Below are 61,450 nucleotides of genomic sequence, written 5' to 3' on the forward strand. Positions count from 1 at the left end.
TTTCTAAGGATGATATGCTGTCATTCCATCCAACCAACCTTATATTCATCATTCATACAAGAAGGATACCATTACGGATTTCGACTTCAAGGTTCATAACCTTATCCCTAGGTTCAAGGTTTCACATAAAGGACCTTCTTAGAATCATTCAAGGTCTCATGTAATTCATACATACAAGATTAAGAGACTTTAGCATACTAAGTAAACACATCTCATATTCATATTCATACATGTATCAAGTAAGGGACACAAGTCTACCACACAAGACTCTAATACTTCACTTTAGCACATATTGGATATCATTCTAGAAGAACATAGGAATAAACATACATCTAAGTCATCCTATACACTACTATAACATCATCTATATAACCATTATTTACTCATTTAGTCAAGTATTGATAATCATAAATCAACTCTAATACAACACATAAGGACATAGTCATAGTTTTACATGATCGCCTAATAACATCAATAAAACAATACATACTTTAACTTTAATCACAATAGATGAATATGATTATAATACACATAAATCAATTGCACAAATCATCATATTATATCAACTAGTTGTCGACAAGGCCATGATCATCATAATACATAAAGTAATATCGACAAACCGACATCATTCACATAGCACCGCCATCATAAGTGGACCATACCAATAACAATATAATACAAGAGATACATATCATAATATAAAAATAAATAGGGAAGCTTACCACCAATCCATTCTCACCACTTGAATCCATTACTAAATCATCCAATTCAATACCAAAAGGCCCTTACCCATGGCCATGAACATCAAATAAATACAAAAATCATAATACTCAATGAATCCAGGTCAATTCAATATATATATATTTATCAATATAAGACAACCTACACATAAATTAAATACGATTCTTACATCATTCAATGTCCCATAGAAAACAAAACTAGAATTCATAAGCATTAAGTCAATACCAAGTCACCCACAAAGTAGTCAAAATCTACGGTTTATCAATTACATGGGTTCATAGGTTAATTGAATCAAAATAATCTAATTAACATCAATATAATCAATATATAATGATTCAAAACCTTTATGCAAGAACCCATGGATAGATCATAAAATTGGACAAGTTTATCTTTAGAAAACTTTAGAGAACTCTTTGAGTTTTGGGCTCCTTGATGAATAGAGTTTCAAGGATCAAAAATTACACCTAACTGATGTTAATCTACCAATTTTATGAAGAATCACCACTCAAATCTCCAATCCAATCCTTTTCTTGAGTTTTGGCTTCAATGGAGTTCTAGAGAATTTTTTAGAGATTTGGGGTTTTGATTTGTAATAATGAATTCATCTAGGTATGTGGGACTTATATATCCACTTAAAATACTAAAAATACCCCTAAGTAACATCATAAACTCTTATTTGGAAGTGGGATGAATTTATCATCACCCCTTCACTTTACAGTGAACTGCGCAGAAAACCAGTCCTACCCACGATTGTCCATGGACAGGTCGTTGGTCCACAAACGGACTGTCCTAGCTGTCCGTAGATGGGTTCAGAGACTTTACACTGGGATTTTGTGCCCCCTAGGCTAAATCTTGGACCACTAATCCAATCGGCAGGGCGTGGACTGGACAACGAGCTATCGTTTACCTCCATCTTTGGACTGGCCAAGAAAGCCTTTGACTCTAGGAAGGGTCCTTCCTCAAGGACCCTTGGATGGTCCTTAGGGACCTTTTCTCGGAAGCTTCCAACACTAATATAATATTATATGATTTTATTACCTCCTATATCAATTTCATCCAATACGAACACGTAAAACTCAACAAAACTTTTCAAGATACACAAGGTCGTTTTACGGCAATTCTTTCAACGTCATGGACATTCTTGGACGTTTGACCTCCAAACTCTTAAAACATGACAAACTACCTGTAAACACTATAATAAATCATATAAATACCTCATTAACTCATGAAACACACATGTAGTTACATAAATACACATGAGGCACATAGGTGACTAGTCGTCGAACGTGTTGGTCGTCCCTTGACGTTTGACTTCAAATGCACCTAAATCTTTATACACTGACTCAATACCAAATTATAAACCATTTTAGTACCTTATAAGCTCATGAAAAACATGCTAGGATCTAGCGTCACCAAAGTCATTTTCGAGGTGTCACATTCTTCCCCACTTGAACAATATTCTTCCTCGAATGAAATTTGCCACTCTCCAAAAACTTCTAAGAGTAGAAATTCAGATAAAATATCATAATAATACCACATAACACCTTATACAATAAAAAAATCTAGAAGAAACATCAATTTCACATAATCAAGTGATTCACAACACAACAAGAAACTAGAAGAAATTCTAGAACTCATAATGCCATAAAACATACATCATTCGTTCCAAATAGAAAAAAAATCATTTTACATTCATTATCATGATCATATACATAATTTATAAATACATTTCAACAATTTTTGACCAAACAATGAATTAGACAATTTTGCAAAACCATTACAGTAAACTTGCAGTCATCATAGTGAACATGCTTCCAAATATCAAAAATCCTACATTTAGGCAATTCATGAGGAGACATGCTAATACGCAATATAAAGCCATATAATCACATTTTACAACATAATCATAACTTCATGAAATGCACAATGCAAGGAATCAATGAAATTCAATTCCAACAAGACTCCTAAACACTATGCACATGCAACAAGCTTCTATGACCATCTAACCCATCTACTAACCATACTCCCCCACTTAGAAGGAATTCATATCACTTAAAGAGAGAAATACAATAACTTGCCATCATCATCATCACCCTCATCCGGCTTATCTCTTCTAGTCCGGAGTGCAGAGAAACGCCTTTTCTTTGGAGCGTCATCTTTTGGAACATTAGGAGCAACTTTCTTACCATATCTAGTAGAACAATCCATCACTTTGTGTCCATATTTACCAAATCAAAAACAACTCGTTGTACCCAATAGGAATTCCCCATAGTGACTCTTTCCGTAAGTCGCACATGTAGGCTTTCCATTTTGAGAACCACCTGCTTTCTCAAATTTCACCTTAGCACCCCTAGGTTCTTCTTGAGTTGCAAACTTCTTATTGAACCTAGGTTGACTTTGATCACTTGAACCACTTATCTTCAAGTTTCTAGCAATTTTACCAAGTTTAGACTCATCAATTGATTGAGCATAAACACTGAGTCTAGATAGGGTCATCTTATCATGTAGCATGGCCGTACGACATTCCTCTCTCACTAATAGGCGACCTCGGTCACAAACCTACTCCTCTAATTCCTAGGGTTAGACACAAGGGATGAATCATATATAGAAAACATATAGAACTTCAAAGATTATTCTTCAACACTCATATTGCCTTGATTGAGATAGATGAACTCCTCTACCTTCACCTCCCTCCTCTCACGGGGAAGTACTTTCCTAGAAAAGCTTCTTTAATTTTTTACCACTCAATAGGTTCCGACTAAACAGGGGTATTATCTTTCGATTAAGTACACCCCACTTGAGAAACCTCCCTCAATTGATACAAAGCTAGCTCCTCCTTCTCCCTAGAAGTCACCCCCATGGCACTCAACACCGTGTACACACCATCTAGAAACTCTTAGGATCATCTCCCACCTTAGAGCTAAGAAAGATAGGAAGATTTATCCTCAAAAAATCTCTCAATATATATGTCATAGTATTCTCTACAATATTCACTCTAGGCGCAACACCACTCTACACATGGGTAGTCAAAACTCAGGCTAAAGTAAATCTTCCCATTTGTCAGTTCTGTGGGAACAACTGGAACATCATTATCTCCCCCACAATAGGGACTTTATCACCTTGAGCACATTAAGGAACTTGCTCAACTTGAGGAGGAATCTCCTCATTCACATCATTCTCCTCAACTCTGCTAGCAGGTTTCCTCCTCGTATTCATCTCTTATAACAGAAGTAAAACCATAAGAAAAGATTACTCATAACTTTTACTCTACGGCACGACATAGAAGTAGAAAATAAGGGAAACTATATCGTCATGTTGCTTCTCACCCATAGATATGTCGCGACTCACACCAATGGTCAAGACTCTATTAGATGTGACTTGATGAGACTTTGATTCCTAAGACTACTTTAATAACCTATGTTATAATACCATATTGGTCATGACCCAAGACCAAAACCTAGAAGATAGTGTCAATCTCGAATCATGACACGGCATACTTCGGAGGTCTTGAACAAGCCTTTTCGTATTGTTTATCTCATACATACATATGAAAGTGCGGAATTAAAACTTTTCACAAACATTCGAATAGTCTTTCAAATATCTTTCATATAAAATCCATAACAAATACTACGTCTCATTTCATCAAATCTTAGACACAAGAGTACTTGGTGCATGATTCATACAATAGGAATATAGTAATACTAACTCTATTACAATACTTCAATAATACAAATAAAAGACATTCATGCCCTCGACTCAAATGAGTACATAGTTCAAACTTGCTTGAGAGATCATATAATCCAATCTTATCTTCCAATGGAACCTTCACATATGAATCACTTCATAGATAGATAAAAGCATGGAATTAGTACAACCACATTTACTAAGTACGGGATAATTCATAAAAATCATGATAACAAATATTGAATGGAAATATGCACATTTTTATTTAATTATCATACTATAAGCATAAGAACAACATTTATCACCTTAGAAACACATAAGATAACACTTCATCAATGTATCACATTTTAAGAACAACTTTACAGTAACCAAGTTCACAGGTATAATGAACTCCTTCACTGTTACAATGAAGTTCCTCAACTTCATATTGGATACTTTCTAGCATGTAATTCCCCACTTAGATCTATCCTAAGACTAACTTAAGTAATACAAAGAGAGACCTCCCGTATAACCTCTCTAGGCACACCTAAATGATCCTTAAGACCATCCATAATCAGATATACACACTTCCAATACACCCAACACATAAAGATGAGATCCTCCTACCAAAGGTGATTCTAATGTTCACTTGAGTGATTACAAAGCGAATGCCCATAGAATCCCTTTCACATACACTTAAGAAATCCTTTAGATTACCTAGGATAAGTCTATTCTCACTTAGGACAATAGTATTCATAGAATTTGCCATTTTCTTTCAAAAGGTTATCTAGATACCTACTCAAGTAAATAAAGAGGAAATGTTCATGCTTGACCTCTTCAATATAAACTAATTAATTCTTAGACTACGTATGTTTGAATCATGTCCACTTATCAACCAATTTTCCTAACTAGTGTCATTCTTAAGACTTATCTAGGTAAGATATGAAATGCCCATCTTTATGTCGCCTTCACACCTTAACTAGACAACCCTTAACTACTCTAAATAAGTACTTCATTTAACACGCTTTGTTAACTTGAGTCATTACATTCATTAGTTCATTTAAGACTATCACATAAAGGACATTCAAGTAATAGTTTTGGAGAAGACCTAGGAACTCTCACTAACATCTTTAAAGCCTATTATACAATGTCTACAAAACGTCACATACCTCAATCTAAACATCATATACTTCTCCAATACTATTAGGTATTCCATATGATGAGGGTAGGAAATAACTGACATAGACCATGGTAGAAAAGCATGGAATGAAGAGTTGTAACCTACTCTGATGGACGGTGTTCAACTCCCCAATGGTAGAACTTGTACACATCCCATGTAGGCACATGGTTAAGGAATATGAAGGGTTCCTTTGTACTCTAGTCTTGTTATTCATAAGAGCTATTTCCAACACCATACTCGCACGGTGCTAGACCTTATTCTCAAAGAGTAATTTAAATAAAACAATCATACGAAGGGGTTCCATATATAGTTCATAATCCAATCACATTCACCCTACCAAATAGGTCCTTGATGCTTCCTTAGAATGCAAAGAGGATAGCTTAATGACTTTCCTAAAGATGATATGATGTCGTTCATGCCAACAAACTGTAGTTCCATCATTCATACAAATGGGATACCATTATGGCTTTCGATTTCAAGGTTCATAACCTTACCACTAGGTAAAAGGTTTTACATAAAGGACCTTCTTAGAATCATTCAATGTCTCATGTCATTCATATATGCAATATTTAAAAGGCTTTGGTATCCTAAGGTCAAGACATCTCATATTCACATTCATGTATGTTTCAAGTAAGGGACACAAGTCTACCACACAAGAGACCAATACTTCACTTTAGCACATATTGCATATAATTACAGAAAAACATAGGAATAACCATTATCAGCTAAGTCATCCTATACAGTACTATAACATGATCCATATAACCATCATAGACTCATTTAGTCAAGTAGGAATAATCATGCATCAACTCTATGACTACAAATAATGACGTAGTCATAGTCTAACATGATCACCTAACCACATCAAGAGAAGAACACATATTTTCACTTTAATCACAAGTAGATGAATATGATCATACTTCACATAAATCAACTTTAAAAAAACATCATAGTATATCAAGTAGTTGCCGACAAGGCCATGATTATCATAATATATAAAGTAACACCGACAAGGACACATAATTCACATAGCATGTCACGGCTGGAGTCTAGACCCAAGATGAGACCGGCATCGTTGACCTCTCTGAGGTCGCAAACAAGCCTACTTATGTCATTCTTACTTCATCTAGGTTAATTTTAGCATTGAAAATCTTTTGTTTCTTTTCATGCATAAAGGTCATTCTACGTATATTCATAATGTTAACAATCAACCATCTAACATTAACATTATCAACTGAAAGAAATAATTGGATACTGCATTAAATGTATAATTGCGAAAAATGGCACCAATACAAAGTCTAAAGTAGGAAATATAAGAAACACTACTGGAACATCCTCCACTAGCTCAATCCTATAACTAAGCTACAATATAATGAGCAAGCATTCTCTAAATCATGAGGCCCTGCCAAGTCTGGATGAATGCTCCACGTCCGGATAGTTTCAGCATCAACCTGTAGATCTAGCATCCACGTGTGCCTGTACCTAAAATTGTAAAGTTGTATAGGGTTAGTACACATTTGTACTAAGTATGGGTATATTCAAGCATAAACCAAGGACATGAATGAGTAATAATAGATCTTTCCTAACAACATGATTATGGGAAGTCAAGTCTGTGGACTTGCCAAATAGGGATTAGGAAAGTTGGTAAGCATTCCAAATTTGGATTAGGAAAGTGAGTGAACTTTCAAAATTTGGAATAGGAAATTCATGCCATGAGATTAACATACATCATCATACTTATCATATTGCACACAGTACATAACATCTTGCACATAGCACAAAACATATTGCATATATCATAAAACACTTTGCATGGCATTCGTTCATATGCCATGAGACCTAGGAATCATGGAATTGACATCAAGACTTTCTATAAATGAGGGCTCAACATATGGGAGCTCAAATAGGGATCCTTATTAAGCAAACACAGAGTCTACTTCATTCATTCATACGTACTTCATTTCATTTTATTCATGGGCTAGTGTAAACACCAGCTATACCTAGGATGTAGTTTAAGACTTTCATCGGGTTCGCTGTGCAATGATCAAGAATAACCTAGTGTCATTACTTAATCTAACTCACCTCTTGATTATCCTATCCTAACACCTTTGGCATGATTCGTTTCATTATGTGCTTCATTTGAGGCTGGACTCATTCATTCATGGGGAACTTTAACTTTAACTGACATAGATCATGTGAGCATTATGAATGTAATTGAACCCCTCCAGATCCCTATATTTGCACTATATGTTCAAAGAGTAGGAGATAGAGGGAGACCCATACCCGGCATGCCGGATAGTCTCATCTCATTAGAGTTACGTGAACCTATGCCTTTCCCAAAAGAAGGCATCACCGCTCATAGCTAGTCTATCAGTGATTAGTATAAGTTCCATTACATTCAACTCATAAGTCATGGAAGTTAGATTCCAGTATGAGGACATCATAGCTCAAAAGATTATTTGTCATCTCATCATTAGTATTAAGTGTGTTAATCTCAAAACTTTCATTAGAGTGTTCATTAAGACTGATCTTTTCATTAACTTTATACTCTCATAGGTGAGTACGTTTTGGTAACTTTTACTTAGGCTTATTTGAGATTGATCTCCTCTTTTACGTAAGCCTCATATCATGTTGTCACCACATTCATTAGCATTATCACATTTGCTCTTCATAATTACTCGCCCCCTTTTACGTGAATGTTCATTTACTCATATGTCAATCACTTAGACATTTAGTGTGTTTCGCACTCTTATTTAACCCTTCTAGGGTTTCATCATTTCATTGATTATTTCGTTGTTTCATTTTTCATATCATTGTTCATTTCATCATGTGCGAATGCACTTGGAAATTTAGTGTGGTTTACATTCTTACTTAACCCTTCTAGGGTTACATCATTTCACTACATACATCTTAGATTCACTTATTTTTAAATGTATACTAGATTTATGGGTCTTTACATACAAGCCATGAGGCTTCGCACATAGTTCGTTTAAGTGATTCACATCTTCCTAAGATTATGTGGTACAAGACTTATGCATCTTGTATGTATGCTAAGATCTCAATTTCGATCTAAGTAGGCATCATTATTCTTGAATATTTAATTCACGTATGACTTATGTATCAATACGGAATTTGAGTAAGGGAACCCAATTTCAAATCCATTGGATTACACTTCACATTTTTCTTTGTATTTAATTTCAGTACACATGACATTGGGACACTAGATCGATCCCCAACATGAACATTTCCTTGACTTTCATCAAAAATTTCTTTCTTGGCCTACGGGTTGTGGGTTTGAACCCCCACAACCCCTTTTATTTTTTTATTTATTTTCCTTGAAATTCTCGAGTTAACCATGAGGTTGTGGGATCAAACCCCCACAGCCTTACATTATTTTTCTTGAAATTCTCCTTTACTGCCTAGAGGTCGTGTGTTCAATTCCCACCACTCACATTTCTTTTCTCTTCATTTTTTATTCTCCTTTACTGCCTACAGGTCGTGGGTTCGATACCCACGCCTCACATTTATTTTCTTCTCAGTTTTCCTTAAGCTTGACGTAGAGGTTGTTGGTTTGAATCCCACTCCTCTCATTTCTTATTTTCATACATCATTTTCCATCCCAAAACTATGGTTCGATTCCCCTTCACCACATCCTTTTTACTTCTTTATTTTCATGACTTTTAACAAGGTGAGGTCACGGGTTAAACCCTCCATGACCTCACTTGTTTTAATTCATTTTTTATAGCCTGAATTTTCCTCTAGCTTGGCCGAAATTCATTAACAAGGTGCTGGAATTTTTTTGCATACTATTTTCTCATTTCTTTAACATTGAATGTTTAGACGTCTTAAGTAGTTTTTAGTGAGTTCTTTAGGTGCATTTTCAAGATTTCATTCGATAAGGAATTGCACTAAAATCAGCATCTTTACATCGCTTATGAACATCATCATTTATATAAACATGTGTACACAAAATACAAAGAACTAACACCACTTTTTAGAGCCATCAACTCGAGGCACATAGTCATAATTCACATTCCACACACATGAACATAATTTCGGATCACATAGGTGATCCTTCATACGATTTCAAACACACACACATGAACATATTCATAACGAAAAAAAACTCCTAATATCTACCATGAAATATACCCAACCTACGAATCATTGGTAGCTAGTGACAAGGACATGCAACGGGGAACAACCCTAGTTTTTTTACTGAATATTCTGAACCTTTAGGGGTCCCTTGGGAAAGGTACCAAGAGAGAAGAGAAACCATACCTTTTTGACGTTCAAACCTCGAATTGCTTGCCAAATAACTCCTCCAAACACACGACCAACACAAAAAGTTCAACACCAAACTCGACGGAAACCCTTCTCTTTGCCTACACAATTGATTAGTTGTTTGTTTAAAATTTTAGTTTGTGAGTTCTTCAAGTGTGAAGAAATTTGGCTTACCTACTGTTCTTGAAATTATTTGGCAGAGAGAATCATCAAAAAAAGAGAGATTGAACGTGAGAGTTGAGAAATAGACATGAGAGAGTTGGAGTTTTATTAGGCTTAGGAGTCTAGTTTAGGATTTAGTGAAATAAGGTTTTATTAAATAAAAATCTGATTTCCCTTTTATTTTAAATCAACTAATGAATAATAATTAGTAATTAATTACATTAATTTAATAACATAAATAAATACAACTTTAATTCGTCGATTCCACCTAGGTTCGAACCTGGGTGGAGCAAGACTTCACTTCAAGAGCCCATTTTCGGTCTTCTCTTCCAAAATGCCCTTATACCTTATTAATTAAATAATAAATTATATATTTAGGGTAATTACAATACTACCCTTAGCTCGGAAACCATTTTACCCCTAGACCCTTCAAAACTACGATTTTCCCTTTTAACTTTGGTAAAGACTCATTCGAGTAAATCTTCGTATTCGAGATTCTTACATGGCTTTACCCAACCTTTCCTAGCTCAAATAACTCCCCATGTTAGTTGACATGGTTGTCGTAAGGGTTCCAAGGTCTGAACCTACGCGCATCAATCCGTGTGAACCCTGGTTGAATTGTAGGCATTCTAGACACATTAAGAATTACTTATCATATCCATTTTCAGGGTTGTTACATTATCCCCCTTTAGCAACATTCATCGACAAATGACACTACTAACTATTTTGTGTAATGCCAAACAGATAATAACATAGTTACTATACACAATCGAGCAATAGCAATAAATAATGGAGAGCTAAGGTAACTTAGACTTCAGAGTAGGGAGTCTAACCTCAAGAGTTGAAAAGATAAGGGTAGAGGTACCTCATATCGGCCTCGGCCTCCCATGTAGCCCGCCCCTCCCCCAACAAGATGACTCTTCCACAATGCCTTCAGAGTGGCGATCTCCTTGTTCCTCAGCCGCTTGACTAGTCTGTCTAAGATCTCAACACGTACCTCCTCATAGGACAATTTTCATCAACCCTTAAACCTTCAACAGGTAAAATCTATGCTAGATCGCTTAGGCACTTCTTTTACATACAGACATGAAACACTGGATGAACAGAATATAGATTAGCAGGCAATGCCAACTCATAGGCCACCTCACCCTTACGTTGTAGGATCTCAATAACCCAACATACCTCGGACTCAACTTCCCCTTCCTACCAAACCTGATCACCCCCGTCATAGGTGATATCTTCAAATAGACCTGGTCACCAACATCTAACTCTAAGGGCCATTTTAAACTGTCTGCGTAAGACTTCTACCAACTGTAAGAAGTAACCAAACTGTCCCTAATTACTATGACCTTCTCTAAGGCCTCATGTATGATCTCTGGACCAAAAATAGATGACTCTCCAACCTCAAACCACCCAACTGGGGACCTACACCTTCTACCATAAAGTGCCTCAAACGGTGCCATCCCAATGATAGAGTGACAGTTATTATTGTACAAGAACTCTATCAACGGTAGATGGACGTCCCAACTACCCTTGAAGTCAATCACACACGCCCTCAAAATTTCCTCCAATGTTTGAATGGTGCATTCAACTACCCATCAGTCTAAGGATTAAATGCAGTATTAAGCTTCACTGCGTACCTAATCTCTTCTAGAATGATCTCCAGAAATGTAAAGTTAACTGAGCTCCTCTATCTGAAATGATAGAAAAAGAAATCTCATTCCATCTCACAAACTCATCAATGTAGAGTTTCACATAATCCTCGGCTCTATAAGTAGTTTTCACATGGATAAAGTGGGCAAACTTACTCATCCAGTCCAAAATAACCCATATGGAGTCATGTTGTCTCATAGTCTTCGGAAGACCAAACACGAAGTCCATATTAATGGCCTCCTATTTCCAAGTCGGAACCTCAATTATCTAAGTAAGACCGCTAGGATTTAGATGTTCTGCCTTAACCTGTTGAAAATTAAGGCACCTGGCCACATATTCTGCGATGTCCTTCTTCATGCAATCCCACCAATAGATCTGCTTAAGATCACGATACATCTTAGTGGAACCTGGATGTATGGAATATCTGGAACCATGGGCCTCTGCAATGATCCTGATCCTCAAATCACCCAAATCTGGTACACAGAGCCTGTCCTGGTACCTAAGTATGTCATCATCTCTCAAAGCAAAAGACTCATTCATCTTATCCAACACTGAGTCCTTCAGCTTTATCAACATGGGATCAAGATGCTGACCCTCCTTAACTTCAACTACTAAGCATGATTCAGAAATAGGATGAACTAAAACACCCCCACTAGTAAAGTCAACCAACCACACACCCAGTCTGTCTAGTCGATGTATATCTTTCACCAATTCCTTCTTCCCATCCTTAACGTGGGTTGTACTTCCTATACTCATCCCACTCAAAGCATCAGCTACAACACTAGCTTTACCTGGATGGTAGTGACATTAATGTCATAGTCCTTCAACAACTCTGACCATATATGTTGAAATAGATTCAACTCTCTCTGTGCGAACACGTACTGAAGACTCTTGTGGTTTGCAAATACATCCACATGCACCCCATACAAGTAGTGACTCCACAGCTTTAGTGTAAACACCATAGCTGCCAATTCCAGGTCATGAGTGGGATAATTCTTCTCATGAACCTTGAGCTGTCTAGACACATAAGCTATCACCTTACCACACAACTCAAATAAACCCTAGATGCATCACAATACACAGTGTAATTCTCACCATACTTAGGCAAAGTATGAACCGCGGCTTAAGTGAGTCTATCCTTGAGATCATGGAAACTCTTCTCATAAGCCTCCGTCCATTCAAAGTTGGCCTTATTCTTAGTCAAAGATGTTAGTGAGGCAGCAATGGAAGAAAAACCCTTCATGAACCTGCGATAATAACCAACAAATCCCAAGAAGCTACAAATATCTAAGGACGTAAGAGGTTTTGGTCAGTTCTTAACAGCTTCAGTCTTCTTGGGATCTACCTTTACACCTTTGTGGAACATAACATGACCCAGGAAGGTCACTGATCTAAGCCAGAATTCACACTTGCTGAATTTGGCATACAGCTGGTGTTGTCTAAGTACCTTCAAGGTTAGTCTCAAATGTTGTTCATGATCTTCCTAGGTGTTAGAGTAGATGAGAATGTCATCAATGAATACTATGACGAATTAGTCACGGTATTTACAGCAAACCCTGTTCATTAGATTCATAAATGCAGTAGGTGCATTCGTGAGACCAAATGACATAACTAGGAACTTATAATGACTATAACGGGTACGAAAGGCTGTCTTTGGGATATCTCCATCTCTAACCCTGAGTTGATGGTACCCTGAACAAAGATAAATCTTCAATAAAAAACTAGACCCTTGGAGTTGATCGAACAAGTCATCTATTCTAGGAAGTGGATACTTATTCTTGAAAGTGACTTTGTTGAGATGTTGATAATTGATACACATTCTAAGGTTCCAGCTTTCTTTTTCATAAACAACACTGGAGCACCCCAAGAGGATATGCTCGTCTGAATGAAACCCTTATGAGTGATATATTTTAACTGGAGCTTCAACTCTTTGAGTTCAACTGGAGTCATTCTATAAGGAGGAATTGTAATTGGTTTAGTATCGGGTTCTAAGTCGATACCAAAGTCATTCTCTTGAGGGGGAGGAACTTCAGGCAAATCATCAGGAAATATGTCTTGGTACTCATTCACTACAGGCACTGAGTCTATGGAAGGAATGTCATGATCTAAAGTGTTAACATTCACAAGAAGACGCAATAACCCCTTGGACATTATTTTATTGGCCTTAAGGTTCGAAATCAAGGGACAGGGACGACTCGAGTTGTACCCCTCCCAAATTAACTCTTCTTCAATAGGGAAACAAAATCTCACAACCCTACTACGACAATCCATGCAAGCATAACAACTATGAAACCAGTCCATGCCAAGAATCACATCAAAATCATCCATTGATAACTCAACCAAGTCCGCACACATAGTCTTACCAAATACAACTATTGGGTAATCCTTGTATACTCTATCAGTTCTTACAATTTCTCCTATAGGTGTACTAACCACTACAGGATCATGCAGAACTTAAGGAAATATCTCAAAAGTGAGAGCAAGCAAAGGATTTACAAAGGAAAGTGTAGACCCTGGATCAAGTAAAGCATAAAAATAAGTTGAGAAAACTTGCAGCATACTTGTAACTACATCAGCAAACTTCTCCTGCTCCTCCCTTTCCTTAAGGGCGTAGAACCTATTCCTCTTAGGAGACTCGGTTGCTGTTGCATCCTTTGGATTATGCCTATCTTGATCATTACCTCCAGCCTGACCTCGTTCTGTGGGCAGTCCTTAACCATGTGTCCACTCTTACCGTAATCGAAGAAGGCATTAGTGCCCTGTCTGCACTCTCCATTGTGAGCACTGCCACACTTAGCACAGTTCTTTCTGGGACTCTGCATCTCACCTCTGTTGCCCTTCCAGGGTCGGGTCTGCCTCCTATAGGGGTTGTACTTTTATGAGAGTTAGAGTTCACTGAACTTCGTTGCCCATTTTTGAACCTGGGCTGCTCACGGACGCCAAAATTGTTTCTGTGGCCTCCATGGTTGGGACCTGTCTGATCTTAAGGCTTAGGCCTCCTAGCATCACGAACGCCCCTGTTCTTACGATTGTCCTCTACTTACTGGACATTAACCATCAACCTGGAGAGGTCCATGTTATTGTGGAGCATCGCAAACTGACACTCCTCCTCCAAATCTCAGTTGATTCCTTTGAGGAACTTTCTCATCTCATCTCTCTGGATAGATACAAGGGAAGTAGCATACCTGGAAATTTAAACAAACTTCAGGGAATACTCCTTGATTGTCATGGATCCCTGCTTAAGGTTAATAAGCTCCTCAACCTTGGCCTTCCTTGTCTCTCTACGAAAGAACCTTTCCAGATTGGTTGTCTTAAATAGCTCCCAAGTGACCAAAGCTCCACCAAAACTCAGCTATCTTGACTCATGTTGCACCAAGTCTGTGCAGCATCCTTTAATTGGTAGGAAGCAAACTCTGCATTCTCACTATTTGTGGGCCCCATAGCCATAAATATCTTATGCACCTCATCAACAAACTCGTGAAGATCCTATGAATTCTTAGACCCTATGAAAATATGAGGATTCATCCACGTAGAGTCTCTTAGCCTGTCACCCATACAACAAACCCGTGGGTTCTCCCTCTGAACATTTTGTCGGTTGACCTGGTCGGTCATGGCCTTGGCCTGCATTGTGATGGCTTGTTCCATATGGGCCAGAGATGCCCTCACCTCAGCATCAGTCAACCTAGCAGGGTTAACTGGCATCACCACTCCTTCAAATGGAGCATGGGGTGGAACCTGATTGTCCCCAGCAGCTACTCCTCCTCTACTTTGTCCAATTGTTCTCCTAGTATTCATTTTCTGAAAAACAAAAAGGATTGATGTTAGACACGCTCATAACAATAAGAAAATCAGATATTTGAAAAGGCATGGTATGATCCAAATAAGGGAAATTTTGTTGTGCATAATGCCAACTCTAACTCAGGATAGTGGTGCACTTCACTCCCATGACTTAGAAACTACTCAATGTGGTTGATGTGAACTTATTATCCTAGAAATTTAACCTAGGTCTCTAATACAAACTTTGTCAGGACCGGAGTCTAGACCAGAGTCGAGACCGGCATCGTAGACCTCTCAGAGGTCGTGGAAAAGCCTACTTAAGTATTTCTTACTTCATATGGGTTAATTTTAGCGGAAAATTTGAAAATTTTGTTTCATATCATGCATAAAGGTCATTCTACATTCATTCATAATGTTCACAATCAACAATCTAACATTAAGATTATCAACTGAAAGAAATAGTTCAATACTACATTAAATGTCCAATTGCCCAAATGGCACCATTACAAAGTCTGGAAATAAAAATGGAAAGAAAAACTAGTGGAACATACTCCACTATCTAAATCCTATAACTAAGATAGAATATAATAGGCAAGCATCCTCGAAAGCATGAGGGCCTACCAAGTCCGGATGAATGCTCCACGTCCGAATAGTTTCAGCGTGAAGCTGTAGATCTAGCGTCCACCTGTGCCTACACCTAAAATTGTAGAGTTGTATAGGGTTAGTACACACTTGTACTAAGTATGGTTATATGCAAGCACACACCAAGGACATGCATGAGTAATAATAGATCTTTCCTAACAACATGATTATGGAATCTCAAGTCAGTGGAATTGCCAAATTGGGATTAGGAAAGTTGGTGAGCATTCCAAATTTGGATTAGGAAAGTGAGTGAACTTTAAAAATATGGATTAGGAAAGTCATGACATGAGATTAACATGCATCATCATACTTATCATATTGCACACAGCACATAACATCTTGCACATAGCACAAAACATATTGCATATATCATATAGCATTTTGCATAGCATTTGTTCATATGCCATGAGACCTAGGAATCATGGACTTGACATCAAGACTTTCCATAAATGAGGGCTTAACATATGGGACCTCAACTAGGGATCCTTCTTTAGAAAACACATAGTCTTCTTCATTCATTCATACGTACTTCATTTAATTTTATTCATGGACTAGTGTAAACGCCAGCTATACCTAGAATGTAATTTAAGACGGGTTCGCTGTGCAATGATCAAGAATAACCTAATGTCATTACTTAAGTCTAACTTACAACTTGATTATCCTATCCTAACACCTTTGGCATCATTCAATTCATTATGTGCATCATTTGAGGCTGGCCTCATTCATTCATGGGGAACTTTAACTTTAACTGACATAGATCATTTGAGCATCATGAAGTCCAATGTAATTGAACCCCGCCAGATCCCTATATTGGAACTATAGGTTCAAAGACCAGGAGATAGAAGGAGAGACATACCCGGCATGCCGGACAGTCTTATCTCATGAGAGTTACGTGAACCTCCGCCTTTCCCGGAAGAAGGTACCACCGCTCATAGCTAGGCTTACTGAATTTAGGCAAGGGAACCCAGTTTCAAATCCCTTGGACAACACTTTACATTTTTCTTTTAATTTAATTTCAGTCCACATGACATTGAGACCCCAGATCGAGCCCCAACATCAACATTTCCTTTATATTTTTATCCTTTGAAAGTTTTCTTTCTTGGCCGAAGGGTTGTTGAATCGAGCCCCTGTAGCCCCTTTTATTTTGTTTAATTATTTTCCTTGACTATCTCGAGTTTACCATGAGGTTGTGGGATCAAACCCCTATAGCCTCACTTTATTTTTCTTAAAATTCTCCTTTACTTCCTAGAGGTCGTGGGTTCAATTCCCACCACTCACATTTCTTTTCTCTTCATTTTTTATTTTCCTTTACTGCCTAGAGGTCATGGGTTCGATCCCCACTCCTCACATTTATTTTCTTCTCAATTTTCCTTATTCTTTACCAAGAGGTTGTGGGTTCGAATCCCACTCCTCTCTTTTCTTATTTTCATACATTATTTTCCATCCCAAAACCATGGTTAGAATCCCCTTCACCACATCCTTTTTAATTGTTTATTATCATGATTTTTAACAAGGTGAGGTCACGGGTTCAACCCTCCATGACCTCACTTGTTTTAATTCATTTTTTATAGCATAAAATTTCCTCTAGCTTGGCCGAAATTCTTTAACAAGGTGCTAGAATTTTTTTGCAGCCTATTTTCTCACTTCTTTAACATTGAATGTTTAGACGTTTTAGGTAGTTTTTAGTGAGTTCTTTAGGTGCATTTTCAAGATTTCATTCGATAAGGAATTCCACTCAAATCATCATCTTTAAATCACTTATGAACGTCACGATTTATATAAACATGTACATGAAATACAAAGAACTAAAATCACATTTTAGAGCCTTAAACGTGAGGCACATAGTCATGATTCACATTGCACACACATGCACATAGTTTTGGATGACAAATTGATCCATCGTAGAACATATTCATCACGACAACACAACACACACCTAATATTTACCAGCAAACATGCCCAACCTGTGAATGATTAGGAGCTAGCGACAGGGACATGCAACGGGGAACAGCCCAAGTTTTCGGACTAAATATTCTGAACCTTAAGGGGTCTCTTGGGAAAGGGACCAAGAGATAAGGCAACCTATACATTTTTTTCGTTCAAATATCGACTTGATTCCCAAAGAAATATTCTAACACACGTCCAACACCAAATGTTCAACACCAAACTCGACGGAAAACCTTCTCTTTGCCAACGCAATTGATTAGTTGTTTGTCTAAAATTTTCATTTGTGTGTTCTTCAAGTGTAAAGAACTTTGGTTTACCTACTTTTCTTGAAGTTATTTGGCAGAGAGAATCATAAAAAAAGATATTGAACATGAGAGTTGAGAGATAGACGTGAGAGAGTGGGAGTTTTATTAGGCTTGGGAGTGTAGTTTAGGACTTCATCAAAAAATATTTTATTAAATAAAAATATGTTTTCCCTTTTATTTTAAATATCAAATGAATAAAAATTAGTTAATTAATAACATTAATTTTAAAACTTAAATAAAAACAACTTTAATTCATTGCTTCCACCTAGGTTCGAACCCGAGTGGAGCAAGACTTCACTTCAAGAGCCCATTTTCGGAAATCTCTCCCTACAATGCCCCTCCACCTTATTTATTAAATAATTAATTATATATTTATAGTAATTATGATACTACCCTTATCCTGGAAAATGACTATTTTACCCCTAGACCCTCCAAAACTATGATTTTCCCTTTTTAATTCTGGTAAAGACTCATTCAAGTAAATCTTCGTATTCGAGATCCCTACATGGCTGGAACAAACCTTTCATAGATCAACTAAATTCCAAAGTTAGTTGGATTTGCTGTTGTAAGGGTTCCGAGGTCTGGTTCTACGCGCATCAGTCCGTTTGAACCCTAGTCTAATGTAGGTGTTCTAGACACATTAAGCATTACTTATCATATCCATTGTTAGGATTGTTACATAGAACCACCACCATAACTGGACCATACCAATAACAAGATAATAAAAGAACTGCATTACATAATATAAAGAAAATTTGGGTAGCGTACCACCAGTCCATTCTCAACTCAAGACATAGCTAAATCATTCAATTCAATACCAAAAAGCCCTTACCCATGGCCATGAACATCATTTCAATACAAAAATCATAATACTTAATGAATATATGTCAATTTAATATAGATTTATCAATCTAATATGACCTACAGATCAAATGAATACAAATCTTTCATCATTCAATAGCCCATTGGGAAACTACATTAGATTCCATAAGTATTGAGTCAATACGAAGTAAACCACGATGTAGTTAAAATTTAGGGTTCATGAATTACATGGGTTCATTTGTTAGTTCATTAAAATTATATAATTAACATCAATATATAATGATTCAAAACATTTAATTCAAGAACCCATGGATAGATCATAAAATTAGACAAGTTTATCTTCAGAAAACTTTAGAGAACTCTTTGAATTTTGGGCTCCTTGATGAATAGAGTTTCAAGGATAAAAAAAACCATACCTCACTGTTTTTAATCCACCAATTTTATGAAGAATCGCCACTCAAATATCCAATACAAGCTCTTCCTTGAGTTTTGGCTTCAATGGAGTTCTAGAGAATTTCTTAGAGATTTTGGTGTTTTGATTTGGAAGAATTAATTCATCTAGAAATTTATGACATATATATCCACTTAATGTACCTAAAATACCCCATATTGACCTCCCAAACTCTTATTTATACGTGGGGTGAATTTACCAATTCACCCCTTCACTTTACAGTGAACTGCGCAGAAAATTAGTCCAACCCACGATTGCCCATCGACGGGTCATTGGTCCACAAATGGACTATCCCGGCTGTCTATTGATGGGTTCAGAGACTTGAAATTGGTATTTTGAGCTCCCTAGTCTAATTATTTTCCCACGACTCCAATTGACGGGGCGTCATTTGGCCAAAGAGCCGTCGTTTACCTCCATCGTTTGGGACTGGTTTTGCTCTAGGAAGGTTTCTTCCTCAAGGACCCTTAGATGGTCCTTGGGGACTTTTACCAGGACGTTTCAATCTCGAATATTCTTTTATATGAGCTTAGGACCTCCCATTTCAATTTTATCCAAAATGAACATCTAAAACTCGTCGAAACTTGCCAAGACACACAAAGTCATTTTAAGGCAAACCTTTTGAATGTCATGGATGTTCTTGGACGTTTGACCTCCAAAATCCATGAAACTTGACACACTTCCTATAAAAATATAATAACTCATATAAGGACCTCATTAACTCATGAAACACACATATATTAACATAACAACGCATGAGTCACATAGGGGACTAGTCATCGAACATCTTGGTCGTCCCTTGACTCTTGACTTCTATTGCACCTAAATCTTTAGACAGTGCCTTAATACAAAATTATAAGCCATTTTATGAACTTATAACTTCATGACAAATATTTTACGATCTAGCTTCACCTTAGTCTTTTTCGAGGTGTCATAACTACTTTTCCTATGTATGTGATGAATAAATTCTAAGAGGCTTGTTCAAGACCTCCAAGAGATCGATTACACCATGCAGAGACTTGGGGGTGCTCTTGGGTCGTACTAACTTGATATAATACCAAAATTTTATGAATTAGTCTCTACGATTCAAAGTCTCATAATGCCACCTCTAGTAGAGTCTTGTTCATCGGTGGTGAGTCTTGAAAAATATATGAGCAAGAGTCGATAGGACGATAGAAGTTTCACTTTCTTCACTACTCTTGTATCGTGCCATAGAGATTAACACCATATGGTTTGTTTCTTAATTACCTTGTACAGTGGTCTTCTCGATGGGATCATTTCAAAGGGGTATTATTGCAAGGTTTGAGGGAAAAAAGGTGAATTTTGATACTTATTATTGTTTGTGACTAGGTGAGTATATGTGAAGGTGGATTTGGAAGAGAGTATTGTGATGGGTGTTTCCCAAGTTGGGGATTATAGTGAATAGTTGGGTTGATAGATTTCATGTCTTCTATTCTATTCTATTCAAGATTGAAAGTTAGAACTTTTTAGTAGCATGTGCATGAATTGGAATTCTTTGTAAAAATGAGTTACATGCTTCCCTTTCAATTTTGGAATTTTTCCATGAATTTATGTTTAAATGGTAAAATGAGCTTAAACAATTTTGTTACTATTATTGATGTGCATCTATAATGAATTTCCTAAATGTTGCATGAGTGAACTTATAAGCATGTTTATAGTGAACTATTGAGAATGTTTCATAGTTGTGCTTTTTTTATAAATTTGCATGGTGTACTAAAAAATGTAGTAGTAAGTATGATGATATGTGGAGAAGGAAGTTTCTACTACGTGAACTGAGAAATATACAGTCTTATTGCCTGATAAGTTGTTGATGTTGTTCTTACTCTCTTATTTTTTTTCAAGTCTCTTGTTATGCGGAGTTGAAGTCCGTCCTAAGTATGTCTGTATTGTTTTGATGTGGTATGGTGTTGAGATGCTTCATGAGTTCTAAAATTTATGTTTATATGTGTAGGTGGTTTTGAAAGAGTGTGATGTGATGGGAGTTTCCTAAGCGGGGGAGTATGGTGAATAATTGGGTTGATGGATTTTGTCTTTTCTCTTTTATTTTATTCAATCTTAAGAGTTGGAAATTTTTAGTAACATGTACATGAACTGGGAATCTTTGTGAAAAATGAGTTTCATGGTTCCCTTATATTTTGACATGTTTCCATGAATTTATGTTTATATAGTAAAATGAGTTTAAATGATTTTGTCTCTTCTATTGATGTGCATTTATAATGAATTGCCTAAATGTTGCATGAGTAAACTTATAAGCATGCTTACAGTGAACTAGTTATAAGGTTGCATAGTTGTGCTTTTATTTGAAATTTGCATGGTGTACTTAAAAATGTAGTAGTAAGCATGATGATATGTGGAGAAGGAAGTTCCAACTATGTGAAATGAGAAATATGCAGTCATATTTCATGATAAGTTATGGATGATGTTCTTACTCTCTTGTTGTGTTCAAGTCACTTGTTATGTGCAGTTGAAGTCCGTCCTAACTATGTGTGTATTGTTTTGATGTGGTATGGTTATGAGATTCTTATTCATGAGTTTTAGAATCTTGATAATGTTTGAAGAATATTAGGGTCATTCGATAAAGAACGTTTTCTAAGTGAGGGAAAATGTGACAACTCTCAAAATGAAATAGGTTAAACTAGAGTGTCACATGTGTTTTATCAGTTAATAAAATTTTAAAATAATTTATAATAGCTTTAGGAGTCATCTTAATAAGTTTGTATGTAAAATTGAAGAGCGACCGAATCATTTGGAAACTAGAATTTTGTGTGTGAGTGTGCCTTTACTTTTTTTATGTGTTGTTTGGTGTCCAAAATGATAGGATGGGACCCTAACATCTTGATGGACATGTTTAAGGTCGAAATGTCTAGGTACGACTCCCCAAGAACCACCCTAAGGGTCCATCAGGAGGACCCAAACGTTGTCCATGAAGCTACTAAAATCGACCCAATCGACGACCCAAACGACGCCCAGTAGATCAGACAACGCCCCGTCAAAAGGGGAGTGGCTTCACCATTAATTTTGGTATCTTATCACCCAAATGAGGGGCCTCTCACAAAAACCACGAACCAATAGGACGGTTCGTAGTCCCATGGGCGCCCCGACATTGGAACTATCTATTAACACTTGCAATATATGCATGGTCTCGGCCAACTTAGGGGTGATGTGGTAAATTAACCACATGTCCTAATTAATTACTAGTGGTTATTTTAGGTATTTTAATATATTATAAATTACTTTAAACACCTATATCTAAATTAGATATCACTTTTCAAAATTAGAATCCCTCTCTCAAATAGGATTCTCTCTAGACTATAACAGAGCATGAATCCAAATTGAAGCTAGGATTGAAGAATTTTCAGTGGTTTCTCCATCAATTTCATGGGATTTAAACAGGTTAGGTAGTGATTTCATCCTTGATTCTTCTCTCATTCAAGGAGCCAATTCAAAATTCTTTTCAATGATCCTAAAAAAACATAAAATCCTATTCAAAATTCTAAGCTTGGGTTATTGCATAAAAAGGTTTACATCGAAATTTAATGAGATAACCAATGTTAATTGATAGCTTTATGATAAAAAATTCCATGAAACTATTTTTACTTTGAATTCCTAATTTTGGATCTAAAGTGAAGGTATTGATTATGATATGATTTTGTTGAATTCATATTTAGATTAACATGGGATATCGAATTGTATGTCGATCATTGTCAAAAAATTTCATAGATTTCCTTATAGTATTAATATTGATATTAAGTTTCGTTGGATCATTAATATGTCTGAATTGTCTGCCTTGTCTTATGAACATTGTCACTGGTAAGATCTCTTGTTGTGTGAATTTATTGGAAAGGCTAAAGAATGGTGATTGTGACTATTGGAAGGTGGTGAGTTGACATAATTCCTTTAATTGATGTATAATTGATATTGAATTGCTAATGATTGGTATGGTCCACTTATGGTGGCGATGTTTAATTGTTATAAATGTTATGAGCATGGCCTTGTCAACATTATTATGAAAATTATGTTACTACGGTGGTATGGTATGATTGAATGCATAACGTGAAGGTACTCATGTGATGTCAATATGATCTTGTATGGGTGGTATAATGATATGGTTTAATGTTCTTCGTCTCTATTGGTTGATATATGACAATGAATGACTAAGAAGAGTATTTATAAAATGATGTTATGTCTTTTCTTGGAAGACTTAGTTGTCCCTACCTAGCCCATAAATTGTATTATATGAGTGTATGAATGAAAGTCTAGGAATGCTAGACCTAAAGTTGGTGCCCTTCCTTGAATGATTAATAAGGTATTCTAGAGTACGTCTTGAATCGGTAGACCTAGTCATGGTTCCCTTTTTGATGAGTCTAAAACCTAAGTGAATGTGAAACCCTTAATATTAAAAAAGTTTAATAAAGAATACTTGAAGTCGTACCCCATAATGGTTCCCTTTTTGAGTGGAATGATGGAATTAGAGGTAGGCTGTCATTAACGGCATGAAACCATCTTTAAAAATGTCAAAAGACCTCTCCAAATAGACCTTGGTTGGCAGTCCTACTTGATCCATCCTTAGAAATGGCATTATGAGATGGTAGGACTAAGTGATGATACATTCTCTACTACACCTATGTGAATGAAGTTACACTATGAGGAAAAAGGCAAAGCACCGAGGCGATATGCTTAACGGATTATTTCTAGTTGAGTATGACACTAGAGTACAAAGAAACCTTTTGATATACCTTAGACCATGTGCCTACATAGGATGTGTCCTTAGTTCTACCTTGGCAAGTAGAACACCTTCCACGGTGTGGGGTCTTATGACACCGGATTCCATACCTAGCTAGTGTGGTCTATGTCGATTAATGCCTATTCTTATCATGTGGATGTTCTTTATAGTATTGGATAGGTTCTACAACATGTAGGTAGTGGAATGTGAAGCTATCTACACATGGCACGAGTAGCTTTGAAGATGCTAGTATGAGTTCCCAAGATCTTCCAAGACCATTATGTGAAGTTCCTTAATTTCTTACTTGTCTCTTTAATGGCTTTAATGGAGAATGCTTGATTAGTAAAATAATGATAAAAATAAATATTCTTATCTAAGTTAGCTTGAGGATCGCCTAGGTGTGCTTGAAGAGGGTGTATGGGTTGTCTCTTCATGTCTTACTTAGGTGAGTCCTAGAGTAACTTTAGGTAGAGGGTCTAAATTGATGAAAAACCTTACGTATTGAATATGGAATATTTCTTATATATGCTTTGTGACTTGTATAATGTCTCTTAAACTCTTATGATGAAGGTTTATACCAAAATAGCATGAAATTATATATTAAAGTTAATGTCACTTTTTGCATGGTTTTCTTGCATGTTCACCATACATACAATTATGCTATTTCCATATGTTTTCCTATGTCTACAAGTGTAGGTGGAAAATAAGGATTTTCTAGAAGTTGAAGCTTGGGAAGTAGATTTTTATCAAGAATGATATGTCCTCACATTAGTGATGACATGGATCTTAGTTCTAGTTTTCTTTTATTTAAACGAAATTGTAATAGACTATGCGTTTCTTTTAAAATTATTAAAAGGGCTATGAGCCTATGTTATTGACTTATGTCTTAGATGGTTTATTATGAGAGTTAGTTTCTTTCTTATGTTTTATAAAAGAGGTTGAGTATTTATGTCTAAATTTTTAATTCCGCACTACTTTTCATATCTATGTGATAAATGAATGCCACTTATACAAGACCTTCGAGAGGTCAAGTACGTAGTTTGGAGATTTTTGTGTGATAAAGGGTCGTTATAAACTTGGTATGTGAGCAAAATTTTATGAAGTACTCTTAAGGATTCAATGTCTCGTACAGCCTCATCTAGTAGAGTCTTTTTTATCGGTGGTGAGTCTCCACACATCTATGAGCAAGAGGCTATAGGACGATAGAAGTTTCACTTTCTTCAGTACTCTTGTGTCGTTCCAAGGAGCTTAAATCCATATGGTTTCTCCCTTAATTCCCTTGTACAGTGGTATTCTTGATGGGATCACTTGGAAGAGGTACTTTTGCAAGGTTTGAGGGAGAGGGATGTGATTTTTAATGCTTATTATGGTTTGTGACTAAAGTGAGTATATGTGAAGGTGGATTTGGAATAGTGTATTGTGATGGGTGTTTCCCAGGTGGGGGAGTATGGTGAATAGTTGGGTCGATGGATTGCGCATCTTCTCTTCTATTCAATAAAAGATTGAGATTTAGAACTTTTTAGTAACATGTGCGTGAATTGGGATATTTTTGAAAAATGAGTTTCATGGTTCCCTTAAAATTTTGGCATGTTTCCAGGAATTTATGTTTATATGGTAAAATAAGCTTAAATGATTTTGTCTCTCTTATTGATGTGCATCTATAATTAATTGCCTAAATGTTTCATGAATGAACTTATAAGCATGTTTACAGTGAACTATTGAAAATGTTGCATAGTTGTGCTTTTTGTTAACAATTTGAATGGTGTACTAAAAAATGTAGTAGTAAACATAATGATATGAGGAGAAGGAAGTTCCTACTATGTGAAATGAGAAACATACAATCTTATTGCATGATAAGTTGTGGATGTTGTTCTTACTCTCTTGTTGTGTTCAAGTCTCTTGTTATGTGGAGTTGAAGTCCGTCCTTACTATATGTGTATTGTTTTTATGTGGTATGGTTGTGAGATGCCAGTCATGAATTTTAAAGTTTATGTTTATATGTGAAGGTGGAATGGAAGAGTGTGTTGTTATGGGTGTTTCCTAAGTGCGGGAGTATGGTTAATAGTTGGGTTGATGGATTTTTTATCTTCTCTTCTATTTTATTCAAGCTTTAGAGTTAGAACTCTGCAGTAGAATGAGCATGAATTGGGAATCTTATCGCATGTTTCAACGAATTTAAGTTTATACAGTAAAATGAGCTTAAGACTTTGTCTCTTTTATTGATGTGCATCTATAATGATTTTCCTAAATATTGCATGAGTTAAACTTATAAGCATGTTTACAGTGAACTATTGAGGATCTTACATAGTGGTGATTTTATTAGAAATTTGCATGGTGTACTGAAAAATGTAGTAGTAAGCATGATGATATGTGGAGAAGGAAGTTCCTACTATATGAAATTATAAATATACAATCTTGATGCATGATAAGTTGTGGATGTTGTTCTTACTCTTTTATTGTGTTTAAGTCTCTTGTTATGTGGAGTTCAAGTCCTTCCTAACTATGTGTGTATTTTTTTGATGTGGTGTGGTTCTGAGATGCTATTCATGAGTTTTAGAATCTTGATAATGTTTGAATAATATTAGTGTCATTCGATGATAAACATTATTCTAAGTGGGGGAGAATGTAACAACCCTAAAACTGAAATAGGTTAAACTAGAGCATCGCATGTGTTTTATGAGTTAATAACATGTTAAAATAATGAAAAATATCTTTAGGAGGCACCATAAATATTTTTTAAGTCAAATGTCGAAAAATGACCGAGATGTTTGGAAACTAGGATTTTGTGTGTTAGTGAGCCTATGAGTATTTTATGTGTTGTTTGTATCCAAAATGATAGGAAGGGACCATAAAATCTAGATGTCCATATTTAGGGTTAAAATGTTTGGGTACGACTCCCCAAGAACCACCCTAATGGTCCTTGAAGAGGATCTAAATGTTGTCCATGAAGCTGCTAAAACAGCCGTAATCGATGACCCAAACGACGCCCAGTAGATCAGACGACGCACCGTCAAAAGGGGCGTGGATCCAAAACTAATTTTGGTATCTTAGCCCCCAAATGAGGGGTCTCTAACAAAAACTACGAACCAGCAGGATGGTTCGTAGTCCCATTGGCGCCCCGCCATTGGAACCGTCGATTGGCACCTGCAATATCTGGATGGTCTTGGCCAACTTAGGGGTGAAGTGATAAATTAACCACATGTCCTAATTAAGTCCTAGATAATTATTTTAGGTATTTTAATGTATTATAAGTTAGTTTAAACGCCTAGATGTTGATTAGATTTCACTTTTCATAATCAGACTCCCTCTCTCAAAAAGAATTCTCTCTAGACTCGATGAGATCTTGAATCTAGGATTGAAGAGTTTTCAGTGGTTTCTCCATCAATTTCGTGGGATTTCAACAATTTAGTTAGTCATTTCATCTTTGATTCTTCTCTCATTCAAGGAGCCAATTTCAAATGCTTTTCAAAGATCCTCAAAAACCATAAAATCCTATTTTACATTCTAAGCATGGGTTCTTGAATAAAAATGTTTACATTGAAATTTTTTGAGATAATCAATGTTAATTGATAGTTTTATGATAAAATTCCATGAAACATTGTATTCCTTGAATTCCTGATTTTGGGTCAAAAGTGAAAGTATTATGATCTAATTTTGTTTAATTTATGTTTAGCTTGTTATCTGCTTTCAAATTATATGCGGATCATTGTTGAAATTGTTCTTAGATTACCTTATCTTATTATTATGGATATTGAGTTTCGTTGGATCATGATATGGTTGAATTGTCAGCCTTGTCTTATGGACATTGTCAATGGTAAGATCTATTGTTATGTGAATTATTGGAAATGCTAAGGAATGGTGATTCTGGCTATTGGAAGGTGGTGAGTTGAACTAGTTCCTTTAATTAATGTATAATTGATATAGAATTTCTATTGATTGGTATGATCCACTTGTGGTGACGCTGTTTGATTGTTCTAAATGTTATGAACATGGCCTTATCAGCATAATTATGAGAATTATGATATTATCATGGTATGGTATGAGTGAATGCATAACGTGCAGGTGCTAATATGATGTATGTATGATCTTTTATGGGTGCTATAATGATATGATTAAATTTACTTCATCTCTGATGGTTAATATATGACAATGAAGGACTAAGAAGAGTCTTTATAGAATGATGATGTGTCTAGTGGTGGAAGACTTAGTTGTCGCAACTTGGTACATAAACTGTTTTGCATGAGTGTATGAATGAAAGTGTACGATCAGTGAACCTAAAGTTGGTAACCTTCGATTGATTAATAAGGTATTCTAGAGTTTATCTAGAACCGGTATATCTAATCATGGTTCCCCTTTTTGATGAGTCTAAAACCCTAAGTGAATGTCAAGCCTTTAATATGAAAAGTAGGTTAATAAAGAAGCCTTAAAGTAGTACACCGTAATGGTTCCCTTTTGAGTGGAATAATGGAATTAAAGGTAGGTTGGCTTGAATGGAATGAAACCATCTTTAAAAAAGTCATAAGAGCTCTCCAAATAGACCTAGGTTGGTAGTCATAGTGGACCCATCCTTGGAAATGGTATTATAAGTTAGTTGGACTTTGTGATGGTACCTTCTCTATTACACCTATTTAAATTAAATTACTCTGTGATAAAAAACGCAAAGCAACGAGTGAAAAGAAACCTTTTAATGTCCTTTAAACCATGTGACTACATAGGATGTGTCCTTAGTTTTACCATTGGAAAGTAGAACACCTTCGACGGTTTGGGGTCTCATGAAAAACCGGATTCCATACCTAGCTCGTGTGGTCTATGTAGATTAGTTCCTATTCTTATCATGTGGATGTGCATTCTAGTGTTGGATACGTTCTACAACATGTAGGTTGTGGAGTAGGACGCTATCTACACATGGCACGAGTAGGCTTTTGAAGATGCTAGAGTGAGTTCCCAAGATCTTCAAAGACCACTCTGTGAAGTCCCCTAATTATATACTTGTATCTTTAATGGCTTTAATGTAGAATGCTTGTTTAGTAAAATAATGATAAAAAGAAAGTTTCTTATTGAAGTTAGCTTTAAGAATCGACTAGCTGTGTTTGAAGAGGGTGTATGGGTGGTCTCTTCATGTTTTAGTTAGGTGAGTCTTAGAGTAACTTTAGGTAGAGGTTTTTAAAGTGATGAAAAGTCTTACTTGTTGAATATGGAATTGTCTGATATATTATTTTTGGCTTGTATAATGTTTCTTAAACTGTTATGATGAAGGTTTCTATCAAAATCGCATGAAAGTATAGCATAAAGTAAATGTCCCTTTTTGCAATGTTTTCTTGCATGTTCACCTTACATAGTGCATATATGATGCTAATTCCATATGTTTCCCTATGTCTACAAGTGTAGGTGGAAAGTGACGATATTCTAGAAGTTGAAGCTTGGGAAGTAGATTTTTATCAAGATTGGTATGTCCTCACATGATCGATGACATGGATCTTAGTTCTAGTTTTCTTTTTTTAAAAGACTTTGTAATAGACTATAAGTTTCTTTTCAAATTAATGAAAATGGCTATGACCCTATGTTATTGATTTGTGTCTAAGATGTCTTATTATGACAGTCAGTTTCTTAATTATTGTTTATAAAAGAGTTTGACTATTAATGTGAAAGTTTTAATCCACACTTCTTTTCATATCTAAGTGATTAATGAATGCTACTTGTACAAGACATCCGAGAGGTCGAGTACACCGTGTGGAGAGTAAGGGATGCTCAAGGGTCGTTACAAACTTTGTATTAGAGCAAAAGGTTCTGAAGTATTCTTTAGGATTCAAAGTCAAGTAAAGCCTCATCTAGTAGAGTCTTGTTCATCGGTGGTGAGTCTTAACACATCTAGGATCAAGAGGCTATAATACGATAGAAGTTTCACTTTTTCACTACTCTTTTGTCGTTCCATAGAGCTTAACTACATATTGTCATTCTCTTAATTCCCTTTTACAGTGGTCTTTTTGATGGGATCACTTTAAAGGGGTATTGTTGAAAGGTTTGAGGGAGAAGGATGTGAATTTTTATGCTTATTATGGTTTGTGACTAGGTGAGTATCTGTGAAGGTGGATTTGGAAGAGTGCATTGTGACAGGTGTTTCCCAAGTGGCGGAGTATGGTGAATACTTGGGTTGATGGATTTTGTGTCTTCTATTCTATTCTATTCAAGATTGAGAGTTAGAACTTTTTAGTAGCATGTGCATGAATTGGGATTCTTTGTAAAAATGAGTTTCATGGTTAACTTAAAATTTGGCATGTTTACATGAAGTTATGTTTATATTGTAAATTGAGCTCAAATGATTTTGTCTCTATTATTGATGTGCATCTTTAATGACCTGAATGTTGCATGTGAACTTATAAGAATGTTTATAGTGAACTATTTTAAATGTTACATAGTTGTGATTTTATTAGAAATTTGAATAGTGTACTAAAAATGTAGTAGTAAGTATGATGATATGTGGAGAAGGAAGTTCTTACTATGTGAAATGTGAAATATACAGTCTTATTGTATGATAAGTTGGCGATGTTTTTCTTACTTTCTTGTTGTGTTAAAGTCTTAGAATTTACGTTTATATGTGAAGGTGGATTTAGAAGACTGTGTTGTGATGGGTATTTCCCAAGTGGGGGAGTATGGTGCATAATTGGGTTGATAAATTTTGTCTCTTCTCTTCTATTTTATTCAACGTCTAGAGTTAGAACTTTTTAGTAGCATATGAATGAATAGGGAATATTTGTGAAATCAGTTTCATGGTTCCCTTAATATTTTGGCATGTCTCCATGAAATTATATTTATACAGTAAAATGACCTTAAATGATTTTTTCTCTCTTATTGATGTGCATCTATAATGAATTGCCTAAATGTTGCATGAGTGAACTTATAATCATGTTTACAGTTGACTATTGAGAATGGTTCATAGTTGTGCTTTTATTAGAAATTTGCATGGTGTACTAAAAAATGTAGTAGTAAGCATGATGATATGTGGAAAAGGAAGTTCCTACTATGTGAAATGAGAAATATACAGTCTTATTGCATGATAAGTTGTGGATATTGTTCTTACTCTCTTGTTAAGTTCAAGTCTCTTGTTATAAGGAGTTGAAGTCTGTCCTTAATATTTGTGTATTGTTTTATGTGGTATGGTTGTGAGCTTCTAATCATGAGTTTTAGAAACTTGATAATGTTTGAAAAATGTTAGTGTCATTCGAGGAGGAACGTTTTTCTAAGTGGGGGAGACTGTAACAACCCTCAAAATGAAATAGGTTAAAATAGATCCTCACATTTGTTTTATGAGTTAATAACATGTTAAAATAATGAATAATAGCTTTAGGAGGCAGCTTAAAGAGTTTTGAAGTCAAACGTCCAAGAACGACCCAGATGTTTAAAAACTAGGATTTTGTGTGGTAGAGTATCTTTACATGTTTTTTGTGTTGTTTGGTGTCTAAAATTATAGGAGGGGACCCTAACATATATATGTTAATATTTAGGGTCAAAATGTCTTTGTAAGACTCCCCAAGGAACACCCTAATGGTCCTTGAGAAGGACCCAAACAACGCCCACTAGATTAGACGACGCCTGGTAAAAAGGGGAGTGGTCCAAAATTAATTATGGGAGATTATCCCCTTAAAGAGGGGTCTCTGACCAAAACCACGAACCCACAGGACGGTTCGTAGTCCCATTGGCGCCCCGCCATTGGAACCGTCGATTAGCAGCTGCAATATCTGGATGGTCTCGGCCAACTTAGGGGTGAAGTGATAAATTAACCACATGTCCTAATTAAGTCCTACATAATTATTTTAGGTATTTTAATGTATTATAAGTTAGTTTAAACACCTAGATCGTAATTAGATTTCACTTTTCATAATCAGAATCCCTCTCTCAAAAAGAATTCTCTAGACTCGATCAGATCTTGAAGCTAGGATTGAAGAATTTTCAGTGGTTTCTCCATTAATTTCGTGGGATTTCAACAATTTAGGTAGTTATTTCATCTTTGATTCTTCTCTCATTCAAGGAGCCAATTCCAAATGCTTTACAAAGATCCTCAAACACCATAAAATCCTATTTTAAATTCTAAGAATGGGTTCTTGCATAAAAAGGTTTGGATTGAAATTTTTTGATATAATCAATGTTATTTGATAGTTTTATGATAAAAATTACATGAAACCATGTATTCCTTGAATTCCTAATTTTGGGTCTAAAGTTAAGGTATTATGATCTAATTTTATTTAATTTATGTTTAGATTGTTATTGGCTTTCGAATTATATGCGGATCATTATTGAAATTGTTCTTAGATTGCCTTATATTATTATTACCGATATTGAGTTTCGTTGGATCATATAATGGATGAATTGTCGGCCTTGTCTTATGGACATTGTAAATGGTAAGATCTATTGTTGTGTGAATTTATTAGAAATGCTAAGAAATGGTGATTGTGGCTATTGGAAGGTGGTGAGTTGAACTAGTTCCTTTAATTGATGTATAATTAATATCGAATTTCTATTGATTGGTATGATCCACTTACGGTGGCGGTGTTTAATTGTTATAAATGTTATGAACATGGCCTTATTATCATAATTACGATAATTATGATATTATTATGGTATGGTATGAGTGAATGCATAACGTAAAGGTGCTAATGTGATGTATATATTATCTTTTATGGGTGTTATATTGATATGATTGAATGTACTTAATCTCCAATGTTTAATATATTACAATGAAGGACAAAGAAGAGTCTTATAAAATGATGTTGTGTCTTTTGTTGTAAGACTTAGTTGTCGCAACTTGGTACATAAATTGTATTGCATGAGTGTATGAATGAAAGTCTAGGATCAGTAAACCTAAAGTTGGTGCCCTTCGATTGATTAATAAGGTATTCTAGAGTATGTCTAGAACCGGTAGACCTAATCATGGTGCCCCTTTTTGATGAGTCTAAAACCCTAAGTGAATTTAAAACTCTTAATATGAAAAATAGGTTAATAAAGAAGCCTTAAAGTACTACCCTATAATGGTTCCCTTTTTGAGCGGAATAATGGAATTAGAGGTAGGTTGGCTTGAACGGCATGAAACCATCTTTAAAGAAGACATAAGAGCTCTCCAAATAGACCTTGGTTGGAAGTCCTAGTGGATCCATCCTTGGAAATGGTATTATGAGTTGGTAGGACTTAGTGATGGTACCATCTCTACTACACCTATGTGAATGAAATTACTCTGTGAGAACAAAGGCAAAGCATTGAGTGGATATGTTCAAGGGAATAATTCTAGTTGAGTATGAAGATAAAGTACAAACAAACCTTTTTATATCCCTTAAACCATGTGCCTACATAGGATGTGTCCTTACTTCTACCTTTGGCAAGTAGAAAACCTTCCACGGTGTGTGGTCTTATGACATCGAATTCCATACCTAGATAGTGTGGTCTATGTTGATTAATGTCTGTTCTTATCATGTAGATGTGCATTCTAGTATTGGATAGGTTCTACAACATGTAGGTAGGGTAATGGGAGACTATCTACACATGGAATGAGTAGGCTTTGAATATGCTACAGTGAAATCTGAAGGTCTTCCAAGACCATTATGTGAAGCCTCCTAATTGCTTACTTGTATATTTAATGGATTTAATGGAGAATTCTTGCTCAGAAAAATAATTTTAAAATAAAAGGTATTTATCTAGGTTATCTTTGAGGATCGCCTAGGTGTGCTTGAAGAGGTTGTATGGGTAGTCTCTTCATGTCTTACTTAGGTGAGTCATAGAGTAACTTTAGGTTGAGGGTCTAAAATGATGAAAAACCTTACTTATTGAATATGAAATATGTCTTATATATGATTTTTGAGTTGGATAATGTCTTTTTAACTCTTATGATGAAGGTTTCTATCAAAATAGCATAAAAGTATATTTTAGAGTAAATTTTCCTTTTTGCATGGTTTTGTTGCATGTTCACCATACATATTACATCATTTATGCTAATTTCATATATTTCCCTAATTCTTCAAGTGTAGGTGGAAAGTGAGGATTTTCTAGAAGTTGAAGCTTGGAAAGTAGATTTTTATCAATATTGGTATGTCCTCACATAATCAATGACATGGATCTTAGTTCTAGTTTTATTTTTAAAACACTTTGTAATAGACTATAAGTTTCTTTTCAAATTAATAAAGGGCTATAACCCTATGTCATTGACTTGTGTCTAAGATGGCTTATGATGAGAGTTAGTTTCTTTCTTATGGTTTATAAAAGAGTTGACTATTAATGTTAAGCACTACTTTACATATCTATGTGATGAATGAATTCTACTTGTACAAGACCTCCGAGAGGTTGAGTAGGCCATGTGGCGAGTTAGGGGTGCTCAAGGGTCGTTTCTAACTTGGTATCATAGCAAAAGGTTATGAAGTAGTATTTAGGATTCAAAGTCTTGAAAAGCCTCGTCTAGTAGAGTCTTGTTCAATTGTAGTGAGTCTCCACACATCTATGAGCAGGAGGCTATAGGAAGATAGAAGTTTCACTTTCTTCAATACTTTTGTGTCGTGTCATAGAGCTTAAATCCATATGGTCTATCTCTTAATTCACTTGTACAGTGGTCATCTTGATGGGATCATTTGGAAGGGGTATTGTTGCAAGGTTTGAGAGAGAAGGAGGTGAGTTTTGATGCTTATTATGGTTTTTGACTAGGTGAGTATATGTCAAGGTTGATTTTGAAGAGTGTATTGTGACGGGTGTATCCCAAGTGGGGGAATATGGTTAATAGTTGGGTTGATAGATTTCGTGTCTTCTATTCTATTCTATTCAAGATTGAGAGTTTGAACTTTTGAGTAGCATGTGCATGAATTGAGATTCTTTGTGAAAAATGAGTTTCATAGTTCCCTTATAATTTTGGCATGTTTCCATAAATTTATGTTTATATGGTAAAATGAGCTTAAATGATTTTGTTTCTCTTATTGATGTGCACCTATAATGAATTGCGTAAATGTTTCATTAGTGAACTTATAAGCATGTTCATAGTGAACTATTGAGAATGTTGCATAGTTGTGCTTTTATTAGAAATTGGCATGGTGTACTCAAAACTGTTGTTGTAAGTATGATGATATGTGGAGAAGGAAGTTCCTCCTATATGAAATTAGAAATGTAGAGTCTTATTGCATGATTGGTTGTTGATGTTATTCCTACTCTCTTGTTGTGGTTGAGTCTCGTGTTATGTGGAGTTGAAGTCCCTCCTAACAATGTATGTATTGTTTTGATATGGTATGGTTGTGAGCTGCTAGTCATAAGTTTTAGAATTTTCAGTATGTTAGAAGAATGTTAGTGTCATTTAAAGATGATTTTTTTTCTAAGTGGGGAGAACGAAACAACCCTTAAAATGAAATAGGTTAAACTAGATCCTAATGAATAATAGCTTGAGAAGGCATCTTAAAAAGTTTGGAAGTGAAATGTCGAAGAACGACCAAGACGTTTGGAAACAAGGCTTGTGTGTGCTTTAGTGTTCATTTGCATGTTTTATGTGTTGTTGGTGTATAAAATGATGGTAGGGGACCCTAACATCTATATTATCAGGTTTACAGTCGAAAAATTTGGGTAAAACTCCCCAAGATCATTTCTGAGGGTCCTTGAAGAGGACCCAAACGTTTTCCATGAAGCTGCCAAAAACAGCCCAATTGATGACTCAAATGACTCCCAGTAGATCATACGATGCCCCATTAAATGGGGCCTGGATCCAAACATAATTGTGGAACCATATACCTCAATTGAGGGTTCTCTAACCAAAACCACGAACCAGCAGGACGGTCCGCAGTCCTATTGATGCACCGTCATTGTAACCGTCGTTCGCCACCTGCAATTTGTGCAGGGTCTCAGCCAACTTAGAGGTAAAGTAGTAATCTCACACCACGTCCTGATTGTCCTAGATGGTTATTAAGTGTTTTAATGTATAATAAGTTAGTTTAAATACCTATACCTAAATTAGACTTCACTTTTTAAAATCAAAACCCCTCTCCCATAGGAGCTTGAAGCTAGGTTGAAGCTACGATCGAAACATTTTCAGTGGTTTGTCCATAAAGTTAGTGATTTCATCCTTTATCTTCACTTAATCAAGGAGCCAATTTCAAATATTTTGTAAAGATCTTTAAAAACCATAAAATCCTATTTCAAATTCTAAGCTTGGGTTGTTGCATAAAAAGGTTTAAATTGAAAACATATGAGATATTTAATGTTTAATTGATGTTATTATGATAAAAAACTCCATAAACCCATGTATTCCTTGCATTCCTAATTTTGGCTCTAAAGTGAAGGTATTGATGGTTATCTAATTTTGTTGAATTCCTGTTTAAATTGTTAGGGGATATTAAGTTATATAAGGATCATTTTTGAAATTGTTCTTAGATTGCCTTAGAGTATTAATATCTATATTGAGTTTTGTTGCATCATTGTTATGGCTTAATTGTCGGCCTAGTCTTATGGACATTGTCATTCGTAAGATCTCTTGTTGTGTGAATGTTTTTGGAAACGCTAAGGAATGGTGATTGTGTCTATTGGAAGGTGGCGAGTTGACCTAATTCCTTTATTTGATGTATAATTGATATCGAATTGCTATTTATTGGTATGGTCCAGTTATGGTGGCAGTGTTTATTGTAATAAATGTTATGAGTGTCGCCTTCTCGTCATTATTATGTGATTTACAATGTTATCATGGTATTGTATGAGTGAATGTATAAGGTTAAGGTGCTCATGTGTTGTCTATATGATCTTTTGGTGCTATAATCATACAATTGAAAGTACTTCCTCTATAATGGTTAATTTATGATAATGAAGGACTAAGAAAAGTCTTTATAAAATGATGTTGTGTCTTGTGTTGGTAGACTTAGTGTTCCGTACAGGGTATTTAAATTGTATTGAATGAGTTTATGAATGAAAGTCTAGGATCGGTATACCTAAAGTTGGTTCCCTTCCTAGAAAGATTATGAGGTATTCTAGAGTATGTCTTGAACCGGTAGATCTTAGTATGGTGCCCCTTCTTTATGAGTCTAGAACCCTAAGTGAATGTGTAACCTTAAATATAAAAAAAAAGGTTAATAAAGAAGCCTTGATGTGGTAGACTGTAATAGTGCCCTTATTGAGTGGAATGATGGAATTCGAGGTAGGCTGGCTAGAACGGCATGAAAACATATAAGACCTATCCGAATAGAACTTGGTTGGTAGACCTAGTGGACCCATCCTTGGAAATGGTATTATAAGTTTGTAGGACTTAGTGATGGTACCTTCTCTAATAAACCTATGTGAATGAAATTACTCTATGAAAACAAAGGCAAAGCACCAAGTGGATATGCTAAAGGGAGTAGCTCTAGTTGAGTATGAGGCTAAGGTACAATAAAAACCTTGGATATCCCCTAAACCATGTGTCTACATGAGATGTTTCCTTAATTATACCTTTGGCAAGTAGAACACCTTCAATGGTGTGGGGCTTTGATGACTCCAGATTCCATACCTAGCTAGTGTGGTCTATGTCGGTTAATGCCTATTATCATCATATGAGATGTCCATCCTAATATTCGATAGATTCTGCAACGTGTTGGTAGTATAATCGGATGCTATCTACATAAGGCACGATTAGGATTTTAAGATGCTAGAATGAGTTCCCTAGGTCTTCTAAGACAATTATGTAAAATTCACCTAATTATTTACCTGTCTCTTAAATAGATTTAATGAATAATGCTTTCTTAGTAAAAGAATGTTAAAATGAAAGGTTTTTATCAAGGGTAGCTTTGAGTATCACCTAGGTATGTTTGAAGAGGATGTACAGGTCAGTCTTAGAGTAACTTTAGGTGGAGGATCTAAATCGATGAAAAAGATTAATTTTTGAATATGGAATATGTCTTATAGATTATTGTTGACTTGTATTATGTCTCTTAAACTCTTATGATGAAGGTTTCTATAAAAATATCATGAAAGTATATCTTAAAGTAAATGTCCCTTTTTGCAAAGGTTTTCTTGCTTGTTGACCATGCTTAGTGCATCAATTGTGCTAATTCCATATGTTTCTCTATGTCTACAAGTGCAGGTGGCAAGTGAGGATTTTATAAAAGTTGAAGCTTGGGAAATAGATCTATATCAAGATTGGTATGTCCTCACATGATAAAAGACATGGATCTTAGTTCTAGTTTTCTTTTTTGAAAAGACTTTGTAATAGACTATAAGTTTATTTTAAAATTAATGAAAAGGCTATGACCCTATATTATTGACTTGTGTCTATGATGGGTTACAATGAGACTTAGTTTATTTCTTATGGTTTAGAAAATACTTCGTCTATTAATGTGAAAAATTTTAATTTCGCATTACTTTTCATATCTATGTGATTAATAAATGCTAAGGGGCTTGTAAAAGACCTCCAAGAGGTCGAGAACGCCGTGTGATTATTTTGGGGGGTGCTCTCGGGTCGTTACAATGTTATTTAAGGAAAATGAAGGATATAATTACTTTTGGAGGATAAAAAATATGTATAAAAAGAAAGGTAGTTCATTCCATAATGAGTTCTTGAGATAATGGTATCGAGTTTACGAGTTGTTTTTTAGTAGATTCTTGTGTACTTATATTGGGTAATTAATTTAAGTAAAACTTGAGGAAATCACTCGATCAAAAGTGATTTAGAATTAGAAAACGAGTGAGAAAATTTGTCAGAATAGCTTAGGGAGGTACTGAGGCGGCACCCTAGAAGTGAGCAACAAAGTGTTCACAGAAGATCAGGGGCTGGCGCCCCGCTCAAGGAGTGTTTTAGGGCCGCCGGCCACCACCTTTTTTCCTTGGTTTACTCCATTTAAGTTCTTTAAAAGTTCATCTTTACTCCCTATTGATTCTAAATACTCTAAACTGCTACAAAACAATCAATAAATCATTCATTACATGAATCATAACCTTAAATTCATAATTCAAATTCAAGGTAGAGTGAAGAGTCTAGTTTTGAGAGTTCTTCCGAGTCATCTTGACAAGTTTTTTATAATATTTTTAAATTTGTTTTAAGACTTGAGTACTTGAGTTTGAGGAAGAGTAGAGTTGACTTCATTTTCTTTAAAATGATATATGGGAACTAATCATTCCCTGTAAATGTTTTTACATTTTAAGCTGAGGGAAAACACTGATTTCCAAAAGAGTTCATGAGGAGTTTTGAGTACTATCTATTTTAATGAAAATAATTTGAGTAATAATCTCAAATTTGAGGATGACAAAATGTTCTTTTAAGAAAAACATATGAGCTAAGGTATATTCTTTTGAGTAGTATTGAGCACTGATATGGAAACGAGTTCATACAACTCAAAGTCACCGTAAGCCAAGTGAGCGTGGTAAAAATGATCATACTTTTTAGATGATTCCTTCGTTGATTTTAATCATAGACTAGTGGACACACTTAGTCAAGTAGTTATATACCGCGATAAGGTATATGACACTTCTTGCAAAATGGGTGAGGCATTGTATCATCACACAACTCATAGTGATGGTTGTGGTTAGAGAATCTCTCAAACATAGTTTATTTTATATTCTTACATATTCACTAAGACACATTGTATCTTTCAATAGATTGAGTTTTATCTAGTTTTTTAAAAACTTTTCTTTATATCGCATTATTTTTATCACTTTAATATTGAAATGAATTGAGTTGAATTTTTGATGAGGTAAGTTGTTTCTTCAACTACGGTTCAAGATAATATCATGTTGTATATTTCCTCGCATGCTCATACATTGTATGTACTGACGCCATTTGTTTTGCATCTTTTATGATGCAGATACAAGTAACTAGGATCATCAAGTACTGCTTTGTTGATCTAGTCGAGTTCCAGAGATGTAGGTGATCCTTCTTTCTTTTGGAGGATCCCTTATTTATTTCAGTTATGTATATTTTATTAGGAGGATTGGGGTTCTTGTGACAACATCTCTCACAGTAGTAGAATCTTCATAGATAGATACACAGTAGTTCATGAGTCTTTTGATTTTTCATTGTTATTGTTGAGACTATAGTTGCCTGTTTTAGGCAGTTGAATGTCTCTTTAAATATTTGTGAGGTATCTTTAAGAGACCTCAGTTATAGTTTACTTTTTGATGTCATCGTATGTGGAGTAAGTCTTCTTTTGAGAGTTGAGCAAGGCCAAGGGTTTTCTTGGGGCCATTAATGGTTCCCCGGTGTCGGCCACGTCCAGGGTGTAGGCTTAGGGTTGAAAAAGTTGACATCAGAGCATAGAGCTTAAGAGTCCTAAAGGTGTCTATGAAGTCGTGTTGTAGAGTCATAATTATCGGTGCGAAGCACGACACATCCATAATTAGGAGTATGCGACTTGTAGGAACTATCATATATCTTTCATTCTCTTTTTGGTGATAGAGTTCAACTCTATAAAATTTTCTTTCCAATTCATGCTTGCGCATATCTTCAAGATCATGCCTCCACGAAGAATTTCCTGAGGTTGTACTACTAGGAGAAATGTTGATCATCAAGATCAAGGGGTACCCAATTCACCAAAAGTGAAACCCCAAGGAGAGGTCACTAATGCTGAGTTCAGGGATGCTATCCGAATATTAGGTCAAGTGGTGGACAACCAAGCTGGAAAACAAAGAGGGAATCAACATGATGTGGTTGATACATGCAGGATCCATGAGTTTTTTAGGATGAATCCTACATACTTTACCGGTTCAAGTTCCACTAAGGATCCAAAGAACTTTTTGGAAGATCTACGAAAGATTATGGAGGTTATACATGTCATCGATGTTGAGAGAGTGCGACTAGTTGCATACCAATTGAAGGGTGTCTCTAGAATCGTGTTTGACCAATGGAAGAGTCATAGGGGGATGTTCTTATGTACTTATGTTATGAATGACTTTGAGGGGAGTCCTAGGGGGATGTTATTATGTAATTATGTTATGAATGGATTTAAGAGGAGTCCTAGGGGGACATTCTTATGTACTTATGTTATGAATGAAATGCTTAATGTTGATCTTATATGATGTTGATCTTATGTGATGTTGGATCCATTTTATGAGCATGATTTTGGTCTAAATTGTTGTGTATGATGATGACTATGAATCATATGATGTTATATTAGGTAAAGGAATTACTTATGGTCTCTTTACTAGTTTACTTGGTTTATGTGGGGTTATGGGGATTAACATGAGCATTGCACTAGTAGGATTGAATTTAGATTGTGAGTAAGGGCCATGTATGCTTTGATGAAATGAACTCTAAAACATGAAATGTTTATATGGATTCATGATTATGATACTCCTGCATATGGATATGAATATGTCTTAATGATGTTGTGATTAGGAACTTGTATATGTTTTTCCAATGTGCATCAAGGATTTTAAAGTGAATTTACCATGTTTGTTCTAGAATGTCCTTTTGTGCATGTTTTCAAATGGTTTACTTGCATATATCCATATACTTAGTACATGTAGTTTGTACTAACCCATATTTCTTCTATTTCTACAATGATGTAGCTTCGGGCCATTGAATAGCTTCAATTCCAATTTCAAGGAAGACTTGGATAGTTCCCAAGTTGTTGGTGATTCCCCAAGTTTGAGGATGAAGCCTACTATTCTAGCCAACTATTTTACTAGTCTAAAGACATTTGTTTTATTTCGTATCTTTTAAAAACTATGTTGTATTCTCTTATGAGACTTATTGGAATGTTCTAAGGGTTTTATAACCCAAAATCTTGTACTACTATGATAGATGGTTATGTGTGAGACAACTATGTAGACTCTTATCATAAATAAGAAGCCTAAGTAAACTTCATATGTAAAGTTTTAATTTTTCCACATTTTCTCTACCTATGATATGGAATGATGTAAGCTACGGGCTAGTCTAAGGCCTCTAAGAAGAAGAACACATCAGTTACGTCTAGGAGGTGCTCCCTAGTCGTGACAAACTTTGTGTCAGAGCATAAGGTTGAATAATCATATGAATAATGTCTCAAAAAACCCCGTCTACGAAGAGTCTTGTTCATAATTGTGAAGCACGCCACACTTATGAATGAGACGCTATGTGATGCTTAGGAAATCCTCACTTCTTCGGTAATCATAAGTCGTGCCTCAAGAATCTTAACTCTATATATCGTTCTTTTCTAATCCTTTTCTTCTCGTTATAGGCTATGACTACTAGAAGGCAACCACAAGAAGAGTTTAAGAGAAGATTGTTAATGTAGGAGTTCCTCCCCAAGAAAACCAAGCTCCTCCTCAAGAACAAGCTCCTCTAGGTGACCAAGGTCTAGTCAATCCTCCAGCTATGATGGATGGAGAGATTACAGATTTCATCAACTTGGCTAAAGCTATGACTTTTCAAGCTCAACTCATAGCTACAACTGCTCAATCTATGGCTCTCAAACAAACCGCGAAGTTGCATCTCGTGTGAACCAAAATGCTAGTACCATGGCTTCTCGCTTGAAGGACTTCACAAGGATGAACCCTCCAATGTACTTTGGTTCTAATCTAAGGTTAATGAATATCCCCCAAGATTTTCTTGATGAGGTTCATAAGATTTTATATGCTATGGGGTGAGTTCGAATGAGAAGGTCGAGCTAGCTACTTACAACTCAAGGATGTGGCTCAATCTTGGTACACGCAATGGAAGGACAATAAGGTTTTTAGAGAGTGTCCCATATGTTGGGAACACTTTCGGATGGAATTTCTTGATAGTTTCTTCCCAAGGGATAAAAGAGAGTCTAAGGTGGACGAGTTTATCAACCTTCGTCAAGGAGGTATGAGTATGCTACGGAACTCTTTGAAATTCACTAAGTTCTCTAAATATGCCTCTTCTTTGGTGTCCAATCCTAGAGATGAAATGAACCATTTTGTGATGGGTTTGTTTGATGATTGTGTGGAAGAGTGTCATTAAGCGAAGCTTCATGAGAACATGGACATTTCTCATTTGATGGTGCATGCTCAACAAGTTGAGGAGAGTAGGATTAAAAGTAATAATAGGAATGGCAAGAGGGCAAGATCCTATGAATGAGGTACTTCTAAGGGTAAGTTGGAAATTCAATACAAACCGAAGTTCAAGAAGAGATTCTCCAACCAAGTTCCTTCTAAATTTCCCAAGTCTAGAAAGTATAGGGTGTCTAACCCTAGTTCCCAAGGGGGAAGAGGTGTGAGAAACCTACTTGTGCAAAATGTGGTAAGAAACATATGGATGAATGTCTAGTTGGAACGGATAATTGCTTTGGTTGTGGAATAAGTGCCCATAAGGTGAGAGATCGTACCATGCTTAAGGATCGAGAAAAGGAGAGTAACCAAGTACAAGAAAGTGATCCTACTCTAGATGCTCCTAAGAAGAACAAATTTATGCTCTCTGCTCTAGGGATGATCAAGAGAATTCTCCTGATATCGTTACTGGTATGTTGCAAGTATTTTCAATTAATGTTTATGCATTGCTAGATCCCGGTGCCACTTTATATTTTGTGAATCCTTTAGTGGATATGAAGTTTGATGTGCTACCCAATGTATAAGTTGAACCTTTTTCAGTTACTAACTCGGTGGATGACTCCGTTGTTCCTAAAATAGTCTATAGGAGCTGCCCCATACTATTGTCCAATAGAGTTACATTGGTCGATTTGGTAGAACTTCATATGTTGGACTTTGATGTCATATTGGGTATGGATTGGTTACATGATTGTTTTGCTTCTTTTAATTGTAGGACAAGGGTAGTTCAATTTCAATTTCCTAATGAACTCATCTTAGAATGGAAGGGGGAAAACTCAATCCATACAGGTCAAATTATTTTATGTCTAAAAGATTGTAAGATGATTTCTAAGGTATGTCTCTACCATATTGTGAGGGTCAAGGACCTTGGGTCCGAGTCTCCTCCTTTTTAGTTGGTACCCATAATGAAGGAATTTTCGGAAGTCTTCCCGAATGACTTTCTTGGAATTCCTCCTAAACGGAAAATAGACTTTGGCATAGATTATTACCGGATACGAAGCCTATTTCAATCCCTCCTTGCCGGATGGCTCCGACCAAGTTGAAGGAACTAAATATTCAACTCAAAGATTTACTAGAGAAAGATTTCATACATCCAAGTATTTCTCCATGGAGAGCTCTGGTGTTATTCGTGTAAAAGAAGGATGGGTCCCTTAGGATGTGCACTGATTACCAACAACTAAATAAGGTCACCATAAAGAACAAGTATCCTCTCCCTATGATTGATTATTTATTTAACCAACTTCAAGGGGCAAGCTACTTATCAAAAATTGATTTGAGGTTGGGGTATCACAACTTAGGGTGAGAAATGTTGACATCCTAAAAAGTTTTTCCGAACTAGGTATGGTCATTATGAGTTCCAAGTTTTGTGTTTTTCTAACCAATGCCCCCGAAAGATTTTATGGACCTTATTAATAAGGTGTTCTCGAATTACCTTGACTCATTTGTAATTGTCTTCATTGATGATATCTTGGTATATTCTAAGGATGAGGATGAACACATAGGTCATTTGACGATAGTATTGCAAGTCCTCGAGGAACATCAACTCTATGCTAAATATAGTATGTGTGAATTTTGGTTGAGATCGATTGTATTTCTTGGTCACATTGTTTCAAGTGAGGGTATAGAGGTTGATCCGTAGAAAATAGAGGCGGCTAAGAATTGTCCTAGACCATTGACACCAACGGGTATTTGATGTTTCTTGGGTTTATTCGAATATTATCGGATACTTTTTGAAGATCTATATCTATCGCTTCACTATTAACTACCTTAACCCAAAAGAAAGTTAAGTTTAAATGGTCGGAATCTTGTGAAATAGGCTTCCAAGATTTAAAAGATAAGTTAACCTCCGCTCTTGTGTTGACCTTGTTGGAGGGTACCAAAGGGTTTGTAGTATATTATGACGCTTCTCGAGTAGGTTTGGGTTTTTTTCTCATGCAACATGGTAAGGTGATAACATATGCCTCTCGACAACTCAAGGTGCATGAAAAGAAATATCCAAATCATGATCTTTAATTAGCAGTCATAGTGTTTGCCATGAAAATATGGAGGCATTATTTATATGGTATACATATGGACATATTCACCGACCACAAGAGCTTTCAATATGTGGTCACTCAAAAGGAGTTGAATCTCCAACAGGTAGTGGAACTATTGAAGGATTACAACACAAGTATTCTCTACCACCCCCGCAAGGCCAACCTGGTGGCCGATGCTCTAAGTTGAATGTCAATGGGTAGTGTAGCCCATGTTCCAAGTAATAAGAAAGAGTTAGTGAAATATGTACATAGATTGGCCTAGTTGGGTGTTCATCATTGCTCTGGTGCATCTTTAGTGGTGGAGGTGAAATCTAAGCAACATATTGACCCTCTATTTATGGAGTTAAACGAATCGGTTCTTAGTAATCTCAATGAAGCATTCTCCCAAGGGGGGATGGGTTACTTAGGTACCAAGGTAGGTTGTGTGTACCGGATGTGAATGGTCTATGTACCAGATGTGAATGGTCTAAGAGGACATCTTTTGGAAGAAGCTCATGGTTCCTGATATTCCATTCATCCGGGTGTCACCAAAATGTATCGTGATCTTCAAGAGGTCAATTGGTGGGACGGTTTGAAAAGGTATATAGCAGAGTTTGTGGCTAAATGTCCTAATTGTCAAAAATTAATGGTCGAACATCAAAGACTGGGAGGGTTAACTCAAGTGATGGATGAACCTACTTGGAAATGTGAAGATATCAATATGGATTTTGTAGTGGGTTTGCCTAGAATACGTAAGCAAAATGATTCCATATGGATTATTATGGATAAGTTGACAAAATCTGCCCATTTTATGCCCATCAAATCTAATTATTCGGCAGAGGAATATGCTAGGTTATACCTTAATGATATTGTGAGTTTTCATAGACCTTTGTCCATCATTACGGATAGAGGTTCCCAATTCGCTTCTCGCTTTTGGGTGTCTTTCCAAAAGGGGATAGGTACTCAAGTGAAACTAAGTACCTCTTTCACCATCAATTGGATGGACAGGCGGTACGCACAATAAAAACCCTAGTGGATATGTTGAGACTGTGTTTCATTGACTTCAAGGGCAATTTGTATGACAATCTACCTTTGATAGAATTCTCTTACAACAAATGCTACCATTCAATTATCTCTATGGCACCATTTGAATCACTCTATGGTAGGAGGTGTCAGTCTTTGGTTGGGTGGTTTGAGGTAGGTGAGTTTGCACTCCTTGCCCCCGAAATAGTCTATGAGGCTAAGGAAAAAGTTGGAATGATAAGGGATAGGTTGAAAATAGCTTGTACTCAGCAAAAATCCTATGTCAAAAATAGAAGGAGAGACCTTTAATTTGAAATAGGTTATTAGATCTACTTGAATATTCCACCCATGAAGGGGTGATGAGTTTTGATTAAAAAAAGGGAAAACTTAGTCCCCGGTATGTGGGCCCTTATGAGATATTGAAACAGGTCGGAATAGTTTCTTATGAGTTCAAGTTACTAAGTGAACTAGCCTCGGTTAATCAAGTATTCCATATCTCTATGCTCAAGAAGTGTATAGGTGACCCGGTGTTTATTCTCTCAGTAGAAGGGTTTGGAGTGTATGAGAACCTTTCGTATGAAGAGGTTCCGACTAGATCGTCAAGTCAATAAATTGAGGAATAAAGAGGTGGCTTCCATAAAATCCTATGGAGAAACCACCTAGCTGTGGGTGAAACATGGGAGGTCGACGCCGACATGAAGTCCCGCTATCCTCATCTTTTTCCTCTTACTTCTAGCCAAGGTTAAGTTTAGTAGTTCTTCTTGAAAAACACTTAAAAATTAATCAATGTTGAACTTGGCTTTCTATTCGATATGTGCATATCCTTGCAAAGGGTCATGCTTAAATTGAATTTTCATGAATCATATTCTCATGGTAAACTTGACTTATATGTAGTGTATTATATGTTTCCTTCATGAGATTTATTGGGTGCATGTTTTATGTTGTGCTGAGAAGAATTGCATGTAACTCTTTAATGATACATTTCAATCTTATAATGAAATTGAGAAGGTAGTTCCTCCTCCTTATGTGATCAATGGTGATCTCTTATATGTGGTGAGTTGTGACTTGAGTTGCTATGTGTAAAGTTATGATCATGTTATGAAAGGAGTTGATAATCCCCTAATGGTGTGTGACTCATTATGATTATGATGTTGTTGTTGTTGGGCTGCTAGTATTTGAGTCATTTCTTTTCTATAAAAAGGTTAAGGTGTCATTCGGGGACGAATATTCCCACGGAGGGGATAATGTACCACCCTGGAAATTCCATGACCTAGAATAGAGACTCAACAAATTAATAATGTTTAAAATGGTGTTTCCAGACCTAAACTATTGTAATTAACTTGATTAGGAAGTATTAGACCCTAGACGTCAAGGGACGACCATGATGTCGAAAACTAGAGAAATTGAACTAGTAGACGTCCTTAGGTCTTGTGAAGGTTTGGGAGTGTATTTTGAAGTCTAAAGCTTGTAAAAATACTTTAAATAGGTAAAATAATGTTTACAAAGTCAAAACGTCCAGTTACGACTCCCCAAGAACCACGCAAAGGGTCCTTGAAGAGGGCCCATGCGTTGGCAGGGTGGCTGCAAAAGCAGCCTACAAAACAGGCCATATGTGAAAGTGCCTGCTCATCATGTAGCCCACACTTAAAAGTAAAAAAGAGACTCTCTATGGTGGCCTTCACGAGACATACTACCCCAAGTCAGATTCCAGAAAAAATATTTGGAGGTGCCCCGGTGACGCGCAGCCATATCCAAGATTTGATCGTGTCGTTTGTAAGTCTAGTTGACTTCAAAAAAAGACCCAATTAAGTGAGGGATCTTTGGATATTTTAGGGGAGGTTATATATTGATTTAGGGTCAGTTTTACGTCATTTTTACCAACCCAAATCAATCCCCAAATCACTCTCACTTCTCTCGAAATTGTTTCTCTACTCAACCTCCGTTGAAGGGCTTTGGAAGCTTGAAGAAGAAGACCATGTTCTTATCTTTTCTACTCAAATTCGTGGATAATTCCTTCATTAAGGTATGGATTCTTCACTCTTGGGATTCCTTTCCCCAAGAGGTCCATTCAAAGTTGATTTTAAAATCCCCCAAAAATCAAGGGTTTTCTCTACACATGGGTCTTCTTCTAAACCTAAAATTGGTGATTAATTATTAAGAATTATGATTATTTAGGATTATTTATGAGTATAATAATGGTTAATTGTTGTTGTTTAATCGAAATTCCAATAGATCCATGTTCTTCTCTAAATCTTGGATCTTGGTTGATAAATGGCTTGAAGATGATGGTGAGGTTATGAGTTGTTAATTGGTCTTGATGGTACTATTTCTTCTTAGAATGACTTTTTTAATGTATTGATTGGGTCTTTTTATCTAGTTCTTGAGGGTCCCATAAATATCCCTTTTGTCCTAACCCTAGTTTATGAATTAGGTTGATTGATGATTATGGATGATAAAACCGAATGTGTTATAGCTTAATTTATATTATATGATGATGATGATTGGATTGTTGTATTGGGATGAAGTATTGAAGGAGTTTTTTAGAGGCTATTGTTAAGACTTTCAAGGTAATGAATACTTTATTGGTTTAATGTTGGTTTATTCTTGATAATGTTATTCAATTGAAGTGTGAATGATGATGTTATGTATATATGCATATGTAATGAACATAATGGATGTAAGATGAATATAGATGTATTGTTATGAGGGATTGAAGGATTTCTCATGTGCAATCTATTACTATGATTATGATATGATATGCTAATATTATGATGATGGTTTGGTGATGAAAGGACTTTCTTATCCTAGACCTAATGATCTAATGACATGATTATACAATGGGTTTGTCTCTTATGACCTATATTAAGAATTGATGGTAAGAAAGGCTTACGAGACTTCAAAAAGGGAATTTATCTTAGCACCGAGCGAACTAGATGATAAGAGGTGTCCCTTACCAAGAGGGAAGGTAGGTTCACCAATGTTCTCATGAGATGGAGACTACAATTCGATATAGCATAAAGATGGTCTTTAATATTAGTCTCCTAGTTCCATAACTATGTGCCCAAATAGGAATACTATCTAGTGGATTATGTATGGTTCTAACTTTGCAAGAAATCACCTTCTTTTGGTGTAGGGTTTTATGACAATGGATTCCATGTTTAGCTCACATGGTGTATTCTCGGTTATGGCAAATGTCTCCAAAAGTAAAATGAATGAAAGAAAGTAATAAGATGGATACAAACTAGGATGACTTAAGGGGGTACTACTTAGTGTTGGTAAGGGTATGGGACTTTACCTATGCATTGCATAAGTTGGCCTTGAGAGGATCCAAGGAGGATGTTCTTATGTACTTATGTTATGAATGAAATACCTAATGTTGATCTTATATGATACTAGTTCCATTTGATGAGCATGATTTTGGTCTAAATTTCTATCCATGATGATGACTATGCATGATATGATGTTATATGAGGTAAAGGCATTGTTTATGGTCTCTTTACTAGTTTACTTGGTTTATGTGGGGTTATGGGTATTCACATGAGCATTACACTAGTAGGTTTGGATTGGGATTGTAAGTAAGGGTCTTGCATGCTTTTATGAAGTTCTCTAAAACATTAAATGTTTATATGGATTCATTATGATGTTACTCTTGCATATGGATATGAATATGTTTGAATGGTGTTGTGATTATGAGCTTGTATACGTTCTTGAATGTGCATAAAGTCTTTTAAAGTGAATTTAGCATGTTTATAATAAAATGTCCTTTTGTGCATGTTTTCAAATGGTTCACTTGTAAATATTCATACTTAGTACATGTGGTTTGTACGAACCCATATTTCTTCTATTTCTACAATAATGTAGGTTCGGCCATTGAAGATCTTCAAGGCCATTTTCAAGCAGGACTTGAAAAATTTCCAAGTTGTTGGTGAGTCCTCATGTCCGAGGATGAAACCTACTAATCTAGCTATACTATTTGACTAGTCTAAAGTAATTTGTGTTATTTCCTAGCTACTACCTCACCCTTTACAAGTATCACCACAAATCATGGTCATCACCACTGCTCGTGAAGAGGTTCACGAAGATATCTTGAGCAAGGAGGGCTTGTACTCCAAAATCTTAGCCTCTACCTCACCTTCACGAGCACGACATGGGCCGTAATACTTACCTGGCTCGTGAAGGTCCATCGTAGTTCCTGGACATGGTAACTGAGTGAGGTTCAATTAAGTAATTTTCTTTTTGATTCCTATTAAAGTGGGGTAGTTTTGTGTGTTTTTAGGGTACTATATAATATGTTTTTAATTCAAAATTCCCAAGACTAAGTCATTATACTCAGACAGCCAAATCAAATCAAAAACTCCCTCTTCTATAAATATTTCTTTCTCTAAAACTCAAGAAAGAAGAAAGAGCAATTCGAGCTAGGGTTTGTGGATTTCAAGGTTTCTCCCCAAAATTTCTTGAAGATTCTTAGTCAAGGCATGGAATATTTTCATCTATGGGTAGTTTTCACCAATAGAGTACCTTCAAATTTTGGTTTTTAAGATTCTAACTTCCCTCAAAACCTAGGGTTTTAATTTATGTCATGGGTCTTCTTCCAAAACGTTTTCAATTGTTTATTTATGGTTGATTATGATGAATTATGATTTGATTAATAGAATAGATGATTTATGATAAAAATCCCCCGTGGATCCATGTTCCCCCCATAATCCTAAATCATGAATTGATGATGTGGGTTGGTTGATATTGGAAGTATGTGAATTGATTATGTTTATGTTGAATTAGTTATTGAATAATGAAATTTCAATTATATTATGAAGTTATTGTATATGTTGGGTTGAGTGTTATTCATGACCCTTGAATGGGAAAGTTATGAGGGTTTGTACATCTTTATGAAAATTGTGTATACGTTTGCGATTCACTTCTAAAGTGAAGATACAATTATTATTGTGTAATTGTCGTATTGTTGCAAGATCATGCTTCACCTAACCCTACACATGACTATGTATGAATGTCTATGAATATGGTAAAGTAGTTGTGTTGATATAAAGGTTATTCTCATGAACAAACTATGAATATGTTTTGAAAGGTTACTAACATATTCATGATTCTAAGGTTGAAAGGATATTCTCACCTAATGAATCTATTAGCTATCATGATATCATGTTGACTTGAGCTCCTAGTGCATTCTTTTATGAATATGACCTTAAGTAACGACTTAATATGAATTTTAAAGGAAATTATGCTTAGCACCGAGCGAATATGAAAAAGAGATGGAAGCCTTTACGTTAGAAAGTCAGGCTTCCCAAAGTAAGTTATCTCATGAGATGGAAACTTTTTACATTAAAAATTCTAGGTTTCTAGTAGAAACTCTGTATCCCATAACTATGTGCCCACATAGGTCTTTAGCTAGTGGATCCACCTAAAATCTAATATGGTAGTTCTACACTAGGCAAGTAGGTACCTCTTTTATATGTGGGGGTAAGACCTCGGATTCCATGTAGCTCACTTGGTCTATGTCAGTTAAGGCTATATTTCCCTATATGACAAGAATATGAATTATGATAAGAAGTTGAACATGGATTACAACTATGACTTCTCAATATGTACTACTTAGTATGAGTAGGCGTATAGCACTCCATTCATGGCTTCCATACTTAATACAATATTTTTTCTAACCCATATTTTCCATATTTCGTATGGATTTAGGTTCCGGTCATTTAGATACATTTCTCCTTTCGAATGAAGATTGGATTGACTATTCTCTAAGCTCGCTGAGTCCTCATGGTTCAAGGACAAGACTAATTCATTTCTAGTTTCCTTTTTGTACCTTCTATTTTCAAAACTATGTTGTAAAGGGTTGTTACCCCAAGATTGTATTCGATTGTATTAAATTGTGATTAAGACAAGGTTGAGACTCTTATATTTATTTTTATGAAAGAAGACTTAGATTGTAAAAAAAATTAAATTATGATCATTTCTTCCATTTTTTGTTCATGATTATGCTAAGGGCTTGTATGAGACCCGTCAGGGTTAAGTACGTCATGTTACATATAGGGGTAAACCTGGGTCATGACATATCTCTAGAATAAAGTGAATGACTATGGGCCTTAAAAGCTATTATGAAAATATTATGGATGGTGAAAGGTTTTCTCATGCATGGTGTAAGGAGTTGGCATGTGATGTCTCTAGCTCGGATTGGTTATTTAATTATACCTTTCCATGGATGATAATATGACTTTGATTTAGATTGGTTACACAACTGTGTGTTTCTGTGGATAGTAAGACAAGTTTAGATTAATGACTATTTCGTGGGATTTATGCTTAGCACCGAGAGGATGTTCTAATGGAAGCTCTCCCATAGCTAGAGGTCGGGATTTTAGTAGAAATATTCTTATTTCATACCTATGTTCCCCCATAGAATGATTGTTCTATATATACATTAGCTAGTGTATCCAAGTAAGCTAGAAGTTCATGGTCCTTACCTTAGCAAGTAAGACATCCCTTTTCCACTTAGGGCAAACACTGGATTCCTTGTTATAGTTCACATGGTCTTCATGTCTATTGATGGTAAACTTCCCACAAAAAAAACTAAGTTGATTTTATAACGTTTCACGAATCTTCCTTTATTATTTAAATATGCATTATCAACTTTCATAATTTACTAATATTCTCAACAAGTTTTTCTATGTCTTAACTTAGTCATGCATTCAATGTTTTTTATTATGTGCCTTTATGATCATGTCTCATATTTTATTCCATTACCCTCATACTTAGTATATTTCATGTATTAACGCATACTTTCTTCCATAATTGTTTCACTAATGTAGGTCTTGTTGATTCTTATCTTTCCATTCGTGGCTAGTTGATTGCATTAGTAGATTTGAAGATTGGTAAGTCTTCATGTTTCGAGGACCGAACCTTTTATTGATTATTGATCTAACTCTTCCATATTTTATGTGATGTGTGGGTTAAGTCCCAAGAACTCTTGATTTACTATATGGCTTTGAGACAAATGTTAGACTTCCTCTTTTGTCAAACTCTATATGATATAACACTGCCTTTTGAACTCTTAAAATTTTATTATCTTGTGATGTATGATAACTGATTTTTGTAGGGCCTCTCAAATTCTTATACGACATGTCATGTATAGGGTTTACTTTCGGTCATGACAAACTTGGTATTTAGAGCACAAGGTTTTGAAAGGTTCTAGGATATCTCATAAGTCACGTCGAGTATAGTTGTGTACATGAGTGTGAAGTGTGCCACATTTATGATAAGAGGCAATCAGATGTTTCGGGATTTTCACTTATTTCATTACTCCTAAGTCACACCATAGAGTATAACAAAATATAAAGGTCCTCCTCTCCTAACCTTATTTATGTTTTACAAAATATGCCTTTGTGAAGGAATCCCTTGAGAGGGAACAAGAGGTCGATCTTGAAATCCTTGTGAAAATTCCCTAAGTGTTTACTTGTATCAATCGTTTTGTAGATTTTAAGACTTTAATAATATGCTTGGGTTGAGGGAAATGGATTTGCAGAGACTAGAGAGTCAGTTCTTGTGGTGATCTGTTCCTTAAGTAAGTTCTTGTGGTTAGTCAGTTCTTTGACATGTTTCCTATAGATCTACCTCTTCTTCCTCATTTCCATGACATTAACTTTGGCATTGAGGTCGATTTGGACATGCAACAAGTCTTTCATAACTACACAACATGGAAAGCTAAAGTACCACCCAAGATTTTGTGTCATAAGTACAAGAGCTTCTAAAATATGGTAGAAGTCTTAAACTAAATGACTAGCCTAAACATGAGAATATCCTGTTTGAATATGAAAAAAACAAAATAACAATAAGATAGAGGGAAGTGGGGGATGTAGAATAGACAAGAAGCTCACCACAACTCTAATATAATCCAAGATCAGTATTGGAAAGCTTCACAAGATATGCTTGTATCCGAAATTGGATCTACACCAAAGAAGGTGCAAAAAAGAGTAGTATGAGTAGGAAATAATATGAACCCAGTATATCTCATAGACAACAAAGAAGTAGTGACTGGAGTACATATAAGAAAATCATCCTTTTACCTATACAAGCTTACATGATACTTATCAGTCAAGTTTCATCAAAAATGGATAAGAAAATGTCACATAATGTCCAACCATCCAATAAGCACATGATAAAATCATAAGAAATAATGTAATGAGATAAAATACAATGCAACAACAGGAAATGATATGCCTCTAATGCCAAGTACTCTCTCAACCTTATATAAATGAGATTTCTTGGAAATACATCAAAGAGTTTAGGAGCCATGGGGTACTTGTGAGATCCATATACCAACACAAACGATATCCAGGTGTCTGTACGGATGATCCTAACGTACTATCATAAAATCAAATAATCCCATGACGGATGATCTTAGTGTGCCCAACTTATAATCATAACATCTCACAATCCCTGATATGGACGATATCCACATGTCCAACTTATACTAAATCTCATGTCCATGCATGTGCACATTATGATTTCAATAAAAGGGGATAACTATGCATCTCAAATAAAATATTGTTATGATATATAATCACCTCAACTATCACGAATATAAAGGTTTAGAAAAGAAATACAATCACACAGAAGAAATGAAGTCAAGAATACATCGGCCAATGCTCATATACACTCTCGGATTACAATCCGTATTCTATAGTAATAAATTTTCCCTTTACAACACTAGTGCTCATAGAAATTCTTGTCACACCTTTGGTACGAGACACTCATATTTTTCCCTTACCCATTGTCTTTTACTTTTTAATCTTTAATTAGGAAAAAGTCCTTCAACGAAGTCTGAAAGTCATATCATACCTCTAATATTGTACTCGTGTCCTATATCCTCGAGATTTTTCTTTTCTCTTTTGTAAATCTTTTGAACGTTTCCAATCTGTCAATTACACGATAATTGTAAGCAACGGAGTCCATAGACACTCATATTACTATAATTCTAGCCTAGATCTAATACTTCCTCAATCTGTAATAAAATTCCAAAATTGTAAGTCTTAAATTAAGTCTCAATTTACAAAAATATCATAAATCTTATTATGTTCATATAATACAACACACCTAATATTTAATTACCTATCTTAATACATAAAAAAACTAAATTATAATATGATAGATAATTAATAATATGTGAACTGAAGTCACTGACTACTAAACTAGTGGAGACAAGACAACAACCGTGACCAAATGCCCCTTTTTTGACACTAATTAATATTTCCCTAATCATTGTATATAATCATACCATCATTACAGTTTTAAATTTTGACCTAAATTTGCAGGCCAATAGCAGCAACCTTCTAAATTAAAAAGAATTCAACAGTAGAACAATCAAAAATCCATGAATTGACTTCTGTTACAAAACAAATTGTTTCCTTGCCATTTTCCTCCTCCTCATGGCCCCATAAAGATTTTCCTCTATATACTCCTCTCGCTTCTTAGGTGATTATGTATAGAACTATTAAATCCCATTTACCTATTTTAATTATATAGGCCAAGTGGTAAAAGCGTATTACATCAATTATGGATTTTACCCATTAAATATTCATGTATATTAATTACTTAATAAATATTCATTAACTAAATACTCATAGTTATCAAATTTTTCAAAGTTTACATTTAAAATTTTAGAGGAAGAGTCAAAATTATCCTAATACTCAAAGCGACCTAGCAGGTCATTACATCATCTACCATATAAACAAACGTTCTTCCTCAAATGGTAAAAGAAATGACAGTACTTGAATGCTCACAAAAGGAGGATATTTGATCCTCATTTCTAACTCGATCTCCCATGTAGCCTCGTTTACCGAACGATACTTTCATTGAACCTTTATTAAAGCAATCTGCTTCACTTTCAACATCTAATTTGCCTATGCAAGATAATTACCTACTCCTCCTCAAAAATCAAGTTTTGATTAAGTAACTCCGAGTCTTATTAAATCACATTAGCACTATCCTGATGATACTTTTCCAGCATCATCATGAAATACAAGGTGAACACTCGACAAATCAGGTGGCAAACCCAACTCATAAGCATCCTGACCAATACCCTCCACAATCATCTCAAAATGACCAATATACCTCGGGCTCTACTTTCCCTTGTTTCCAAATCTCATCACGCCCTTCATGGGTGAAACCTTCAATGAAACTAGCTCTCCAACCACGAACTTTTCAATTTGCATAAACTTTTTGCCTACTCTGAGCCATGAGGAGCTTATCTTGGTTCAACTTGACCTTTCTAATGATTTCCTCAACAAATTTATACCCTATGTAACATCAAATGCATCAAACTAACCAATTGGAGATTGGCATCTCCATCTCAATGCTCAAATGATAATTGTTATTGTATGCGAACTTTGCTAAAGGCAAGAGCTGATCCTAATGACCACCAAAGTGGATCACACACGACCATAAAATATCCCCAAGAATTTCAAACTAACCATCAGTCTGAGTAGTTCTAAGATCCAATTGACTGCCCAACTCCTTCTATATACACCACAAAAATGTAAATTGTGTGTCACGATCTAAATGATTGAATTTGGCACCCCATGCAAGTGAACTATCTCTCAAATATAGATTTTGACTAATTTTTCTGAATTTTTGGTAGTCTCAATAGGTACGAAGTGCGCCAACTTAGTCAATTGGCCCAAAAAGACGCATAAAGCATCAACTTGGGTATAAGCATCCTTAGAGTCACTCCTCTAGGATTTGGTGTTCATACTTCACTTGGTGACAATTCAAACACCCAGATAGAAAATCCATTATGTCCTTTTACATATGAAGCTAGCTTTAAGTCACGATACATCTTAGTAGCTCCCGAATGAATATAGTACCTCAAAGTATGGGTCTCCTACATAATCAATCTAGTAAAGTCACCGGTCTGAGGTACACAAATGACATTGTATCCTTAAAGTTCCATTTCTATCAAAAATTGCCTCTTTGGCTTCTCTTTTTAAAACCTAGTCTCGAATTTTATCTACATCGACATCGTTAAATAGTTTAATCTGAATATGCTCCAGTAAGGATGACCTATCCTCAATCAAGCCTAAACCTTACCAAATTCAGAAATATCAAGACATACAATTCTATTGGCCAAAGACTCGGCATCCATATCCAAAAAACGATATCCAACTTGTAATAAAGTTAGAAATGTCACCATTTTTTGACTCAGATTTGCTACAACATTCACCTTGCCTTGATAAAAAGGATAGTCATGTCAAAATATTTGAGCAACTCCAACCATCTCTATTGCTTTAAGTCGAGATCCCTTTAACTAAATATATACCAAATATTATGATAATTTTGTGAACTCCTCATAATGCATACTTCAAAAGTAATGCCTCTCAACTCTTCAACGCAAACACTAGAACAACTAACCCCAGTCATGATTAGGGTAGTTCTTCTCATGAACCTTCAATTCTCTTAAAGAATAATCAATCACCTTTATCTTCTGCATAAATACTCAACCAAGTCCATCCGAGAAAGATCAAAATATAAAACATAACCCTTTTTCTCCACGGATGGAGTCGAAATTGGAGCAATAATAAATAATTTTTTTACGTTTTGGAAATTCATCTCACATTAATCAGACAACTAAAATCCACATCCTTTGTGGTCAATATATTTAATAGGGATACAATGGATGAAACTCCTCCACAAATCATTGATAGTAACCTACAAGGCCTATGAAAATCTGATTCTTGATAAACAAAATAGGTTTGTCACAATATCGAACCACCAAAATATTCTTAGGATCAGCCCTAATACCCTTTTTGGACACTACATGTCCTAAGAATACAACTGAAATAAGCCAAAAACTCACCCTCTGAAAACATCGCATAGAGTTTCTCCTCTTTCAAAATTCCAAGAACAATCTCTTCAATAATTCTCATCTCCTCCTTACTACGGAAGTATATCCATATATCATCCATGAAGAAAATAAAAAAGAAATCCAAGTACGGTCTGAACACCCCATTAATCAAGTCTATAAATTTGATGGGGGTATTAGTTAGCTCAAAAGACATCAGTACAAACTCATAATAGTCATAACGCGACTGAAAAATTATTCATAGGGATATCCACCCTAAACTTCAACTGATGATAACTGAATCTCAAATCAATCTTGGGGAAAAACATAAGCACTCTAAATTTGATCAAATAAATCATCAATACGAGGTATCAGGTACTTGTTTCTAATGGCAACTTTATTCAATTTTAAATAGTTAATACACATACACATAGAACCATATTTAATTTTCAAAAATAGCATTGGTGAACCGCAAAGAGATACACTTGGCCTAATGTAACAGTTACTCAACAAATCCTACAACTACTCTTTCAACTCTTCGAATTTGTCTAAATACATACGATAAGGAGGAATGGAGATTGGTTGAGTTTTGGGATCTAAGTCAATACAAAAATCAATATCATGATCAGGTGGAAGACTTGGTAGTTTATCATAAACCTCTAAAAATTCACTCACGACCATAATAGACTCAAGTATAGGAGTCTCATCACTAGAATCTCAAATATGTCCCAATAACCCAAACATCCCCTCTCCACTAAAAGACGAGCCTTAAGAAATAATATCACCCTTTTCATAGAGTGACTAAGAGAACCTTCCCATTCTATTATAGGAATCCCAATCATAGCTAATGTAATTGTCATTGCATGATAAGGAGATAACCAATTCATTCCCACAATAACCTCAAAAATCCATCACATATATGTCTTATAGATCCACACGAGTATCATATCCCATCAAAGTAACTATACATGATCAATATATTCGATTACCACTATGAATTCTACAGCAAAATTAGAAACATGTACAGAAAAATTAAACTATCACATATCATATCCAACTTGAATGATAACCTTCTTTCCTTCATAATGCTTAAATCTCACATGTTTAATCATCTCTAAATCTTTGGAAACATTTACAACTTTCTACGAAACACCAATACGAATCGGAATAATCAACCTTAGCTATCCATGTGGTAATTCATTCTAAGTTCGTTAGTCAATACTCACCCTCATCGAATGCGCACCCCTAATTTATCCAACCTTAGCTTCTTAATTCAATGTTTGTGTTAGCTTTTGCAATTTGATTTTCAACTTGATTACTTGTGATAAACATCATTCATTGTTGGTATAATATACATCTACCTCTAATTTCAAGTAGAATTTGACCTCTACTTCAAGTTGGATAATTATTTTGCAAAGGACCTCCGATAACATCTCACGTATCTATACTCGTGCATTTGGCCATTGCATCACATTTACATTCATAAGTCATGATTTATATCAAGATTTTTGTCTGCTTGTTTGGTTGAACCAATGAGATTTTTGTCCATGATAAACTGTTGAATAGTTCATTTATTCTTTGCCATTTATAGCTCAGGTTTATTTATGTAAGGAGTGAATTGAGCTAATCATTAGTGAGGTAACCATGGGAAAACCAACTTTAGTTTAGGGTCGATCGACCATACTATTAAATACACATTTTTTCTACTCTACGAGTTGTAGGAAAGGTGTGGCTTGATGATCGTTGAGAAATGACTTGTTTGGAGTCATCAGGGTGAGATGCTCGACTAATCATCTTCTATACCCTTACTTATTCATCTCTTTGTAACTTGATTTATATTTCATACAATTTTTGCTACTTTAGTAGCCCTTGTACACATGACACCCAAGTTTTGAGTGATTTTTCTCATGTTGCTTCATGAGTAAAGTGTGGCTTTCTACTTTTAACGTGTTACTACATTACTTTCTGTTTATGAACTTAATGAATTGACTTTATCGGTTGTTGATACTTTGCCTACCATATGGAGACGTTAATTCACAATAATTGGATCAAATTGAAAAAGAAAATTTGAACGCGAAATGAATCTTCATATAGTAGAATAGGGAAAAAGAGTGAAATGATAAAAACAAAATGCTAGAAACAGCGAGAGATAATTATATATACATAATATTGTATATACAAATGATTAAGCTCAAATTTAACCTTTGCAAGAAGTTAAGATTAAAATATTGCAGCTATCATATATTATTATAAGCATGAAGCCTCAAAGATAAAAGTTGAAAGACCAACTTACCCCTAAATATCAAAATATTGAACCACATTTATCATTTAATAATTAACAATTCTCTTAACCAAATTGTAAAAAAACTTAAAACAATTAAAACGTCTATTCAAATTTCTGCCACTATTGTGCTCTACATTTACCAATGTAAATTTTACCAAATATTGTTATTTAATGTTTAAAAATAAGTTATCCCTTCAATATTAACTACAATGTTGTAAAACATTTCATATCCATGGTTACTAATTTAATGATAAAACCCAAAAGTCTGTAACTGATTCATTAGTTAGGTAAATATTACATGGATATTAAGATGTAACACATAACTGAAATGAAACTTGAGTGGCTAAAGCGGAAGATCAAATGAAGAAAAAGATTACTCTTGATGAAATTTGACGAATAGAATAAGCCGAGTGAAGAAAATATATGTAATTGATTCAACATTTGGAGAGAAAATTCCTAAAGAATGGACTACGTATTTGTATTATTATAAGTGAGAAGCTCCAACATTAAAAATTGGATTACCATTTTGCTCTTAGACTAAATAAAAATATTACAAAACATGTAAATAATAAAATATTAAATAATTAAAAGTTGAGTAGTCATTTTAAAAATAAGTTATTTATCCGTAATTTTACTACATTGATAGAAATCTTTCATCTCCCCATTAATTAACTTAATACAGATTATGTGAACTCAATTTATAATCCTACTGATTTATATCTCACATTTACTATTTTTTTCCTTGAGCTTCCAAAAGTTATATGAACTTTTCATGTTCCTTATTAAATAAAATTGGAGTAATATATAGTCATGTGCAGTGATTTTCTACAGCTCAAGTCACATTAATCTTTCATCTTTAAGCTTTATATAATACTGATCAAAAAGGAAATAATGTTACACAAAACGGGACGGAGAGAATACATAGATCATTAGCAGCTATATGCCATAAAAG

The 61,450-nt window shown here is 35.3% G+C and overlaps 2 long non-coding RNA genes across 2 annotated transcripts; one reads left to right on the forward strand and one right to left on the reverse strand.

The window, feature by feature from the left end:
• Positions 1 to 6,839: 6,839 nt before the first annotated feature.
• On the reverse strand, positions 6,840 to 59,433 carry LOC112941347 (uncharacterized). The gene is made up of 5 exons (XR_003246487.2): positions 54,253 to 59,433; positions 16,082 to 16,157; positions 14,245 to 15,481; positions 9,866 to 9,969; positions 6,840 to 7,066 (listed from the first exon to the last, which is right to left on the reverse strand). It is a non-coding gene; the product is annotated as an uncharacterized lncRNA (long non-coding RNA).
• On the forward strand, positions 34,374 to 38,604 carry LOC138347899 (uncharacterized). Its single transcript, XR_011220460.1, has 2 exons — positions 34,374 to 34,440; positions 38,428 to 38,604. It is a non-coding gene; the product is annotated as an uncharacterized lncRNA (long non-coding RNA).
• Positions 59,434 to 61,450: the final 2,017 nt, after the last annotated feature.

The sequence above is a fragment of the Solanum lycopersicum genome, chromosome 4 (genome assembly GCF_036512215.1).
Source record: "Solanum lycopersicum chromosome 4, SLM_r2.1".
Taxonomy (NCBI): Eukaryota; Viridiplantae; Streptophyta; class Magnoliopsida; order Solanales; family Solanaceae; genus Solanum; species Solanum lycopersicum.